This window comes from Neolamprologus brichardi, chromosome 9 (assembly GCF_056152115.1).
Source record: "Neolamprologus brichardi isolate AB-2024 chromosome 9, ASM5615211v1, whole genome shotgun sequence".
Classification (NCBI taxonomy): Eukaryota; Metazoa; Chordata; class Actinopteri; order Cichliformes; family Cichlidae; genus Neolamprologus; species Neolamprologus brichardi.
Window position 1 is genome coordinate 21,259,906 of NC_142112.1, and position 72,089 is coordinate 21,331,994.

Genomic DNA, 72,089 nt, shown 5'->3' on the forward strand with positions numbered 1-72,089 from the left:
TGGGTAGTGACCGAAAGGACGAGATCGCGGATACAAGCGGCGGAAATGAGCTTCCTCCGAAGGGTGGCTGGCATCTCCCTTAGAGATAGGGTGAGAAGTTCGGCCATCCGGGAGGGGCTCAGAGTAGAGCCGCTGCTTCTCCACATCGAAAGGAGCCAGCTGAGGTGGTTTGGGCATCTGGTAAGGATGCCCCCTGGGCGCCTCCTGGGTGAGGTGTTCCAGGCATGTCCCACCGGGAGGAGGCCCCGGGGCAGACCCAGGACACGCTGGAGAGATTATATCTCTCGGCTGGCCTGGGAACGCCTTGGTGTTCCCCCGGATGAGCTGGAGGAGGTGGCTGGGGAGAGGGAGGTCTGGGCCTCTTTGCTTAGGCTGCTGCCCCCACGACCCGGCCCCGGATAAAGCGGATGAAGATGGATGGATGGATGGATGGATTTACTAACTGCTGGATTTTGTGGACCATTTTGTAAATCACATGCAGATATAATCGCATCCTTTGAGGCTTCACAGGTCAATTCTAAAATAGCTCCATTTATGCCTGTGAGAGAAGGGAGAGTAGAGGTTTGTACTCAAAAGCAAGACAAAATCATGTTTTATTGAGGAAGGAGAAAGTCCACAAAAATGCACGCAATCACACAGGGAAGCACAATAAACACTCAGAGAAGGGAACAGGGACGACAGGACTGTCCATACCAAGAAGGCTGATTGGACAACATGAGAAAATAAGACAGTTAACAGAAGGTAATCAGGGGAAACAGCAACACAGGCGATTAGAGGTAGAGTGTAAGGGGAACTAGCCTTCAAAGTAAAACATGGAAACACAGTTGAGTGAAGACAGAATGATAAAAGGTTTAAACAGAGAGATGGAGAAAACGGCACTGAAACAATGAGGGAACTAAAACAACTGCAAAGAATAAAAATCAAGCATATTAAAATCATCACTAGAAAAGTCGCATGCAAGAAACAGAAACCAAAGACTCAACAACTAAGACTCATATTGGACTAATAAAGATATCAAAACAGAACTCACAAACTCAATCCAACGAGAAACAAAGAGCACTAGAATAAAACAAATAAAACAACAACAAAAAACTCTCTGAGGTTACACAAAACTCTAGGACCAAAACCAGAGTCCAGGACAATGATAAATCCTTAATGTTAGCAGAGGGTGTTCAGTCTTGGGGCCTCTGTGCTGCTCCTGAGTTTGGAGAGGTTTACATTCATAGTCTGAGACGCTGTACATTTTCACCTTGCTTATTTGTCACAATGAAAGAATAAAATGAAAACATGATTATCTAGCTCTAACATCCTATACAGGAACAAAGCTATTACTTTATTTCTATTTCTTCTGCATGGAGGAGTAGATAGTGGGGGTGATGGCTTTTTGCCTGCAACATGCACCCAAAGCATAATAATATATACAAAAGAGAAAGTTTTCACAGGACTCTCTGTGAAAATTAATCTCTGATACCACATCTGATACCACATACTGTAGAGAAACCTTTAACACCAATAGCTTTAAGTAGTATTTTTTATGACTAGCAGTCTCTCACAACACTGTGGAATCATTTTGGCCCACCCTTCTTGAAAGTGCTCTTCAGCACATTTAAATTTGATGAGTGGTTGCACACAGGCTTTATATTTTCTTCAACATGTGAAATTATATTTTATGTAGATCTAATATCATTGTTCTATCCAATGACACAATTTACAATTTAGTATACAGGAGTTCAAGCGTTGACTCAATGACTGCCAGGTGCCCAGGTCACGTGGCTGGAAACAAGCCCAAATCATCACCCCTCCACCATCGTGCAGTTGGTATGAGCGGTTTGTTGTCTTTGGTTTTCACCAAACATGGTGCTCGGGTTTGGCGATATGTAAAAATTTTCTAACCAACAATCATCAGTCCAGTAATCGACAGTGGGCGATATATTCGCATAAGCACAGACTTTTTGATGGGCGGAGCAATGTAATCATCCACGGACTGATTTGCACTTTTACAACACAGAAGAAGTCCAAACATGGACAAACTAATTTCACCCAAAAAATTAGGGCTGGCAGCGTTAATGTGGCGTTAAAGCAGTTATCACGATTAAGGCAGTTAAAATTTTTAACATCCTTAACCCATCTGGAGCGCAGAATGAACAAACTTTGGACAAACTGCCCAAAATGCGTAGACAGAGACATTTCAGGGATTTTGACTCAGTCTGCGCTCCAGATGGGTTTCGATTAGCTCCATCATTATTAGCAAACTTTCAGAAGTCTTGTGGTTTGTTCAGATTCAGCTTTGCAAATCTTTTCTGTACTGCCTTGTTCGTTTTTAGAGAGAAGAGGCTGGAAAATCTTTCAAATAGGCCATAGTGTTCAGTCTTTGTCTTTCATGAACTGTACCACTTTAGCAGCACTTGGGTTTTTTGCAATTTCTCTGAGCGTCTCACGGTCTGAGTCCTGGGAACATTGTGTTAACAAACACCTGAATGCTTCAGACCAGCAAACTGACAAAAGTAATGCTTTTATTAAGGTGCTCACACTTGCTGATGAACAGTTAATTAAGTGCATTTGATAATCAGCCCCTGTGTGTGTTAATTACTCTCTTAAATCTTCATGGGAGCAGTAACGGAGTACTTAGTTCGTCGTAGGACTGTACTGTGAACATGTGGTTGGTTGCAACCGTGTCTATATTTAAGATCTCTTTTATCTTTAAAAACATGTTGGAAAAACACAAGAAAAGGCATCATTTTTGACAGAGCTAATTACATGATTAGCTATGTACAGTTATATAATCCTGCAGTGACAGCACTGTCATTTACTGTCAAAACAGCATTAGAAGACCGCTTTTGTCTGCTAAAATTACTTGAACAAATATGTAGTGTGGGAAAGTAAAAACTGAACCATGATGGCTATGCACCACACTACTGTACTATGCATATTTCATGATGCAAAAAGATTAAGATTAAACATATTTGAGTCAGCTTCCTCACAGAAATCTTTCTGTGTAGAGAAAACAAAGAAATAGCATGCTGAAAGAAACAGATCGTAGTCTATAAAATATTTACTAGGAGGGCAGGGGTTAGTGGAAGATATAGCACAGCAGACCTTGTGTATGATTTTGTATTATTGTAGTGATAATGCTTATCGTAATCATGATGTAATAAATAAAATGGATGTACGCTGACAGGATTTGACAGCGCATTTCAGGCGTATGTGACAAACGGTTTCTGCTCCATAAGCAGAGGTGATTTTAAGATGAGGACTGAGGCTGTTCCACTCAAGCTGTCACAGGATGCTGGCAGCATCAGTTCCACTGACACGTCTGAAATTGGCTTCGGTCTACCTGTGTGTATACGTCAGGATCCAGGTTGACCTTTAGCTGCCTGAAGAACGAGAAGAAAGGGCAAAGTAGAAAAAAGGGAGAAAGCGAGAGGAGTTGTAGCGGGAAAAACAACATATGCTGTCGCGGTGGTTCACAACAAAGAAGTCAAAATCATATGTCGTGTTAATCAAGTACATATGGTGACGAGACCAAGTAATTATACACCACATGCAACAGCTGCGTTAATTCTTGTTATTCTCCAATGGAAAAGCATGTATAATACATTGCAATCTCCCATCTCTCATGCACTTTCAAAAGAATCCCCATGTCGAAAAATCTCCAGGCTTACATGAATATCTTAGTCATACTTAAGCCCCCGCCTGCTTATTATGCTTCAAACACTTTCCTTGCCTTTTTATTCAGAACACTTAGATTCAAGATTTACACCTACAGTGTTCAAAATGCCAAGGACGGAGCTCACTAGTTAAATTTTAAACAATAAATCTGTTGCCACGATTTGAGCACGCATGCCAGCCTCCTCGACAGGGCGTATGTGTTTGAGCTTCTTAAATCAAAAGGCTTTCTAGTAGCTAATGTGATTTTCCCTGCATTTGCGCACTGGCTGTAGTTCTTACGTGACTCTTTCAGATAGTGGGATCATTGTAAATTCCCGAGGGTGTTTTTGGACCACTGTTGTTCTTAAGAGACTCTGAATAACATACAGCCCCCAGAGCTGTACTTATGCCATGCCTGCATAAGAAGTGATGCAACGCCTGCCAACTAAGTAGACTCTTACAAAGTCGGCTTACCATTTGATCTTGTTGTGTTCGTGAATGTGAAAACTGACATGTGACCTGTTTTCATGCATTTGGTGTTGTTTTATGTGTAACCTGTAATGTCCTGGCTATCGACAGTGTGTAGATTGTACATGTTTGCTGCAGTTTTTCCATCCAGAAGATGATTATAAGGTCACTTTTTATGAACATGACTTCAGATTGTTTGAAATAATCGATGGTAAGGGTTTCTTTTGTGGATGCTTTGACAGATTTTAAGCTTTGGTCAGCTCACATTACAGAAGCTGGGTGGTAGGTGGGGCATTAAGACACGCGTTTAGTAGGTGTTACTTGGAAGGTCCAGCAGTGTTACAACCTCACAGGTAAACCAGGTAAATTACACTCAGGCTACATCCACACAAGCCTGGATAGATTTGAAAACGGCGTTTTTGTCTGAAAACGCTCCGCGTCCACACGAGCGTTTTCAGTCGTTTTCACAGAGTTGCGCGTCCACATTGCCCTCCGTTATCTTTGTTTAATTGGTCACATGACTGCATCATATGACTAACACGCATCATCGTTTTCCAAAGTCTCAGTTTTCGCTGTCCACACTGCGACGCATAAGCACCATCTTCAAATGTATGCGTTTTCAAGAGCGTTTTCAAAAACCCTGCGCTTTCCTTCGGGGAAAACGCCGTCTCAGTGTGGACGGGAGGCCAAAGAACGCATTAGTGTGGACGTAGCCTCAATCTAATGAAAGACCTTGAAGCTAAGGTAAGTGTGTTGCATCCACGTGCCCTCTAGCAGGATCTCATTGCAGAACTGTTTCCAGAACATTTGTAACACTGTGTAAAAAGTAAATTAGAAGAAAATGGTAACACAATCTGCATAATATCTTAAATCCTATACTGTATTCAGCTAATTAAAAGGCAGAGCAAAGACTTAATATCAAACGCTAAAACTGAGGCAATTTAATGTTGTTTTTTAAATGTATTTGGTCATTTTGAAGTTGATGCGAGAAACAGATAAAAAAAAATTGATATGCGCAAAAAAAACTTTAAAAAAGTTTTGTTTTTTTTTATAAAAAGGTTTTAAGGTTTAATTATAGTATGAAAGAAAACCCTCACTGGGTGGAACACCTCACTGCTAATCAGCAAAACTAACAATACGACAGTCCTGGCTGACTCTCTCTGTCACGGGAGTGGAACGGACTCAGGCGCAGACGGAGGTAGCACAGTTCAACGACACTTTATTAATCACACTGGTGCGCTATATACACATGAAGGGGTGGGGGAAAACACCAGGGTCCCGGGGATCAACAGGCTGGGGAGACACACTTCTTCACAGTCGCTCTGCTCCTCGTCCAAACAGTCTCCACACAAGCAGCTCACTCTCACTCACGGGGTCCAGGGGTCACAGAAGGGCTGATCCAGGTAACCTATTTACACAGACGAGGGTAAGTCGAAGGCCAAACACGGGAACAGTAGAATTGCAAGAAGCCAGGCAATACTAACGAGAGTTACTCAATATTCCAGCGACGAATAGCTCAGAGCCCCAGCCTTAAGAGCCAGAGAACTGCAATCGCTTGATATCAGCTGCAGGTGCGTGGCCAGGGGCAGGAGCCCAATCAGAGCTCCGCCCAGGCAGACAGGTAGGAGAGAGAGAGCGAGAGAAAAACAACAACACTTGTGGCCACACTGGGCTGGCCGGGGAGGCACACGGACCATGACACTCTCTGAAGTAAATTCCAACTAAAAGGCGTTTTATTGCTTACAACTCACAAAGTATAACTAAACGTACTCAGAGAAAAGAGGTGCACACAGCACTGACAAGAATAGCGGGAGAAGGAGACAATATACACACGGCAGGGAGAATAGGTGGCATAAATCAGGTATAACAAGACAGAGGAAGTCAAACTGAACACGACACATACGAGAAGAGACTTATCAAAATAAAACAGGAAATACGGCACTTGGACAGAAACTGAAATATGTGAAATTGCAAAAAATTAAACAAAAATGTATATTGAATCAACTTGATTTTGATTCATGGGGTCAAGAACAAAAAAAATATTGTCAGTAAACATAGCTTGTTGCTGAATCTGTGAATACAAGTTAAATTCCTACTATGCAAAAAAGACGAAGAAAAATAGGTCGAAGGAAAAAGGGTAGAGAGGAGAGGGAGCATCATTTTCAGCCAATATATTGTAGGAATGACTTGGAGTGCTGTGAATGAATGCACAACATGCTTACATACACACAGACATTAAGTAAAATTTCTAGGGTAAAGGTGAAACACATCTTGCTTTGTCTCTGCTTAGCAACTAGTGATGTGGAAGGTGTTAAAGATGAGCATGCCATGAATAAGTCTACAGGTAACATCTGGAGAAGTCAGACAACCATATAGGGCAGAATGTTCTTGAACACGGAAACTTGTTTAACTGTCATTAATTATAACCTATGCATGTGATATTCTTTCTGACGCAAGAAGGGGCGTGAACCCTGACATAATAAAACCATTTTGAAAGTATGCTTTGACTGAGATCTGTGTTAACAGTATAGAGCTGTGTATCTTCCCACACATGTGTTTAATAAAATCATTGTTTTGACGCACTTGGACCAGTGGTCGTTTGTCTCACACCTCAATCACAAATCGGGACACATGAATAATCTGGACATGCTGCCAGATGATGTCGTTTTCAGAACAACTGTGCATTTTTTCCAACTGTGTAGAAAAATATACACAGTGTTTGTAGGAAAAGAGCCTCAGTGCTAAACATTCAATACATGAGCCATTTTAAACGATGGATAAGGATCCCCCAACTTATTGTGGAGCTAAAATCCTGCAAAGCAAGAATGAATGCTGCAAAAAAGGAAGAGATGATGACGAAAATGTTGCTGTGCCAATTTTTTGGAGATGTTTTTATTCAAAAACAACAAAAATCTATTGTGACATTTTAAAGGTTCTGTTTGTTCTAGTTTCATTAAAACATTTTTTAGTGATTTGTAGTTAGATTCATTGCAAATTTTATTTTCATTTTGGACACATCAGCTTTATAAAAGTTGGCTTCATGACTTCAGATAAAAGAACGATTCTCAGTTTTCTCAAAGCATTCAAATGCTTGCGTTAGTCATTTTGGCAGTGCTGTTTCTTTTCTGGATCTTTTCTCTCATGTTTACCTTCCTTAAGAATGATTCTTGACAGCCACCTTTCCACTGAGACCATTTCTCCCAACCTTCAGCAAAAGGTAGATGAATCACCTGAAGGGCCAGATAAATATCTCAGGTCTTATATCAGGTCTTTTTTTTTTTAGCATACAGGACCATCAGAAAGTGCTCACCTGCTGTAAATAGTTTTGGGCTGACATTTCTTTTTGTGTTCTCCACTTGTCGAGTTTCCTCAAATTTTTAAGGACACACCATGCCAAGATATGCCAAGTTTCTGGTCAGTAGCTCTTTGGGAATCACCTTGTTAGTGCAAAAATACTATTTTATGCCTGTCAGACTGTGTTTTCTTTGGTACTTTTTATAGAATCACCCAGAGAAATGGAAACAAATGATGTGTTTTTGTGACAGGATGGCTAAAGATAGAATGTAAAAATGGTTCTTTGCTAAGTTGTCTGTTTTGTGTAGACACAAGACTGGTTCATCCCTCGAGCTTAGTACTGTGGTGGAATTAAGCCACAGCTGGACCACATATCTGTGTTTTAAGCCATCTTTATTCAACATTTGTCACACCACCACAACACACACCAGCCCCTGAGTCCCCGTGTTATAACACAGCGGGCATGATTGCGGATGCCGTGCACCTGCGTCCGCACGGCACCGCAGACCACGCCCCACCACAAGTACCTTTTCTATGCTTGCATGATTCATAAGTCAGTGTCAAGTGGTTTTAACATTGTAAGGTACAAGGACTGGACTGAAAATGAGTAAAAAAGCAGCCAAAGAAAAAATTAGAACTTTCTTCACAATAAAGCTTGAAGAACTGTTGCACAAGGCCACTTTAAAAAGTACAAGAAAGTCAGGCTCCTTACACAAATAAATAGAAATGAAGGGTGGCTCAAGATTTTTGCACAGCACTTTATATTTTACAGTCTGTGTTAATTTGCAGCCAAAATGAGATCATTGTTTTCTAATGTAAAGCAGTTCTAGGTGGGTGAGGCCTTGATTTATGGCCAGTGGGTTATTTTAACCCAGACGTTCCCAAAGTGTGGGGCCCGCCCCCTAGGGGGGGGCGCAGAGCCATTGCAGGGGGGGCGCGGCATGAAAAGGGAAAAAAAAACAAAAACAACGCTTGGACACTGCTAGCACGGGCGCCCACACAAAGGCAAAGCAGGAGATGAAGCATAGCTGAATATGTTTCCAAACCAACTTCATTCTAAGCCAAAGACTAGAAAATATGGTGAAGCATATCTTCCCTTTGGTTTCACCTGCACAAGTGCTGAGGTAGGTCTCCTTGCAGGATTGGTTTTCCCTTTGTTGGGAGCAGCGCTGGGCTGTTTAAATCATGGACAAACAGTATCCCACATTCTTGATTTGTAGTTCACAAACACTTGTTGTAATGACTAACTACTCCTGACATTTTGGAGATGTTAGCTCTTTATACAGTAAAGTTACAGTGGGATACAAATAACATCAGGCTGATCCTGCCACAATTTGTTCCCCGGTTCAAATCACGGACAAACAGCGTCCAACAGTTGTTTATGTTTTTGAACCCATTTTGCAGAGGGATTTTTTGAAAAATGTATTGATAGCAATGTTGAATATTATTACACAGAAAAAAACAACTACATGTAAAATAATCATACTGTGACGCCTCTGCCTTTGTAAATGGAGGGACAGTAACTGCATGTATATGTAAGTGTGTAAAACCTGCAGATAGTCAGATTAACAGTATTTCGTCTCTACCTGCCATTCTGCAATTCATCTCATGTAAACAATAACGTGCACACAGCGTGACGTGAAAAAAGGCACATACCTTTGACATTGCATGACGAACTCTGTATTCCTCGTCCAGTAAACGCAAAAAAGGAGTTTTAAAAAATCTCCATTCTCGGTGATTCGAAACGCCGTTTACGTGTGGACGAAACAGCTGCGTTTTCAAAAATACCCGTGTAGGTGTGGACATAGCGTAAAAGAGTTAGTAGTTTATTTTCTTACTACTTGTAATTTATTGCAGATTACTTGTAATTATTTGCTTAATTGTTTACTAAATGTTTGAGGTGTGAAATAAACCGCAATGGAGCAAAATATGGGTGTGTGTGGTTGGAGGATGTGTTCGCGCGCGTGTGAGGGGGGGCGCGAACATTTTTCTTGTAAAACAAGGGGGGCCCAGCAAAAAAAGTTTGGGAACCACTGTTTTAACCTATGAAGGGATGAGCTTGGTTTGCACAACTAACAAGCAACAAAGGGAAAAATTGCTAACCTGACATAACAGTACTTCTGATTGCATTTTTTTGAAATTACACTGTGACCTAACAATAGATATTAGCTCTGTAAACCTGATCTCAGGACACAACAATGTGACATATATTTGTTCAGATCAGCAGAAACTAAAGACTGAAGAACCTTGAAAGAGATCCAGTGGATGTGCTGTTGAAGTATCACAGGTCGCACAAGGTACCCTGCAGCGCTGCTGGGACAACTGAAATGGACTCAGGGCATCCACAGAAAGAAATGCACTGCTGGCAAAAGCGCAGTGACGTTGATGAATGTTGTCCTCTGAGTGTTAGGTAATATTCCCCGATGAGATGCAGTGTGTGCTCCGGCCCACAAGGTTGCGAGCGCGGCAAAAAAGTGATGACGAGAGGGTGCACAAAGCAGTACAGCAAGGCCACAGGAGGAGGAGTGACAGAAACAGTTTATGCCCTCACACCTGGACACAAAATAACTAAGTGGTTTTTGTGCTCAGATGATTTCTGAGTGTTACACCCCGTGGGAATGTAATGGTCAACAAATTTGAACATGTTTGAATGGCTAACTAAACTTCCTGAGGATAATTAGCAATACACACTACTTAACAATGCAGTTGATCCCAATATATCCCTGGACAACAAAGGGTAAAGTCCTTGTAGTCAACAGTCCGATTTCTTAGTTGTAATTAACAAAGAAATCTTTTAGCCTTGCTTTCTGAATCAGCTTCTTGTTCTGCTGTCTTGAGGTCTGTGCAAGCTGAAACTGACAAAGCTATTGTGAACCAATTAAAACAATCAGTGACAAAAGATTAGCCAGTGTTACTTCCCAAATCCGCATTTGGCAATTGCCCATGCAATATCAGATCAACAGCCTAATGTTCCCCTTGATGTCTGCTGCATGGAATAAAAAGATGCTGGAATGATAACAGCTTTATTTGCAAATAATAAAACTCTGGTAAATATGTCGTGAATATTTATTGTCTCGCTCTGGCCTAATGCTGAATTGGCAATCAAGGCCATTTTTACCCAAAAACAGGATTGCTGTTAAATCATTTTTCTCTAGCTTTGGGTCAATATCAGGGCAGGTTTATTGAGAATGACAAGCAAATCACTCAAAACGGGCTTTGAGGGTTAAAAAACGAGACACAATATATAAAAACAAAAAAAAATGGGAGATTATTCTTTATATTTTGTGAAAAGAGTTGGCTTATTATTTGTACAGTACTAATAAATATGTCAGGCTTTAATGTGCAAACTCTATGAAGATTGCAAAAAAATCAAATAACAAAATCTGCATCGCCTTCTTGGCATTCCTGTGTCTCCAAGAGAGAAAAGACCGAGAGTGACGAGGTGCTTCAGTGCCTTCTTGTGGCCACGTCTTCTTTCTCATCTATGTCTACTAGTGTGACTGTCAGCAGTCACAAGACAATTTTACAACTGAAAAAGATTAAGAGATACTTTATAACGTAGTGTTAAAGGTTATTTTTTACAAATTTGTATAAATCCAGTTTTCTCTAATGCCTATGATTTACCCAGGGATTAGAGATAAGCCTCTTATCTCAATGCAAAGTCTTAACGGCTATAAGGATGTCTACAGCACGAGAAGTTATGCAAACATGAAAAATGATGCCTACCTTTTCCAGTAATCACCACCAAACTGTTTTCTGTCTCTTATGGTTTAACTTTCTCCCTGCAAGGTGCTTGCACGGGAGAGTAAGAGAAAATCACCCCTCCGTTTCTAGACAAGGGAGGGCCATTCATCTTACTAACACCAGAGGTGAGTGATCATGAAGTGTGGAGGCTCCTCTTAAAAAGTTGGGACCTACTGATATCAATCATCGTCGCGCCTGCAAATGAAGATCTCTCGTCACATGGCGCACGATGCAGGAGAGACAAACGAAAGCTCTCACCTCAACAGCTACTAACCGTGCTCATTAGTCAGGTGCGCTGGTCATTATTTAACATGGAGCCTCTGGGATTGTTACTGTGGCCAAACAGCATTCATCAGTCCGATGAGGATGTGACATGTTTAATCATGGAGTGGGTACGAGAGTAAAAGAAAGGCATTTGATTGAGGTGACAGCATAATGAAGTGAGGTGCACCATACTTGACCTTTCACATTCATTACACATTGGTAGAGGATTGATTTAATCAGGCTTGCATGAAAGTAACTAACTATACAGCACTATACTGCTGACTAAGCTGCCTTCATGTTCCACAGCTGGTTCTGTATTAAAGGTTCCCGCCTCATACCATCTCTTCCTTTCCTTGCCTGTCTCACTTTCTTCCCCCTTCTTTCCTTTTTGACTGGCTCTTGATTTCTTTATTTGAAACCCCTAATTTTCCTGATTAAGTTCAGAAGATTACTCCTTATTTAGAGACTTCAACTTCCCTTTGCTTAAGTTTCAGAAAGTACAGAGTCGGTGCCTTCATTAATTTTACTACATTACAATTTGACCTGGTCAACCTTTGCTTCTGAACCTCCTGATTAATGAGTTTTCTACTCAGAGGTAGTCGAACTTACCCTTCACTTGATAATTTTAGTTAAGCATCTTAGTAGCTTACATAAGAAAACCCCCAAAATGTGATCTTATGTTTGCAGAACATTAGAAACACTGAAATGCCGCTGCCAGTACGTGTCTTTATTCATATAGTGCCAAATCACAACAACAGTCACTTCAAGGGGCTTTTTACTGTAAGGTAAAGACCTTGGAGAGGAAATGATCAAATGATCTTTTATGAGCAAGTGCTTGGTAGAAAAAGCTGCTTTTAAACTGGAAGAAACCTCCAGAACTACACTCAGGAAGGGGCAGCCATCTGCTGCAACTAGTTGGGGTGATGGAAGCGAAAGGAAAAAGGCAAGCATAGGAAGACATGAACACAGACTATGAGTGGTGAGTGTCTGCATCCCATTCTACCTTTGGAAACTTTAGCAGTAAACCTGCAGGCTGATAGTGCTGTAGCTATAATAGCTAATTCTTTGAGTACCATCAATATTTTCAAGTAATTTGTGACCTTATAGGGATGGCAGAGCAAAGTCAGTTTGCTGGTGACGCCCAAGGTGATCAAGAAAGTATGATGGATGTAATCACTGTAATGTCACGCACTGGTTTTATACGCTATAGTCTCAGTTTTACTGTTTTCACCACTGCCGTGTCGGTTTCCTGGAGTCAGAAGTTACCGTATTTGGGATAGAAAGTGGAGTCAGGGATGGCACGGTGGTACCACAAGAAGTTCTTCACAACAGTCTGGGGCCTTTCTGTGTGGAGTTAGCATGATCTTCCCATGTTTGCATGGGTTCTCGATCCAAAAACAAACATGGGGTTTGGTTAACTCGTTATTCAAAATTGACCCCAGCTGACTGACAACCTCTCCATAGTGTACCCTGCCACTCACCCTGTAACAGCTGTGATGGGTTCCCCTCCCCGTGAACATGAACTGAATAAGTGGAAGAGGATGGATGGATGGATAGATGGATGGATGGATAGATTAATGAATGGAGCGGAAAGTCATCAGCTAACCCCAGATAAGTATTCTCTGTATGCTCTGTACTTAATCATTAGTTATTATTAATCTCTGGCATTCTTCCACAGCTTGTCTTTTGTCCTGTCTTTCTCCCCACATCCCCCACCGGCCGCAGCAGATGGCCGCCCCTCCCTGAGCCTGGTTGTACCAGAGGTTTCTTCCCATCAAATGGAGTTTTTCCATCTGTTTAAAATTTTGCTAAAACCAACATATTCCTCAATCTTAAAATATAACTAAATGCAGCTCTAACTGACCCCATTCCTGTTTTTAGACTTTTTTTCATTTGTCACATCCTTAAAAGAATTAGCCAACACTAATGCATATACTTCTTCATGAAAATGGTTAAAAGACTTTACTGATGTCCAGTTGTCCAGTTAAGGTAAATTATTCTTGAACTCTTTCCTGTTATCCAACTCAAACCTGTTGACTCATCTTACGGAGTCACTTGAAATAAAGCTCAGTTTAAGTTATTCAGATTTTCTCATGTACCATCAGTAATGTTTCTGCACAAAATTAACATTGAATAAGAGCATGAACAGTGAATTTATTTTCATAATTTAGTGTGTCATTTGCCCCTGTTGGAAGACAATAGGACTACTTTTGTCCAGGCTGACCTGAAGAAGGAGCAGAGTCCTTCTTCTGGAAAAACTTGATTTGCTTTTTCTTCTTTTTCAGGCACACTTCTTGTGCCATAAGTTTTGTCATCTCAGTGAAAAGGTTTTCATGCTGCACCTCAAGCTTTTGACACCTTTTCTCTAGTTCCTCTCATTTTTCTTACTTTTCTTCATGCTTTTCTTGCAGTTCTTAATTTTCCTCTTGCAGTTCTTTATATTTTTCTTCTTGTACTTTCTTTTCCTCGTGCATGACATTGTTTCTTTGTTTGTTGAACTTTGTCATGGATGGCCAGTAACTCTTGATGTCTCCTCTGCAGTTCTTGAAGAGCACACTGGATATCTTTATGTATTTTCTCCTATTGTCGCTCCTCCTCTTGCATTTCAATGTTTGTGTACTGGAATTTGTTACACAATCCATGCAAATAGGTGTTTTTTGCTCACCATTGCTTGGATTTTATTCTGCATTTCTGTACATATTTTTCTCCAGTTCTTGTTTCTCGTCCTCAGTTTCAATTTTTTTTTGTCCTTTACATCATTGTAAAGTACTCATAATTCTGTATTTTTCTTCTGGAAGTCTTGGAGAACATGTTTCATTTCTCTCTGCATCACTTCCAGTTGTTTGTTGTTTTTTTGCAGTTGTGCATTTCTTTGGAGAACTTCATCAAACATCACTTGAAGCCCTTCAGTTTTCCTCTCCATAAGCTGGAGCTTGCACTGCATCTCTTGGTCTTTTTCATGAAGCTTGCTCTGCAATTCTATGTATTTAACTTCCTGCTCTTTTTTGTCTTTTTGCAGTTTTGTATTTCCATGGAGTACTTCATTAAACATCACTCTCAGGCCTTCATTGTTTTTCTCCATCTCGTGGAGCTTGCACTGTATCTCTTGATGTAGTTCCTCCATATTTTTGGTAGTTGCTTTGCCTTTCTTGATGCTTCTCTGCCACTTGAGTTTTCTTTTCTTCCATTTGTTTTAATTGTTTCTCCTTGATGCAGCGCTCAAACACTCTTCTGAGGGCTTCAAAATCATGGCACTGAGGAGTGCTGGGGTAAACTCTTTGTCTTAGTTGGTGTTTTTTTTCTCAGACATTTTAGCACCTTGAAACAATGTCTCTGTAAAAGATCCAAATATTTTCAAATTTCCAAAAGGTTTGATAGCTGCGAACAATCTGGTGTGTGGATTGAAAATGGTTGACAGAAATTTCTCTTGCCTACTTAGGAGTCACGCAAATTAGCTTGTCACATGACATTTTTGCGAGGGAATTGTTTTTTTGGGGTTTTTTTTCCAATTTTATTTTGCTTTAATCTCTAAAAAAGAATTATTTTGAATATTATTACAATAAAATAAATACAACAAAAACTATTTTAAAACTATTTAAAAAATTCTTTGGGATTTTTTCTGTATTATTGTAGGGTCTTTACAGTGTAAAGCAGCTTGAGGCAACTGTTGTTTAACTTGTTTTTAGTTTGCCAAAACTAAAAGAAGAACTTTTTGGACGTTTTGTGGACGTTTTGTACCACAAAACAAGCCATACATTTTTTAAAATCATATAATTCTATTGAAAAAGCTCTAAAAGGTGGTAATAGTACAAACTGTCTGAACTGGACTCAAATGGAGGTGAGTCTCTGCAGACCATGATCACCTTCAGTTTCCTGTGCCAGGCCATCTCCCTAACTCCAGAATCCAAATGAGGCTGTGTTATAAAACACAAAATCACCCTGTAGAGTGAATGAAGGGAGGAAACTATACAGAAAGGCCTTATTTTTTCTTGTACCAGGTTGTGTGAAGATGCTTTCCAATGCTGCAAAGCTGGAAGTGAGTGCTTTTGGAGCCAGCCTCATGTAGCCACTGGTGTTTTGTCACTTTTGCATTGGCTTCACTGGTAAAAACAATATTGCCACCCTACCCCCAAAAACAACTTAGCATCTATTTCCCCTGAACTGTTCACCACTTGGTTCAGCTGTAAACCTCTAATGCGCTTTATGTTTTCTGTCAGTGGTCATGATTCTTATGTAATATGGCCAGTAAGGGTCAGGCATAATCTGTGATCAAGGGTCATTGTCATAGCAGCAGCAGAATCTCATCCCTTTAATATGGTCTATAAAACCAGACCCTGGCAGCAAAATAAGACATGAAGACTGATGCAAAAACAGGGTACCAAAAGCAAATAAACAGTTTATAGAGCCGTTTGATGTGCTGGAAATGTCACGCTGCGCTATGCGCTCTCTGATGAAAGCTCACAGCGTGTACAGTTGTTAAGGTGAATTAAAATGTTATGACTCAGTGGCATTGTGATGATTTGTCAGGTTTCTGAGGAAAAAAGAAACAAGGTATCAATGTGGCAGTTTGCCCGACGTATCCATCTTCATTTTCTTTTGCGACAGCTGCAAGTATGTGGAAATGTTATCCCAGTCAGTGACTGCCATCATCCTTAATGAGTGTCACACACAGGTGGCCCCTCAGCAGAGCTGTGATTAAAAGGTAATCATCTCATACCAGACTAGCTTGTTTAAACCCATGGATATGTATGTATGATAGAAGATTGTTGGAAATATTACTGGATTTTTCCAGTGCCTGTTGCAGGATTCCTGGTTTTAACTAACTTGATCACCAAGCAGAGCTACAGCAGCAGTGACCCTCTGTAACCGTAAGCCATATCTGTTTAATTTTTCAGTGGAGCCAGAGCGGGCAATGAAGAACTCAATGTGGCGGCTCACAGTCACAAGTCAGACACAACAAGCAATGAATGGAGGTCCCAGGAGAATCCCCCAGATTCAAAAGTCTAAGCAAAATGCTACTATGACACAGATACAACGAACCACAAGGTTTTCAATAATTCATGGTGTTGTAGGGAGAGAACACTGAGGAGAAAAGCAGCACATGGTTGGATGTAATTGACCAAAAACACGTAGACTATAAGCCACAACACTAGTTGTCTATTGTTTCAGCTGCAGATATTCACCACAAAAACCTCTGTTGCCTAGCTCACAAATAATGTAGGAGTCTCTCTTTGTGTGTCTTGAAATGCTGCCTCGCTGCGTTTTTATCTCACTCTCTCTTGCTTTTCCTCTTAATAGTGGATCAGATCAATACAGTTTGCCTCTGGCCCAGACCTTTGCACTAAAACCAATTGTTCCTGGAACTCTGTACGAGCAAAGCCCGCATGACTTTTCCGCGAAGCGTGTCTGGCTTTTGCATCTGGCGAAATGTGCTGCATTTAACATTTGCTTCAGTTTAAAAGAACACATGTTTATTTTGCTTAACGTCTTGTCATGGATGTGGACGACTTCTCAACTAACAGATAAGCTAGTTATATGTAGCCGGACAAATAATACAGCCTGGCTATTTGGAAAACCCTTAATATCAAATACCTCTTATTCAGTAAAGGACTAGATGTTACTTTCCCTGACAATGCATTGCTTTAATGCATCGTCTCATAAAGAACTTGATGAGAAGCGTGTTAGCATACACAGCACAGTAAGACTGTAGCCAGAAGCTGGTTAGCTTGGTTACTCCACCAAAAACAGACTCACACACATAACTTCACTTGAAGCCAATTTGCCTATTTTCCTAGATTAAAGAAAAGAAATTAATAGTGTTGAATGAGTTTAAGTTTCTTCCTGTTTTTCCAATCTTTATGCTAAGCTAAGCTAGCCAGATTCTCCGTTTAGCTTGTTATTTACCTCCAGTCACGTAGCTCTCAGCAGTGATCTCTCTCGGCGTTCATATATACCCAGATTGTTTGCAAGGATTTGATCCTGAAAACGAGTGACCCTTTTTAACCCACATTCAGCAGTGAGATCACAAAGCAGCTTGAACTCACTGCCTGCCAAACATCTGCTCTGAGACCAGACAGACACCGGATGTTACTGTGAGGGTAATGCAAACTAGTGAACTGTGTGAAATTGCAGAAAGTGCCTCTACAGTATACTGGATAATGCTGACTCATGCCATCTCTTTTTTCCTCTTTGGCACAAACACTGAGTAACCTGAGAGAGAGATAGTGATGAGTAATTCAGAAATTCAGAAACGAGGTTCCCCAGAAGAACATTGCCTCAAACCTCCTCTCTCTCCTTCTGTTGCTCCATTGTCCAGTTCTGAGACTCATGTGGCCGCTGTAGGCACTTTCAGTGATGGATGCTACAGTATCTGTTGTCAGTTTGCCCCTCAGCAAACTGCGATGCACTATAAGGACAAAAGTATCTTAATTTTTTAATTCAAGGGCTTTTAGTCCCCACTTCCCACAAGTGGATAAAATCAAGCGCCTAGTCACGCAGCTTGCCTTTGCAAATATTTATGAAAGATGCATCATTCTAAAGAACTTGTGAATTCAACTCTGGTGCTGTAATAAGATGTTTGAAAAAATGTCTCATCTTCTTCATAATCCAAGTGGTATTATTGCAGAGTTAGTTAGTGAGCTCCCAGTTTGGATTTGGAAGACAGACACCCTCTCTCATTTTAAGATTAGGCTTAAAACTTTCCTTTTTGATGAAGTAAATAGATAGGGCTGAATCAGGTGAGCCTGGATTGACCCTGGCTTAGGCTGCTCCTTACTCACTATGTGTTTATACACCGCTCTGCAATTAATCATTGGCTATTATTAACCATTTTTTGCATGAATTATGACAACCTTAATCATTCTTTTCTTAAGTATTTTTCATCTTTAGGCATAAAAAAAGATTTTTGAACATCATTTTTTTAAACTTACTTTTCAAAGAGTTTTTTACATGTCCACTTAGGTGGACAACACTGGCTGACTAGTGGCATGGTATTTAGTGACACATCAGTGTCCAATGTAGTGGTTTATGTTCAAGTATACCATCAACACTGACAAAAATACAATACCTTTGAATAGCTGTCCACTGTTGTGACCACTATGCGTGAACGGGTTAATCTCTGGCTTACTTCCACAGTATGTCTTTGGTCTGGAGAGTTCTTCCTGTTAAAAGGGAGTTTTTCATATCCACTTTTGTGCTTGCTCAAAAGGGGTCATCTGATTGTTGGGATTTTCTCTCTATTATGTAGGATCTTTACCTTACAATATAAAGCACCTAGAGGCGACTGTTATTCTGATATAAATAATATTGAATCTGCTCTTAACAGTCCATGTTTTGACCGTCACCTATGAACAGCTGCAGAATTAAGGCACTTTGAAATCGGGTGATTTGCCTTCTCAGCTTGGGCACCTAACTCACTCACTGGAGTCAACATTACACTTCAGTTAACATCACTGATGCAAACTGTGCTGCGTTTAACTAGTAGCATAAAATGACATATGTGTCACCATTTAAATCTTTTCATGATATCCAGATCTTTGTCCCAACAAGGATAAAAACAACGGCAGATGTAATTAGGGTAAACGAGAGGTAAAGAAGTGATTACACTGATCCATCAGCAATATAAATGCAGGGCCATCTGTTATTTTGTGGCCATGATAAAATACCTTTTGCTGCTTCTAATGTGAAATCTTTGGCACAGACATTTTGGACTGTTGTTGCTGATGTTGGGCTGATGATTATAAGCATTATTAACTGTCTTGGCTTCACATGCTCATGCAGCAAGGTACTAATTTTGTGAAGCTAGGCTCTTGTGGAAGACTATGATTACCTCCCAGACCTTAAGAAGGCATAACACGAGTGCTAATAATCGAAGAGAGCAGAGTGTCATTATAAATGAAAAAAAAAAAAAAAACATACAAAAAAAATCTCCCTCCTAGTCCTTTTCATTAGTTGACAGTTTATTCTCCAGTGAGAGGACTAAATAAGGACTGTGTCATTGGCTGCCGAGGCTAAATAGTTTGTGGGCCCAGCTGGTCAGTCACAAGGGAGAGAATTAAAGGCTAAAAATGGAAGCAATTTTCTTGCAAGATTAGCCTGCGAGGAAACTGAGAAAGATGAGTTTAATGAAGCTTTATGTCACAAAATTTACCCATTCGGTTATTTGGTGGTGGATTTCATCTTAATTTTAATTTGGTATTAAAGTCTTACGTTGTGATTAACATACAGCATTGTAATTACTTTGCAACACAGCAGAAAAAGAAATCAGGAGGAAGAGTTGGAAGCATAATAAACTTCCTGCACTCTGCATAAACGATTCAGAGCGAAGAGATTTTTATTGTGCTGATAAAAAGATTTCTATAAGTCAGTTATGTAAAAGTTTCTCTGGAACTGTATTTGTAAAATGAAAACCGTGCCCTCAATAGAGGCTTTCATTGTTTACTAAAGAGAGCCATCTACTGGAGAATAGCCTATATTGAACTGTATTCAAACAGATGTAAATTGCATAGTTTTTGGCTTTAATTTGGTGTTTTTTGAGTCAGATTCCACATAGAAAAATAAGAACAAACACACACGGTTATACTTGCTGCAAAATGAAAGACAAAACATATTATCCTTTCATCTGTGGTCCTTGTCCCAAACATCTGTGGCCCTTGTTTAGTCATTACTCTGACACAAACCAGTGATTAACTGGCTTTATAGTCATGCCAGTTCCTTTCCCAACCCATAACATCCTTGGCTCCTGGTTTTTCCACTAAAATGGAAATGAAGGATTGGCACTTTGCAGTAGATGATGTGACAGCGGCAACAGTTGTATGAAGGTCAGTGTGATAGAAATGCGTTTTACGGCACTTGCAACCTGAAAACCATGCATGGAACACACCATCCAGTAAAACATAATGGGCTATATCATGTGATATTTCAGGTTCTCAGGCTGTTCAAGTCAGCAGCATCCAGCGTGTGTCTATGTGGCTCTACATGTATTTGATCCCTGTGTTCTGTCTTTATACATAAAGTCCAGTACTGGATGCAAGTAAGCATCTAAATGAATGTGTAATAATAAAAAATATGACAACAAAAAAATAGCTATTCAGACGGTGCACTACCTCCCCGAGCTTTTCTCTCAATTCAATTGTGAAGAACCAATTCATCACACATACCGTTGCCCCTCTTTTCCCCTCTGGCTCATTTCCCCAAATAATTTAGGATCTACTGCCAAAGATGTTGGTGATGTGTTTGGAAAAATAAGCATCTTTTCAAGGTGATGATGACCCTCCCCGAGAAAAGGAAGGGAAGCCTCTGAAAATCCAATTATCCAAAGGCCTGCCTTTTTTTTATTGCCATCAGCAATGCTGGCCCATCAGCAGCATAGCAACTGTTTCCAACAATTGCCCCCACACTAATTCTATCGCTGTAGCCAGACTTGCCCAGGGTGTGGACATTAAGCTCAATTATCATCTAAAAGTGATTGCATGATGTCTGACAATGCAGTTGAGAAAATTGGGTGTTAAGGTATAAATGGGATGATAAAAGGAGGCAAAACTTGATTTGAGAAACGAAAAATGGGAAAACTTTTATTTTATTCATGCATGTAAAGCAAATGTTTTCACTTCCATTTAGTAAAATCTCAGACTGTTAACTGAAGAGTGGGTGCATTCAAATGTTGACATCACTACAGTAATTAATGAACAAGAATAATTAATGACAATGTTAGTAATTTAGATACTTTAAGCAATAAGGGACCAGCAAAATGATGAAGGCAAAGAATAGACAAATACAGGACTACAGGCTATGAAACCATCACTGGTGGACGTACATTTGACAGAACTTACTCCTTATAGGACATATAACATAGATTATATACTATAACTTACTCCAATCACTATTCCTCCAACGCGAACATAGAGCAATTTATTTAAACATATCCAAGTATACATGGAAATACAGTATATAAGGCAAAAACAGAACTTTTGAAGGTCAATATTTGCATGACCATCTTTATTCTTTAACACAGCCTGAACTCCCTTTGGCAGTTTCTTTAAGTAGTCTTCAACAATAGTTCTGCAGGGTTCTGGAGGACAGTGGCTCTGGGGTTATTGTCATGTTAGAAATTGAAGCCATTGCCAATCAGATGGTGCTGCATGGTGAATCCAAACCTGAAAGCGTTATTCTGTGGTCATGATACCATAAATTTTAACAAGATCTCCAACATCACTGGCAGAAATGCAACCCCAAACCATGACAGAGCCTCCGCCGTGTTTTATAGATGACTGTCGACACTGTCATACCGCTCTCCTGACCTCCTCTGTACATACTGATGATAATTTGAATCAGAAATTTTGATTCATCACTCCATAAACTCTTGCTCCTGATTTTCAGTGAAGTTTTTGTGTACTTTGGCATCGATCACTATTTTCTCCCTGTTTGAATAGCTTATTGAAAGCCACCCTTCCACTGAGACCACTTCTGATAACCCATATGGAAAAGATATATATAAATCTTATAAAGTTTGTGTCTGTCTTGTGTGAAACTTGTATGAAAAGCATACAAGAGTAAAAACAGATATAAGATCCCTTGAAAAATTATATAATGAAACTTGTATGTTTTGGATACTTACTAAAACAATATATGAAAGTCAAAGGAGTTTACCGGAAGCCAACACACACGGACCAGTACCTCCTGTTTGACTCCCATCACCCTCTGGAACACAAACTTGGAGTAATTAGGACCCTACACCACCGGGCAGAACATGTTCCCTCTAAGCCTGAAAGGAAAAAGAAGGAACACACACATGTAAAGGAAGCACTCAAAACGTGCGGCTATCCTAAATGGGCGTTTTTAAAGTCAGCAAAGAGGCACAGAAAAGAAGATCAGACACCAGCGAGGGAGGATAAGAAGGACAGGCGCAACAACATTGTCATCCCCTATGTAGCCGGTGTATCAGAGAAACTCAGGAGGGTTTTCTCCAAGCATGACATCCCGGTGTACTTCAGACCCAGCAACACACTCAGACAAAAACTGGTTCACCCGAAAGACAAAACGCCAAAACACAGACTTAACAATGTGGTGTATGCCGTACAGTGCAGCGAGGAATGCCCAGACCTCTACATTGGAGAGACCAAACAGCCACTTCACAAGCGCATGGCACAACACAGAAGAGCGACCTCCACAGGACAAGATTCAGCTGTCCATCTGCATCTTAAGGATAAAGGACACTCTTTCGAGGATGCCAATGTTCACATTTTGGACAGAGAGGACAGATGGTTTGAAAGAGGAGTGAAAGAAGCCATCTATGTCCACTGTGAGCGACCATCTTTGAACAGAGGCGGTGGTTTACGACACCAACTCTCTGCCATCTATAATCCAGTTTTGAGATCCCTTCCCAGACGCCTTAAGGCCCACTCACACCCTGGGCCATCTGACCTCAGGAATTCGCATGATAAGGTGGGGCCAGGTTTCACAATGAAATCACCCGAAACTCTGGCTGATTGGGACCCACACCCAGTTCCACACCTTGGCTCAGGCGATTAGAGGATCATCAGGGGGTCCTTTTGTCCCTCTGTGGGGGGACACTCCCACTAGGGTTATATCTGGGACTCTCCACCATTTGACCTTAGAACTGAAGAAGCCTCTCGGATGAGAGGTGAAACGTCTTCAAGTAACTTAAAGAAGTCCAGACGCTTTTCTTTGCAAGCTCCTTTGACTACGATGACCTGGATGACTGAGAACCTTCACAGACATATTGCCGTACATTTTGGGAGGAACACCCTTCAACTGGTGCGGGAGTATGAAAGGGAATCAAGGAAACTAGCGGATTATAGGAACCATCTCCGTTTCAACCTAAGATGCAGACAAACCAGAGTTGTTCCCAAGAGCCTGCGCCTTGGATCCACTGTCAGGGGATACAGAGCAGACTTGATTCTACAGAGAGCACAAAATCACCTTTTAAGTGAAAGGATAAGACAGGTCCATTTCACTATAGATGCCCTCCAAATCAAGATCAGCCAGACTCTGCAGGAACTGGAAACACTTCTACCCTCTCCAATCTTAGAAGAGGTTTACAAGTTTGTGGACAAGACTCAGCGGGCCCAACACTCGAAAGGAAAAGAAAGACAACGCAGGAAATTTCACACCTTGCTTTCAAAAACACACACTCCTCATTCTGAATCTGAACCTACACAACCCATAGAAGAAAACACACCTGAAGACAGTCAGGAGAAATGGGTTAAGAACTTTTCAGACAGGAATCTCACTGAACCTGAAAAGAGAGTATTAGCCAAAGGTCTCAATTTTGCCATTTCTCCACAACAGTTGCCCATAGTGGACCTCATCACAGCCACAAAATCTGCCATTCGGATTAATAAATTATCACAGACAGAAGCAGAGCAAATCAGGATGAAAGTCTCAGCCACCCTCTCCAGTGCCAAAGTCCCTCCGTCCAACCTCACAATACAGGAAAAGAAGGCCGTCGCTTCCCTGAGCAAAGACCACAACATCACTGTTTTACCAGCGGATAAGGGAAGATGCACCGTGGTCCTAAACACTACAGATTACCATACAAAGATCACTACTCTCCTCAGTGACAACAATACCTACGAAGCCTTAAAGCGAGACCCCACAAGCAGCTACAAAAAGAAAGTTATAGCTTGCCTTCAAGACTTGGAAAAGGACAAAATCATTGACCGCCTTACTTATCACCGCCTTTACCCAGGGGATGCCATACCCTGCATTTACGGACTTCCAAAAATCCACAAGGAAGCTGTCCCACTCAGACCCATAGTCAGTAGCATAAACTCAGCCACTTATAACATTGCAAAACACCTTGCTACCATCCTTGCTCCTCTCGTGGGGAACACCCCACACCACATCAAGAACTCCACCGACTTCACTGACAAGGTCCAGAAACTTACCCTGGATCCAGATGAAACCATAGTGTCCTTTGATGTAGTCTCTCTCTTCACTTGCATACCCACCACGGAGGCAGTGGAGACTGTCAGAAAACGACTACAAGAAGACATCTCCTTGGAGGACAGGACCAACTTCACACCCGATCAGATTTGCACACTGTTAGACCTCTGCCTCACCACTACATATTTCAAATACAACGAAGGCTATTACAGACAAAAACATGGCTGTGCTATGGGCTCCCCCGTGTCACCTATTGTAGCCAACCTTTACATGGAGGAAGTGGAAAGGAAGGCTCTTGGCTCTTTCAAAGGAAGAGTACCCAGCCACTGGTACAGATATGTAGACGACACCTGGGTCAAAATCAAGACACAAGAAGTGGAATCCTTCACTGCGCACATCAACGCTGTGGATAAAAACATCAAGTTCACCAGGGAAGACACGAAGGATGACTATTTGCCTTTCCTGGACTGCGCTGTGCACATTGAAGAGAATGGCAACCTCAACATCGAAGTTTACCGGAAGCCAACACACACGGACCAGTACCTCCTGTTTGACTCCCATCACCCTCTGGAACACAAACTTGGAGTAATTAGGACCCTACACCACCGGGCAGAACATGTTCCCTCTAAGCCTGAAGGGAAAAAGAAGGAACACACACATGTAAAGGAAGCACTCAAAACGTGCGGCTATCCTAAATGGGCGTTTTTAAAGTCAGCAAAGAGGCACAGAAAAGAAGATCAGACACCAGCGAGGGAGGATAAGAAGGACAGGCGCAACAACATTGTCATCCCCTATGTGGCCGGTGTATCAGAGAAACTCAGGAGGGTTTTCTCCAAGCATGACATCCCGGTGTACTTCAGACCCAGCAACACACTCAGACAAAAACTGGTTCACCCGAAAGACAAAACGCCAAAACACAGACTTAACAATGTGGTGTATGCCGTACAGTGCAGCGAGGAATGCCCAGACCTCTACATTGGAGAGACCAAACAGCCACTTCACAAGCGCATGGCACAACACAGAAGAGCGACCTCCACAGGACAAGATTCAGCTGTCCATCTGCATCTTAAGGATAAAGGACACTCTTTCGAGGATGCCAATGTTCACATTTTGGACAGAGAGGACAGATGGTTTGAAAGAGGAGTGAAAGAAGCCATCTATGTCCACTGTGAGCGACCATCTTTGAACAGAGGCGGTGGTTTACGACACCAACTCTCTGCCATCTATAATCCAGTTTTGAGATCCCTTCCCAGACGCCTTAAGGCCCACTCACACCCTGGGCCATCTGACCTCAGGAATTCGCATGATAAGGTGGGGCCAGGTTTCACAATGAAATCACCCGAAACTCTGGCTGATTGGGACCCACACCCAGTTCCACACCTTGGCTCAGGCGATTAGAGGATCATCAGGGGGTCCTTTTGTCCCTCTGTGGGGGGACACTCCCACTAGGGTTATATCTGGGACTCTCCACCATTTGACCTTAGAACTGAAGAAGCCTCTCGGATGAGAGGTGAAACGTCTTCAAGTAACTTAAAGAAGTCCAGACGCTTTTCTTTGCAAGCTCCTTTGACTACGATGACCTGGATGACTGAGAACCTTCACAGAAATATATGAAAGTAATGAGAAAGTGGCCACTTTCATGAGTAAATCATGTAAGCCTTATATGACTTAACTCATGAAAGTGGCCACTTTCATGAGTTAAGTCATATAAGTTTTTACTATTTCTTTTCCATATGGAAAGGTTTCTGTGAACAATAAATGGATCAATTGAGGAGCCAGATGCATCTTTCGGGTCCTGTGTCAGGTCTTTGCTGGATTTTTGTCTGGTTTCCTTAGGTTTTTGAAGGATATGCTGTATGTAGATTCAAATGCAACTTGTTGGTGCAAAAATACTATTTTACATACATCAAACTGTGTTACTGTTGGTATTTTTCATAGATTCAAGTACAGAAATGAAAACAAATGATGTGTTTTTTTGACAGGCTCCCTGGAGATACAATTTAAAATATATTTTGTTCTTTTGTTGTATTTTATGTGTAGACACAACACTCATTCACGCCTCGAGTTAGTTGTCTTTTTATGCTCGAATGATTCACAGGTCAGTGTTAAGTGCTTAACAACAAAAGAGAAGAAGCATTCCTCTGAAAATGGTACATTTCAAGGACTTTACTATTTCGTCAAAGGCAAAGTGACAAGATCAGGGGAAGGATTAAGCTTAACGAGTCCAAAGAAAAGAAATAACTCAGAAATTAAGTAGATAGTAAAGAAGTTTTTTTTTAAGAAATCAGATCCATTCAAACTAAAGTCATTCATTAAACACTTGAAGGCAAAATAATAATAAAACGAGCAGCTACAACATTTACTGAATGAATGAACAACCTGTTATGGTGGTCTTATGGAGCGAGCAAATATTAAATATGAAACCAGTTTTCTGTGGGAAATCCAGAACAATCAGTAATCTCTCCTGAAATACTTGTTTACATAGCAAACACTCACATAGACAACTAAACTGATGAGAATAAACTGCTTCTGTTCATTCATCCACACAAGCCTCATCTTCACCTGGATGTCAGAGTCCTGATAGTGGATCAGGTAGTGCTCACCGTCATAGTCGTAGCACACGGGCGTCCTTTCCAGCTCCGCTGAAACGGGCGAGGTGACACACTTGAAGGGCTTCCTAAATTCATCTAGCAGAGTCAGACTCATAATGCAGCAATTCTACAAGAAGTTGAAAAGTAAATAAGTGCCAGTGTGTATATTTCCTGCCTGCCACATCACTGCTGGGAATTTTATGCTCGTATAGTACCTCCACTGTGCCCTGCAGGGCCTCACAACGCCAGGGCAGGGTGATGTCGCCAGACAGAGATGTGTGCTGGGACAGGTTTGTGCTGCTAATGACTGTTAGCTGGATCAGCCCATCAGAGATCTGAGCTAGACAGACAAAAACACCACGTGTAGACATTTAGACCCAATTTAAGACAGCTAAGCAGTTTAAGTCTACAAGCGCTGTAACCATCAAACACAAATAAACACAAATTTTTTAGTGAATTTAGCTAAATTTTAACAAATTCAGAGGCTGTATCATATCAGTAGATTATTATATATAGCAGTTCTTACACCTAAAGAATGAAAGTTAGACTATGTGGATTAACGCTTTAAAATACTGAATGAAGACTTGAGTAAAGAAAGTGTTTTTGTGTCACTTTTTTCTACAATGATCAACATTTTCTCTGCATTTTTGTTTTGTTGAATAGAATTACTCTTAATGTATAACAATAATGGAAATCCTTAGAGTGATGCAAAGTAGCCTCTAAACTGATTGTATTGTCTGGTGTATGACTAGCTGTTAATAAAAAGTAAGTAAGTAAGCTGAAATATTTCAAACAGCACTTCAGATTCCACATATCCAAGTTTCCTGCCATATAGCTGAGGTTTAATTGGTTTGAAAAAGCAAGCCTGTACGTGTTTGTCACACATGTGAAACAAACTATGGAGGCACATACAAATAGTGCTGTACATGCCTAAATACAAATCGACTGGTCTTAGGAAATAAATACAGTCATAAATTTGCAAACAAAATGGGAGGAAAAAAATCAGAGCAAATGAATTCTTGATATTTAGCACTCTGTTTTGTATCCCTCTTAAAGTTACTATACATGTAAAACATAGCTATACTAGGGGTTTTTTTTTATATTACCCACACAGTACAGAAGATTATTCATATTTCCTTGGCATAACTCACAGTGTTACTTAATGAATGTAGGTACAAAATGTGGGTATGAATGGATTACTTCTGCGGCAGAAGAGCTGGAGAAAGCTTCCGGACATGAGCTCGCATACAGTGTTGTGGAGAACAATGTGTAGCTGGTAACCATGGAGACCGTATTCAGGGTCTATATCACAGAAAGGGGGTTGGACCACCGGCTCCACATAAGAACTGAAAGGGGAGAAAGGGAAAGAGTTGATAAAACCAGAAAGTGAAAACTCTGTCTAGTGTGTGTGTGTGTGTGTGGGCGGGGGGGGGGGGGGGGGGGGGGGGGGGGGGGGGGAATCAAGACAAAAGCATTTTCCTAAAATAAGGCAAAGATTTATTAATTTTGTGGAACATAATAAAGAAAAGTGCTGTACTCCCACAGGAAACCAGGAGAGGGTGCTATATCCTCACTATGCTGAAGTACGGTATCATTAACACTGTGGTTCTGAAATTTTTTTTGTTTTCACGTGGATGGAAAGTAAATTACTGTTGGGTAATAACTCATAAGCCTCTGGAGCACCTGCGAGTCTGAGTGTAGACAAAAGCTGTGAGCACTTCCACCAGACAGCAGAGTTTGTACAATTCTAATCCTGAAAACTAATTAAATTAATTAAATTGTTAGTTCTCCAGGCTTCTTAAAGGACATTCAAAGCTCTTCTTTGGAAGCCAGCTGACCTCTTACTGACATACTGACAATGACTTGAACTACAAATTTCTAATCTGAATTCATCACCCCATAAAACCTGTTTCCACTGATTTTCACTCCAGTTTTTGTGTAATTCTCATACTTCAGCATTTTCTCCCTCTTACCCTTTGTTAAGAATTGCTTCTTGACAGCCAGCCTCCCGCTGAGACCATTCTTGTGTCATGTCTTTGCTGAATGTTTTCCTATTTCTTAAGCACATGACTTTCAGGTACTGTTCATCTGCTGTCATGATTTTAGGTCTAACGCTTCTTCTTCTTTAGTCCTTGTTGAGAATTTTCATCTAATAGCTCAATTAGCCCAATTTAAAATTGGTTCTTTGCTAAGCTGTCTGTTATGTGGAGAAATCGCACTGAATCATCCCCTGAGTTGTGGGCCCTTTCCGTGCTCGAATGATTCGGTCTGTGTTAAATGGCTTAACAAACAAATAAAGAAAAACAGTTTTCTGAAAATTGGACTGCAACTAATTCCAAAGAAAAACTATTTCAGAAACTCAAATCCCACTGTACAGTGCATCAGTGCAGGAGCAATACTGTCAGTCTATACATCCCTTAAATTTGAGATGCATGCTTGTATGGATGTTCATAAGAGGGGCTGGTTATAGTCCAACCTACCAAACAGAAGATCCCTGAGTGCTTCTTTCCACCAGCTTGTGGAAGTGGAGGGTGAACATGATAAAGGCAACTGAGCACTGGTCCTAGAAAAAAAAAAGATGCTTAAAGATGTCACTTCTCCCTGTGAAAAATACTGTGTATCTTGTTCTGCTACTCTAAGCCACTGAATAATAATCAAAACATGGCATGAATGCCTGAAGTAATTACCCTCCAGACACCGATGATGATGCCAGGCTGTAGCAACTTAAGCTGCACCAATTTGTCCTGGCCAATGACTTGCATGTTCTTAGTTAGAGTCTGCATGTCTAACTTCTCCATGAGGGACCTACAAACAAGTCTGACAGAGGAAGCAAAGACAGCAGTTGGTTTTACTGAGACAAGAGGCGAAACAAAGGGTGTAGATGGATGTCAGCTGCCTTTACCTCTTTGGGCTGACGCAGGCTAGCCTCCTGACACCGTACAGCTGAAGGGTGGAAATCTGCTGGTAGTCGGGCAAACGGTCTCCTCCGCTCCAGCACAGTGTCACTGAAGTCTCAGTGAACTGGGACCGGCTCTGCTCCAAAGTGCTCTCACGCCCTGACTTATCCATGACTGTCAGTTCCCAGGTGACGTTCAAGTTTCTAGAGTTAGAATACAGAATGTAGAATTGCAGGAACAGGATTTTTTGCAGTTTTGCAATAAAAGCAAGAGAGAGAGAAGAAGAGAGCAGGTGAGAGTGAAGCTAAGCATGGCAGGAGTTAACAGGTTCTTTAATACCAAATACCACATAAATAGTCCAAATGAATCATTGAACAAAAATATAATCCATCCATTTGTCTTCTAATTTATTACAGTGAAAATAATCGGGCAGTGTTTGGCAGCGTTGCTCTTTAAATCAGAAAAATTACAAGTTTATTAGCTGTTACATCTCATTTGTCAGCGGAGGGAAGTAGCAGGACTCCATTTAAAGCTGTTCTTGCTAATGAAATGATATGCAACGAATGAAATTAAAACTGCAGCTGTTGTGACGAATCTCTTGATCCAGTTCTGTCTAAACTGTGATTCAGGGCTGCCCCTACTGTGATGCAGCCGGCGCCTCGCTGAGACACCATCCAATATCAATTAGGTGGGGGAACAAAGCTAAAAACTGGAGCAGCCCAGGGGGCTCCAGCAGCTGACCCCAGGGATTTCACTCTGCACTGCCTGTATGCTTGACGTCTTGTGAAATGATTATTACCAAGGTAAATCGCATGCTCCTCATGGTCTCTAACAGACAAAAAAAAAGCCCTATAGGGAGTTGTCTGAGTCAGTGGGAGGAAGGCTGAGATGTGCGTGAATGCATATGTGTTCTGTGGATGAGGGGTTGGGGGGCTAAGTAATTTATTTCAACAATTCAGACAGCCCCTGCAAGGAACACAATTATTTCTACTTCCCCTCTGTACCACAGCGACTGCCACAGAACTCAATATTGAGTGCAGCACAGCCTCTAATCAGAGGTTATAAAAACACAGCAGAATCTGCAGTGGAGGTGGCGAGGGAGCTCTCCCCTGCGTGCTGGCATCCCCCTGAGCAGACATCACGTTCAGAAAGAGACCTCCTTCCTCACCTTTAATAAGAAACTGTCATTAAGTGTGACATCAAAAACAAACCATACTTTTTGTTTTTGATTACCAGCAGCTTGAACTATCCTCTTGTTGTGTTCTCCCCCCACCTCTCCAACCTTGAACTTTCTCTACAGCGAGGGTAGATCTCCAAAGTTTTGCTATTTGCTAACAGCAAACAATGAACAAAGGCTTCATACAGCTGCTTCCAAATAAATACCAAATCCCCGTTAGAGCACAGACACAGCACGGATCAACACACCTCCTTTCAACTAAAAGGATATAAAATTCACTATAAAAGTAGTTAACATGAGCATTTAGAGAAAGAATAATGACCTATTTTTCTTTCTAAATGTGTTTGAGTAGGTGATACATAAAGTAAATGGAAAACCTAATTCCTTTGAACTAAACTTGGGTTTTCTCTCTTTATCTGTCTCACACTTTACCTGAGGACCCACTCTGTTTGGCTGGGTAGCCCTGTGTGAATACTGATGAGTCCAAGCCGCCTCGTCCACTTGATCATGTCACATTCGGCTACAGTCTTGAAGTACAGCCTCTTATAGTAACCTTCGGGTCGATCCTGCACCTCCATCGTGGCCATCCTCAACAGAGATTTGTCCCTGCACTTTTTATTCTTGCTGAAATCCGCAATGTAAAGCTTTCTCCACAGAGCACTGCAATGACAGCATCAGAAGAGTGACCAACTCGGTCAGAAAGGTTACAAACCAGTCCAGTATCTCTAGTGTGATCATTTCTTACAGGGTGGCCATTCATAACCAAGAAAAAAAAGTTTATCAAAACATCAGCAGTGAAATTTCATGTTTTAATACGTTTAATAGTGAATTCTTCCATTATAGGAATAATCTTTTCTACTAAGGAGGAAACTATTTAACCCTGTGATGCCTGAAGCATGAAATCATTCCAGAAAGTTCTGATATTTTGGAAAACCTAACTGTTTATTGAACCTTTTGAAAAAAAAATTAAAGAAAGAAATTAATGTCAATTTGCATATAGTATAAGCTTCAGTTTGTATCATTTTTGCCACACTTTGTGCAAAAAAGAATCACACTGATGACCTGGAGCTCTCAAATACTCATGTATTAAATATGACACACTTGGCATTACAGACAACAGTGATCACCGAGTTCTTGGTATTCTTTGGTAGTTACTGGAGGACATTTGGGTTCTGATTGTGGTTCTGACCGACAACAAAAAAATCAATGTGTCAAGACTGTTGAATTGACCATAGGCTGCAATCTGGCTGGCTTTTTTACATTTCAGAATATGTCCTAAATGATATATAAATACATATTTTGATTTGTAGGGCATGTTTTTCACTAACGTGAAATATTTTAATGAACTAGACCTTTAATAAAACAAGTTTGTGCATCTACAGAGTGTCATGATCCTTGCCAAATCATGCAATCACGAAATCACAATTTTGAAATGTAAACTTTGTGCATTTGGATTGCCTCCAAAAGGTGGAGAGCTAGATGCTTCAGTACATAAGCTCAGTGAGCATCTCTAGATATGTGGCTTGAATTTCAGGCCAGATATCCAGAGATATGTGGCAGGATTAAAATTGGAGAATAGAAAATTGGAGTAGAAGACCAGTGGAGCATAGCAGGTAATTTTTTCTAAATATCTAAAAAGAAACATGAACATGAATATCAATGCACCACATATGGGTGCCGCAGCTGAAGTTTTTATGTTTAAGTAGTTGAGGAACTTGGGACCACGCTGTAAAGTTTCCTCTTTCAAGGTCTAATGCTTTTTCTCAGAAAAACAGAAGAAGAATTGGGGCAAAAACCACAGAGCTCCCGTGCCTTGGACTCCTACTGCCTTAAAGGTTCTGCTGTAAGATTTGGAGGCATACTGTCCCTTTGCTATTGGATTAATTAACATAATCATGTATTTAATAAACTGTGGAAAATGCACTGACAAGATGGTACTTACTTGCTGTTGGCAAGCTGATAGAAGAGCTTATTGATGTGGTTTATGCAGCAAAGTGTGAAAGCATCCAGGTATGACAAAATCTTAATCAGGATCTCAGATGGCAGTCTATGGAAAAGGTAATTAGACATGACTACAAGGAAGTGACAGTGTGCCTTCATGCCTCCTACTGTTCAGATTTCAGTCTATGAGATAAATGTGGAAATCGTGTCATACACTTCTGGCAATAAAGTGAAACTACTTATCTCTATGTTCTGTTCTAGTAGATATGGTGAAAAAAACACACAAATATGTAAATATGTAAAGAACTCAGCTGAGATTTTTAGATCTAAAGGTCTAATGAAAGCCATCCAACCATCCATCCATCTATCCATCCATGCCTGCTAATTACAAATACTGCTAGGTTTGTTGGCTCACAGCTGTCCTGGTTAATGATGCCATTGCTGTCCAATTAAATCACTTGAGTGAGCAATAAATTCATCTTCCTATCACCTGCCTGCTCAGTCACTGTCATTTCACTACATATCAACAACCAGATTAAATTACTTCAAGAATAAATAAATTAAGAAACCAGATTGGGCGTTGTTTTAACAAGGCGAATGATTTCATACGACAGCTTTAAAGTTCAGATTATCCAAACAGCCATCCTCTCACTGACTAAATTCTTGCAGCTGTAATAATAGTTAGCAATAATAGATGTAACATGTGATATTAGAGCTCAAAAGTTCAGCTTAAGTCTACAGCCATGGCAGTACAGAGCGGTGCTTTGAGCTGCATACTACTGTTACCTACATGCTTACTTCATGCTCTCGTGATGACAGTGCTAACATGCTCATATTTTGTCATATGTTAGTATTTCTGTATTGACTGATTCATGCTAAATACAAATACACTGAGGCTAAAGGGAATGAAAATTGATTTTTCAGTTATTTAGTTAGAAATTAGAAAAAGCAACAAAGGAGACATGAGCATTTCTGCACCTCCCTTTTCTTCTTTGCATGGTAGAGTTTTAACTTGAAAGTGTGATGATAATTTTCAGTGATGTGGTGCTTTCAAGGCCAGTCTCCAATATCTGATACAAATAATTTAACAAAAATGATTTAAATAATTTAATTTATTTATTTATTCTTAAAATGTTACAATCAGATTTAACATGTGCATATAGTTAAAAATAAATAAATAAAGGGATCTGAAAAATATAATGTCTTTAGACCAACTGAATTTGGTCACAACCATGATTGGTATTTTTATTTTATTTTATTTTTTTGTATATTTGAATCAGTGAAAAGATTATGAAAATAAATCCGGGCTGCACTCCAAACCTCTAAGACTCTAACCATTGTTTAAAAAGGAAAGTCTGAGTGAGACAATTATTTCTGCTCGTTGAGGCGTTCAGACTAAAACAAATATTAAAAACAACGCTGTTACTAAATATGAACGATTAGCTGTTTTAACAGAATCATTTTGGTAGTAGAGGCAGCAACAGTCTACTGACTGACCTGTTTTTCTTTGTTGTAACTGCCTACATTTAATGGGAAAGAATCCAACTGCTTAATTCATGTAGTAAAGTGTTTTCCACCTGAAGTGATTTATGCTGTGCTGTTATTGTATTTGTTGCTACAAATCCTTTTACTTTGAAGTCTATAAACAGCAGATCCACTGTTTGAGCGCTGAATGCCACAAAGATTAAGAAGAAGAAGAAATGGCATGTACCGTGTATAGTCTGTGCATGCACTGACAGATTACCTTTCCATAAAGCTCTGAGTGGACGCTGGGGATGATTTGTCAGCTCTTTTGGACGTCCTTAATGCTCGTCCGGGAACGACTGCTTTCGAAGCCGCCATTTGTTCCGCTGGTCTTGACAACTTTGTGACAGTTACAAGAAAATTTATATTTGCAAGGTTTTAAGGTCGTGAAACTTTAAAAGAGCGTTTATTTGACAGCTTTTTTACTTAAAGACCGTGAATATAACATCCGGGATCCAAAATGAACAGCTGACACTGTGTTAAATCCATGAGTAAGCTACATTAAATGACTTAATTCTCCTTGTGTGCTAACGAAATTCCGTGAAAGCGTCCGGTCACCTTGGTGACATCGGGTCCTTCAACGTCTTCCGGTGGGAAGAAGCACAAATGCCTTCAAAATAAAAGCAGAATATAGATAGATAGATAGATAGATAGATAGATAGATAGATAGATAGATAGATAGATAGATAGATAGATAGATAGATAGATATCTGTAGCCATGACAGCCGTTCCTTCTTTCCTAAAGCAGCTGGATAGCTGCTACAACATTTGTTTTAGGTCAATTAAGTTTAAGTTAATTAAACTTGATCTGGTCATTTAAGTAGCAGAGGGGTTTTATAATCAGTTTTAACTGGTTAGCATTGATTACATTAACAGCAGATCCACTAGAGAGGCAACAATGAGACAACAAAACAAAACAGGACTAGTTTAACAGATGGAGGCCAATGACATTTTCACCTTCTTCATCCTTTTCTGACCTTTTTTTTTTTTTTTTTTTTTTTTTTACCAGTTTTACATTTAGATAGAGTAGGTGTCCCTACTGGTACCTGGACCCTAAAGAAGTTGCACACATAGTCCTACTCCACCAAGATGGCACATCAACATGTTGGTTTGTTGTGTCTCCCAGCACAGTCTCAAGAGCATGGAGGAGATTATACTAGATAGACAGTTAGTCTAGGAGAGCTGTAGATCCTTGGAAGGTCCTTAGCCCATCAGCAGGGCCACAAGCTGTAAAAAGAATCCTATGCTGCCTCTAACATCATTCAGCATGGCTAGTTTGGTGCTGGTCTGGGGAGGCTTATCCATGGAAGGACACACAAAACTCTACCAGCTAGGCAACAACACCCTGGCTGCCATTAAGTACAGGGATGAAATCCTTGGGCCCATTTTGAGACCCTACACTGGTGCGGTGGATCCTGGGTTCCTCCTGGTGCACAGCAATGCCCCCCTTGATGTATGAAGGCAACTCCTGGAGCGTGAAGGAATTGATAGCATTGACTGGTCACAACGCTCCCCTGACCTAAATCCACTAGAATATCTCTGCTTAGGTCCAGCTACAAGCAGGTGGAGGTCATGCAAACTACTGAGTATAATTGTGATTTGCTGCAATGACATTTCACCAAAATGGATTAGCCTGCTGCATCATTTTCTTTTTCACTTTGATTTTTGGAGTGTCTTTGAATTCAGCTGTATTCAGGTTAATAAAGGAAATCAAGGCATTTAGCAGCATCAATCATCAGAATTTGATGAAAACATGGACAAGTAAAGCTTTCTGACATCTGGCTTCTTGCATTTTTGAAGCCAGAATCTGCACAGTGGCGATTAGAGATAGAGTAACTGTACAAAATTCCTGACCATGCACAAACTGTGCGTAACCACCAACATGATTCCAGCAGCCCAGCTACTCCAGTTAGGCTAGTTACATCCCTTCTGTTGATTTTACTAAATAACTTGCAAAAAAACAAACAAAGAAAACTGCTGCTACTATCAGCTTATTAATTTAAGGTAAATGCAACCATGATGACATATTCAAATAGGCACACATCTTAACATACTATAGTACAACATCAAATAATATTATGTAACTCTCACTGTTAATGTGTTAGCTAGATTAACAGTTAGCACCCACAATGTGTTAGAGAGTTGTTAGCGAGTTTACAGTTTTACACAAGTTTGGCTCTCATTTTCAACATGTTTGAATCGATAATTAGTCACCCTTTAGTTTTTGTTAGCCTCCCAGACCAAGAAATGCTATCAGCTGTACACACTCCACAGAGGCCCAGAGTTATTGTAGATTAAACAGTTTTACAACCATTACACATGTACAAAGAACTCTGCAGCCTGTAAACACTGAAATATAATAGAAAACTTTAAAATGTTATACGTAAAACATGTAAATGTAATCTGTTCTTCTCATTTAAAGCATGACCCAAAATCTACATTATTATCAATGACTACATTTACAGTGGGCAAAAATGTGTGAGGAGGAGACCATCAGGGCCAAGCTGGGTCTGGATTTCTGGATCCAGTGGTTTTTTTTAGAAATCTCCTCCTCTTCTTTCATCACAGTTGTCCTGTCCCAGATGTGCTGTTGATCCACTGAGGTAGATGTCTTTTTAGAAACATCAGGAGGACTGAAGCTTAACTCAGTAATAAAGGAGGACATTTAATCTTCACCAGCAATCTTCAACCCACTGTGCAAAATATATGGATTTATTGTTAACAGTGTTTTGATCAGCTGCCCTGGGCGTCTTCTATTAATGCTTCATTTTATATTTCTCAAAGGATGTAGAGCATACAGTCATTTAGTCTTTCATATAACTCTAATTCAGTGTGCTTTTTAACCTGAATATTTGAAATAAAAACTCTCACTTCCAAATCTAGACCTATAAAGAGCTGGTGAAAGTAAGAAATGTAGACATAAATTTTAGTTTCAGCTCATAAGTATTAAGCTTTGCCATTTTCTTTTGACATATTTCGCTGAGTAAAAGCAGCTGTAGTACTTCATAAATGCAATAAGACCTCACTGGAAAGTATCTAAAATACAACTAATGATATTTTAATATCTGAATACTGACTGACGGTGAAGTTGTATTTACATGCAAAGAAAGGATGGACTCTCCCTCTCAGACTGAGTTTATGAAACTTAAATTAGTTTTAATGTTTGCTACAAATGGGGGAAAACATCTCACCCAGACAGCTGTGGTTAAACCCTGTTCACTTTAATTGTGTGTTAAACATCTGTGTTTTCAGTATTTAGGACACATTTCTGTGAATCACCATCAACAAACTGAGATATCAGGTAGAAACTAGAATTACAGGCAGTTTGTGAATGTGAACATTTCCAATCTTCTTAGTAATTCATCTTTGGTTAATGCTGTCTTAATGTTATCGAAGTGCTCTTTTTTTTAAAGGCAGCAGTGTTATTGCTTACTTAATTTATTGTACTGTTACTGTCCATCCAGATGTGGAAAGAAACAGAAACATGCTGCTGTTTGCAGATAGTTAATAATCAGCTCTAAACAGAGCTGAAGAAGAGTCCAGCCTGTTACTCTTACAGTAAATAATGAATGACTTTTCTCTGTTTCTCATATAAACCGTTTCAGTGCCTCATCTTTGGCAGCCTGCTGCATGAATTAACATCCTTCTGTTCGGTAAAGTCGGAGCAGCAGAACTAATGTCTGAACTACAGCGCTGACTTTTAATTAACATTCAAGCTCAACAGAGTGATTTCTTTAGTCGGGGTGAATTCATTCATGTGCACAGATTAGCCACCGAACACCGGCTTAGCTGACTCCTCGTCTTAGCTAGTTATAGCTAATGATGCTAATTTACTAGTTAGCTTAAAATCACACATTTTACTCATAGAAAAAGTACAACAGTGCCTCTGATCACTTATGTTGGTTAGTTCAGTTTACTGCAGAATACAGCATGCTGTTAGCTTTAAACAGAGAGTCGTGGTTATGGGAAGTAAAGGTCGGATCTTCTCTCAGTCTTCATCTGCAATTCACAACAGAGATATGAGAGTTTCTCCTGACAGGAGCTGTCAATCAAAGACATCACCGTGATATCACAACCTAATTTTACAGCTTTGGGTGAGTAATTTGAAGCATAATCATGAGAAAAGTGACCACCCTTGAACCCAAATCAGCATGATGAGAACTACTCATCTTTGGGAAAACCTTTTTTTGTTTAGTTTGACAGCTCTGTGTTTGACAGCAAGTGTCTGGGGTCATCTGTTAAACACAGTGGAGGCTCTGTCATGGTTTAGGGCTACATTTCAACCATTGATGTTGGTGGTTTTTGCAATTATGAATGCAGAAAAGTACTTTCAAATATTCATCCATCATCCAATGCCATCTGGAAAGTGCCTGATTGTCAGCAGCTTCAACTTTCATCCTAAACACACTGGTAATGCAGTAAAAGCATACCTGGGTAGAAAAACACACAGGGGAACCTTATGAGTCATGGATTGGCCTCCCCAGATTCGGGACCTCAACATTATTGAAGCGGTGTGGAATCAACTTGACACAGAACACAACAAAAGGCAGCCAACGTCCAAATAAGAGCTTTGAGTGTCCTTCAAGAAGCCTGGAGAACTATTCCCGAAGACTACTTAAAGAAATGACAAGAAAGCTGCCTGGGTTCAGGCTGTGTTATAGAATAAAGGTGTTCATAACAAATATTGAATAGCAAACTCTGTTTTTGATTTATATGTTATATTCCAATGTATATTTGCATGTTTCAATAAATAGCTGGAAGGAACCCTGCCACACCGCAGGTATGAGACACAGTTCAGTGTTTGTGTGGTCAAGAATAGTGTTACGGTCTAACAAGCAACGTGCCACTGTGATCTGAGTCTTCTGTAACAGTTAATGGCTTTTAGCCAGAGTCCATGTTCAGGTTGTTTGAAAGCAGTTTAGGATTTCTGCAATGTTTGGAAAACAAGAATTACAATAAATGTGCATTTTTGTCTTATAACACAGCTTACCCAACTAATCTGCCCCAAAATATATTTTCCAACTTTCCAGTAACTGTTTCTCTCATTTATTAGGTAATTTAAATTAAGGTATATTGCATATTACAGAAATTAAGTTGACTTCTCCTTTATGATAGTGATGCTGCATCTACATTTTCTGAAGCAATGAGTTTGCACACTTAAGTAAAGCCTACTTGTAAGATTTTACCTTGTAGTTCCCACAGGGCCGTAAAGTAAACTGTTGATGCATGTAGATGTACAGAGTACATATTTACACATACTGCACAGATTTACTTTCATTTCCTGGGGGGTTGAACACATTTGACCTTTACCCCTAAACCACGATTCAAACTGCACTCCTAAAATTTCTTAGTTTACCTGAGAGAAAGCTACCTTTATCCTGCTATTGAGATTCCAGTCTCTACAGTGTGATTAATACAACTGTGGACACACACACCACACACACAAATTAATAGCTGTCACTGTAAGCTTTAGCAGGCACAGTACCGCCTGCTGTAACCTTTCCCTGGATTACCAATATAACTCCTCATCAGGGTGTTAGCTCAGCACTAGCAGGGGAGGAACAGGCAAGATTGATGCTATTTGTCTCCTCACACATGCTAAGATAGAGGTCACATCTTACTGAACTAAGACAAGAGAGACAAAACACAGTCTCTTTCTCCACATTCATTCATTCTCCAGCAGTGAGAGAGAGGACTCACAAGTGAAGCAGTTTGAGAGCCTGACCTCATTTCAAAGATGAAGATACAGAGTCATTTATAGCTGCACATAGACAGATGGACTGGCAGACAGATGGACTGGCAGATATAGTGGGTATTTTAGATCTGATGAAGCATATAGTGGCATGAGCACATGGAGTGGATCTTGTTTAATTTAATTCGTTATATGCCTAATATTTATAATATTTGTGACAGAGGTATTGATATGTAGTTATGCACAAAAAGGGACACTAAAGGTATACATGCATGTGTGTTATGTACAGAGAAAACATGCAGAAAGATGATAAGTCATTTGCTTTGCAAAAACAGATGGCTCGCTTTAAGACCCATCCCATAATTGACCTCCCCCTTTTCCTAGAAGCCAGTAGGCTCTGCTAGCTGTCAGGGAAAATCACCATAACCCTGTTGTCACTCTAGCCGATCAGCTTGCCTGATGAAAGTGAAGTCCCTTTCAGGGCAACAGCAGCCCCTGGTATAGCAATGGCATGTAGGCCACATCCTTTTTGCTTGCTTGTCCCCCGTACTTGACATTTGATGATTTCTGTAGCTGTGTGTCCTTCTAAAGGCCCGAGGACAGCTGTGGCTCTTGGATACCTGATGTCACTCTTCCGCATGGTTTGTCAGTCGGCTGTGACAGTGCAGTGTTTGTCAAATGGGAATGAAGGGAGCAAAGGATTAACCATGATTAAGCCTAAAATAATGTATTTTTAGTAGAGGACTTAGCATGTACAAAGGCATGTGAAACACACTGCACAAGTCACATATTCTTCAGTTGTGTCTGAGCTTTCAACACTTATTAACAGTGATATATTCTCTACCTGCTCATCTTATCCAATCGCTTACTTGCGTGAAACCCTGAAACAAATTCCAGCTCTGATAAATCAAAAGTAACACAGTCTGTTCCTTTACTTGAGTGGATTAAATGACTGGCCTACAGTATCTGCTGTGTACATGTATAATGCAGCCACTTAGCACTTGATAGGAAGTGTGAACACGACAGCTCATTAAAGGTCTAACGTGAGGTTCGATACTTGTAAAGCCCATCCTCAAACCATTCAGAAGTGTGGAGCACTGATAGGAACCCTCTACAGCTCTTCAAAGGATGATGGCATGTCAGAAGTTTAAAAGAAGAAGGCTAAGGGTGGAACAGAGAAGTGCGGGTCATACTCGGTGAAGTGAGCTTTGTTGAAGCTTTACCTGCTTTGAACTTGCTTGTGAGATCTTTGTTTTATTTGTGATGTGATGGAAGACTGTTGACACACCTGTGTCAGTGGAGCATGCAGGTGAGATGCCACACAAGTTTATTGTCTTCGAATTTTATTTACCCCCCTTGTGTATCTCTAATAGCCTGACAGCCCTTATGCACAATTTAGATCCGCCACTGGATGGCGCACGAGTATCTGTATTTGATTCATAAGAAAAATTGCTTTAAGTCCCAAATTAGTAACATATACATGCATGCTGAATGTACCATGTAACTGCAAGGTTACCCGCTGCATTCCCCCTTCATTTCGGATTAATCAGACAGAGATATGACAAAACCAGAGCATATAAATGACAGTCCCTAAGAGCGAGCGATCTTTGCCAACCTCAGGGGCCCCCAAGCTCCCAGCATAGCACGTATGACTGTGCAAACAAACCTATTAGTCCACGCAATGTGTCTTAATTGTGGGGCACTTCTGAGAAGTCTCGTTGCAGTGGCCACACACAAAGAATGGGCGTGAGTACTCCCTCGAAAGGCAGCCCAGAGACTCTTGCTTTTTTCTGCAGCAGTAGCAGCAGCAGCGATCTGAGCGCTCAATTTACAGTCTTGGAGGGTGGGACAGAAAGCACACCAGCGGGATGGATAACGCAGGTAGGTCGTGGTTTATCGTTCCTTCATAGAAATGCCAGAAAAGTGCTTGTTTTATCACAATTATCTTCCAGAACGAGGATAGAGGAAGGGAACATCTTTTTGTAGACATTTTAATTTGGTACAAAGTGCTGCAGCGCGCATTCCCATCAGCAAACACGCAGCTGAAGCACAAATAATTGCTTTGATAGGATAATTATAAAGGATGATCAATTTCTACACCATGCTTATTAGGATTGTGGTATTTAACGATCAGTCGCTTTTCCCTTTACGCACAAGTCTTTTTACGCACGCTGGTTGCAAGTTTATTAAGTAAACTATATACGATCTCATTGATGTTATTGTGTCACAAGAGAACTATTTTTCTCTTATATCAGGAATTGCAACCGCAGGTGTCTGAATACTCTCCCAAAATCAACTAAGACGTGCAGGAGGGAGGGGAGTCTCAGTCGGAGAGAGTCTGAGTGCGTCTGTGTGTCAGAAGGTGTTTGAGAGAGTGAGGGAGCATCACATATTGAGGAAGAGAGAGGGGAAGATAGAAGGGACCGACTCTGGACCAGGTGATCGAGAGCTAACAAACCTCCAAGGGGCTACCGGGCTGTATCAGTGTGCACGGGATCAGCGATCCAACCATGGTGCCAGCGCGCTGCCCGGGACGCTGTGCCATACTGGCACTGACCCTCCTCTTGGGATGCGGCGTGGCTTTCTGCCTTGGCCAGAACGACACGGAACCCATAGTTCTCGAGGGGAAGTGTCTAGTGGTGTGCGACTCGAACCCTTCTTCGGACGGCGCAGTCACCTCCTCACTTGGCATTTCAGTCCGCTCCGCTGGGGCAAAGGTGGCTTTTTCAGCCGTGCGTGGAACCAACCATGAGCCGTCAGAGATGAGCAACACGTCCATGACCATCTATTTTGACCAGGTCAGATGTCCACTGAATTTAGCGTCAACACACCCATATCCAATACAAGTCCGATTTTATTCTAAAATATCATTTTCTCTTCGTACAATCTGTTGGGTGGGTAAAACTTTTGATCTTGCTCGATATTGATTTTCTATTACTTCTAACGCTCTGTGCGATCCGAGCCAGGAGGTTTTCAAAAGACTTCGGCGTTATTTTATGTTTCAGAAGGATTCGTGTGCGTAATTGGCGTGATCTGGAGATGCGCCGCCAGACGATCACCCATGCACGATCATTTACCGCATGCGTCTTAGGCCTCGGCCGCATTTAGATATGCAATGTGTTGCTTTTGATTAGATATTCCAATAAGTTTTCACGGCTGAGGTCTTTGGACAGCGGCCTGTTATACGCCTCAAATTGGGATCCTTCCCAAAGTGCGACTGAAGTGCTGCCTGAAACATTTGGCAAAGCAGCACCAGGCTTACTGGCTTATACGCCTCTTTTTTAGTCACTGCGCACAGCAGACACAAACAATACGTTTCCACAAAACCAGCTGTTGTGTTGAATTAAGCATGCACATAAAAAAATAATCATACTAATAAAGCACTGTCGTATTGTGCTCCCTTTCTTATCACAGGTTTTAGTGAACATCGGCAACCATTTCGATCTCAAAACGAGTGTTTTCCAGGCTCCAAGAAGGGGAATCTATAGTTTCAGCTTTCACGTGGTGAAGGTCTACAACAGACAAACTATACAGGTGAGAAATTACAAAAAACGTGGGGCGCATTTTTGCATTTCCTGGGTACAAGACTGAGCTCCAAGTTTCTCGCTGCTCTTCATTGCAGGTGAACCTGATGCAGAATGATTATCCCGTTATATCAGCATTCGCCGGTGACCAGGACGTTACGAGAGAGGCTGCCAGCAACGGAGTACTGCTGATGGTTGAACGGGAGGACCGTGTCTATCTGAAGCTGGAACGGGGCACCCTAATGGGCGGATGGAAATACTCCACCTTCTCAGGCTTTCTAGTCTTTCCTCTATAATCTAATCTGCGATGACTCACGTCGCATGGGACTCTGCTTAGGTTGAGGAACCAAAAAAGAAAAAAAAAGAAAAAAACAAACAAAAAAAAACATGCCATTTATTTTTAACTAAAATAACTGTCAGCCAAGGAAGCCGACGAATATCTGTATACCTACACTCGTCCACTATCTAGTCAAATCTGAACGTTTCCTTGGAGTTTCATATATTCAAATCCATCAAGCCAACTCTAACGCAATCTGGATGATTCAACGTATTAAACCGGCCAGTGGCCCGTACTTGTCGGGTACGTGGATTTTTTTCCCCCCTTGCTTGGAAAACAAACTTTGCCGACAGACAAACGGGTGTACCTGAAGGGAAATGGACAAAGGAGAAGATGGGGGGAGTGGAGGAACTGACGCCTTGGACAGGCCGAGTGTGTTATGCTCTATTTTATGTTTGTATAGCCTTAAACAATTTATGGTTTCCGTCCAAGTGAAGTATATGGAATTATATGGACAAACAACAGAAGAAGTGCTTTCACGCCCAAGGCATTTTTTTTGCACGAATGGAAGTTTTATCTTTATGTTTTGTGCTGTCAATGGTGTTGCGTTTGGATGCTGAACATATTGAAAATACGCCAAATGTAGGCCGCCGACGAGTTTATTTAAAAGAGAAAAAAAGGCGACATATTTCAGCCACCGAAGACGACTTAGAGCCCTTTTATTTAAAAAAAAAATAGTAATAATGATATAATTTATAAAGTACATATTCACATTATTGTGTGTTCTACATTTCGGAATCTGCGTAGCTTTGACTGATTTAATGTTCAGTGACGTTGCTCACCAAATGTACATTGTGGAAATTATAGAAGAATCCCTATGTCCCGCTTAATAAAAGGTATTGTATTGTATAGGCTAAGTGCATTTATCAGTTTTTGTTTGCATATAGCTTTTCAACAAAAAGGGATCTATCTGTGTATACAGACTGTAGGAAAAATACATATTTGCAAATGAAGCTCAAAGGCCTCAAGAGGGAGCAGAGGTTGAACTGTGAGCAGCTCACTCTGGTCGCTGTCCGAGGTGCTGAACTTTGCTGTCCGAAGTGCTGAACCTTTTTAAAAAAAAGGGGAAAAAAAGTCAGGCAGCAGCTTCTTAAGTCAAATACTTCAGTGAAAACACTTGTTGTTGCCAGCTGGAAACTGCGATTCAATAACTGGGAAATATGAAATATCTGAAATGCGCATTTATGAATGCACTGCTGAGGAGAGCCAGGGCTGCTCCTGAGCGTGAAGTTTCAGCACAGCACGACCTCACACAGCGGAAACGTCCTTCTTTGTGGCAGAGCCGAAGCTCACGTAAAGGAGACATATATTTGGAAGCGTTAGCGAGGTGGTTTGCAAATGTGGGTTAAAAAGAGAGCGAGAGAGGTCCTAGTATAGACTGTGTGCAAAGTTTGTTTCTTTTCCCTTCTTTCTTTCTTTCTTTTTTTTTTTTTTTTAATCACACGACTGGATGCCATCTTGTTTGAAAAAGGACGTTTTTGGGATATTTCAGCCCACACACTAAAATATCTCTCTGCCCCCCACCTACACGCAGTCAAAGTTATACCACATGCCCCCATCCCCACCACCCCCACAACCCCTCCCTTCCCAGTCTAGGAAGGCCACACCTGAGTCAAGATGAACTGCATGACTCATACAAATTAAAGAAGAAGAAAAAGAGCAGTGCCAAGAGCAAATATTTGCTCATTTTTTAAATTAATATTTTTTTGTTTTGTTTAAAGCTATCCCCTTATCAGATACTACACTTAAGAAAAAACATATCACGCTTTTCCCCTGGGCCAGTGATAATGTATTCAACAAACGCAGAAATATTTTACCATACATATAGTCTGAAAAAGACTGAAAAAACATCCTGTGGGAAAACATATGGCAAATGCACAAAAACACGAGAGGAAACTTGCTGTTTCTGTGGTTTACAGTAAATGAGGTGGACCAAGGTGAAAGCCTGATGTTTCCTTGTTAAGTCTGTGCCATTTAGAGATAACACTTTGGGGACAATACAGATGTGAATTGAGCAAAAGCAAAAGCGCTACAGAGAAACTCATCCATGTTTTAACAATGTGGGAATCTGCAAGTTTTCTTGAGTCTTTAATATTCAAAGTCAAGCAATGTTTTTCTCTAAAGTCTTTAACATAAAAGTCTGTAAACCTAATGGCTAATTTGGCAAATGTGGCCCTCTTTTTAAGTTCTGAGGGCCTTTTTTGTATTATAGACTTTGGAGTGTTAACTCTGTGGATGCAGCCCAGCACAGAGTAAATGCAAACTTTTGATTATGGAAGCTGCGACTTGGTGTGCTTGGATACAGTGTGTCTGTAGAGAAGGAGGAGTGTTGGAGGAGATTTGGAAAGAAAAACACAAAGGACAATCACCGCATAGTTACTTAACCTAACTAAATGTCACACCTGTTGACATCGTAAGAAGTCTTTTATTTCTTGTCCTAGGTAAAGGTCGGTAAAGTTGGTTATGCCAGAAACGACTCTAGCAAAAATTCCGATATTTGTAGGACAAATCTGTATTGCTTTTTTCCAGTCAAGCTTAAAGTGCTCTCAATTTAAGTTGCAAAGCTTAATAAATCTGTCATTCGCCGCTCTTTTTTCTAGACTTTAGAATAAACAAAGTTCTTACGAGCCTCGGTGAAGACTGTCTGATTGGTTGAGCATCATAAATCTGATCCTCACCCTTACGGTGAAAGTCATTGTGCTGAGGAAATGTCAATTTAGCACAAAGCCAGCATGACATTGGCAGAAAAAACAGTTACGAGTACTGTACAAAACCTGCCAGAAGAGTTGTGAGCCAATTTGTAGCAGTTTATGATCATCCTGGGCTCGTAGAAATATATTAACACAACACCATTGTTCTCTGTCAGACACACAGAGAAGAAAACATAAAACTAACTGTTTGTGCAGCTGAGGGTTAAGAATGAACACCAACAGCTGCTGGGCCCGGGCTTAGAAAACATTTGCATGTATAATTGACAATATCGTACACGTGAGCAGCTGGGAACCTTTTTTTGTTCACTTGGTTGCTTCTACCGCACGGATATCTGCTTTGGTCTTATTTTTTTTAATATACCTTCATTGTGTTTATAACAGAACACAACAGCTGAGAACAAAGATAAAGACCTGCTGATGAGCAGCTGATGCCAGTTATAGGACTGCACAAACGGCAGAAAGTGCCAGCAAATCATTGTGATTTTGGAGAGTGTATTAAACTGGCCTATAAAGTACTAATTGTGCCCATACTGGAATGAGAAATCTGCATCCAAATGATCCCCTTAGATAATTAAGATAGCCATTGAGCACGTAGCAAACAAGACATGAAAAATAAAACCTTTTCAAGAATATTGCACCCAATCAAATAAGTTAGACTAAATCACTTCTTTCATGTAAATAACACAACTTCCATAGATGGGATTATTAAAGCGTGGATATATTTGTTGAACTCCTTGGCGAGTAAAGCTGTTTGCAACTTATTAGGCACAACAGAGTGTAAATGATACCATAATGCTGCCGTTATTGCTAAATGTTAGTCATCCTAACAGGATTTTTTTTGTGTGTGTTTGTTTGTAGCTGTAAATACAGAGTCACCCACACTGTCAAAGAGTATAAGCTCACAATTTGTCCACTTTAATTGTAAAACAGACTTGAGAATGTTTTTATTGAGGCACAGATGGCATTTTACTGTGCTTAGCAGCTATACACCAATAAATAGATAAAAACTATAGATAAATGCAAAAGCCAAGAACTCATGGGAACTTTTTTTTTAAACGTTTTCTTCTATAGTCTCCTAAAAAAATCCTCCTCATGAGGGCTGGTCCTCTCATTTGTATGACTCTGAGATGCATGCGTCTGCAGTAAGATCATAGGCGGGCTGCACCGCGGGCCCATCGACGTGAGGGAGGTGCAGCCGTACATGCACTTGAATTTAAATTATGTAATAGACTCATGTCGGTTATTCCTTAATGAGGTTGTTTTAGAGAACTCCCACTTACAAAACACACATTTACACTTATAACCATTCTGAACATGCATCCACACCGACACACGCACACACATGCACGCGTGTCACTGCTCATTCAGCCTTGAACAAAGTGGCTTCCTATTTGGAAACATCTAAACAAATCTTCAATCCACTGTAGGGAAAACAACATTAAAATCGTTTTAGAAATAAGAATTAAAGTTGTTTGGGGGCTGATTTGAAAGCTGTCCTCTGAAGATCAAGACGGCTTTCATTTCAGCTCCTCTTGTAGTCTCTAAACATTTAATTACACTGCCTTTGCATATCTTCAGTGGGTGATTTGTTCAGTTTTAACAAGGATGCTAGTTGGCAGGTAAAATGTCATCTTCTCTCGATTTTCTATTTATTTATTTATTTATTTTTACCGAAGTAACAAGAAAATAATTACGCGTCATTTGTGCAAACAAAATGAAGGCCAACCTCTTCCTTTTCTCGTTGCACGAAAGCTCCACCGATTAAAACTCTTGAAGTGTTTCACTGAAAATATTGTAAATATTAGACCTTGCTCTTGCTTGATGGGAAAAAAAAATCCTGCCCTAACCTTGCGTGTAGCACAAGCTGATGTCGGCTCTGTGATGAGGCACCATTTGTGTTCAGATTCTGCTTTTATTTATTGATATCATGGTACTGATATGTTTCCTTGTGCATCAACAACAGCATATAAGACAGCAGTCTTCATATTTATTACTAAATTAACTAAACTGTTACACATACATGTATGCTTTTACCTCCAAAAGTATTTTCACTTGTGTGTTCACAATCTGATAAAAGCACATATTGGAGACTAAGTTTAACCTCAACTGAAGCTTCTTCTTTTCCACTGCTGAGCAAAGCTTTCTTTTTCAGATCCAACATTTAAGTTTCCTTTTCTGAGAACCGAAGTCAAGAAAACATTTTGATACTGTTGGCCCACAGTGAGACCTTTAAGAAATGTCTTCCTGACCCATCTTGAATTCCAACCTATGGTTAAGCAGCACTGGAGTTCACCACTTTGATTCACTTCTGTTATGAGAAAGCCAAAGAGAGCAGCACAACAAAACAGATATCAGCCAAGAAGTCAGTATTTTTTTTACCAATGAAGCCAAGTGTTTGTGCTTTGGGTGTTTCCTGAATTTCTATATCTCATTCTTCTACTCTCCTCCAATGGCCGCCTGTGCGTGGACGTGCTTTGTACCTTTCTCTAGACTCCCAATGCCAAAGGAGAGAGACCCTAACACGATTTTCAACCTTTCCTTTTGATTGCAGATGAGTTAAATACATTGGTATGCATGAGAGGGGAAAAAAACCTCAGAAAAGGTGTCTTTTGCCTTAGACTCATTTTCTCCCAGTCCTAGTCCCTGTTATGGGTGAAATTGCCTTAAGTGTGATTGTGAGTGCGAATAAGCCTTTCACAGCATTATTTTTATTCAAGCTGTTCCCAGGCAAACCTACAGACAGTTCCTTTTGGGTCTGAAATGACGCTTAGGGGCCCACTCAATCTAATATCTAATGTGACTGTGAGTTAAAAGGAAATGCATACTGAATGTCAGGATTTATCACCAGTTTTAATGGTCCATACCTCTTTAGATCATATTAAAATGCTCTTTTCATAGGTTCCCCCTTCAATTGAGCCCTTCTAATTTCATGGGCCACAGTAACGGACACATTTTGTCATTCCAAGCATGGAGACATAAACCACCATGAAACATAAGACCACCTGTGTGCTCTGCAACAGAGGAGCACTTTCACCTATTGCATTACTCCCCCCCCCCCCCCCCCCCCCCCCCCTCAAATATTTAACTTTAAACCGCAAAACGACATCAAATCTATGTATGTATATAAGTCACACATCCTGTTGAGTCAGACGTTTCACTTAGACTTTGGTATTACAATCGTGCAGTGACCTAGCTAATTTGCACTTGAATAGAGCGACACTGATGCAAACGGAGAATACACTGAGAGGATAACATGTGGCAGTGGCTTGTTAATAATGCATTTGTTTGCCAAACAAATAAATAGACGCATAACACAGGCAAACATCAGTCACAGAACCGCTTCTGTGAACAGGCCCATCCCTGAAGAAAATGGGGGTTGAGGGGGTGGGGGGGGTGGCAGAGAAAGTCTGTTTATTCCTTCTGCCACTGCCTGCAATATCCATACTGCTGAAACACGCAATTCCCCAAAGAAAATACAGCCTCGTCCAAGCCCACCCCTTCAGCACTCCCCCCTGCCAACCCCCACCATCACACAGAGACAGTAGGCAACGCCGAGCTCGGCATCCCCGGCTCGTATGAGCTACTCCTTGATGTGATGGTTCCAATACATCATCTGTCTATGCACTGCATTCAGGCACAGCAAGCCCAAGAAAGCATCCTGGACCCAGCACCTAACCAGCTAAACTACATTCATTAGAATAGGAAAAACTGTGCCTCAGCACAACCAGCTGCAGTGGAGGACAAAACACACACACACATACACACTGTGAGTTGTTGATCCTGTGGATGATCAGGGGTACACACACACACACACACACACACACACAAATGCATACAGATGTGCGATGTGCGTGTGCAAAGTGACAAACGTAACAGCACAGCAGAGGAGGTAAGACTGTTTTTACAGGTGTAGGTGTGGATTCTGGTTATGGTAATTTTATAGATCATGTGGAAATATAGCAGTGGGCTTAATAGGGTTACATTTTTACCCTCTGTAAATTCAAATCACAAACCACAGTAAAGACACATGAGCACTGTATGTTATACTGCTGAGTGAAACTCAAATGTTCCTGCGACTTTTTGGCATGTCAGTTTGATTAAGCAGATATGACTAGAAAGACCACCAATGAGATGTCACTTTATTTTTATGCATACAGCTTTATAAAAATAGTAAATGCGCTTTATAAAATGCAGTAAGGAAGGAGAAAATATGGGACAAATAAAAGCACAATCATAAACACATCTGAAGAGCCAGACTCTCAGAAACGTGTCACACGATCCCGTAAAGCCTGTCAGGTGAGTCACGTCAACGTCCAAATGATAATAGCACCCTTCCCTGTAAATTATTGCATTTACCCAGCTCTGTGGAGTGCCGACAACTACCCAAGACTTGTTGTTCTACACTGACAGAGATCTGAGCATAGTGCTGTAGTGCTTTATAGACAGACCAGGCAGATATCATCTAAGTCATCCCTTTAAATAAAACGCAAACGATGTGATAACAGTATCCCTTTAACCAGACCTGGCTGCTTCTCTTTTTCTCTTTGATATTATTAAGGCGACTCATTTCTACATTTTTAATTAGGTTAAGTGAGAACTTTTCAACGCATGATTAAAGAATCAAAAGTAACCTTTTACTGTCACGACAGAGGAAGGAGGAGCCCAGTTTAGATCAGTCTATCAGGAGCTTTCTCACCTTAAAGTGACAGATGCTCATTATACCGTAATGAGTTTAACTAGAGCTCCAGCTAACGCCACTTAGCTCAACTCTACATGCACATTACGTTCTCATCTTTCCTTTCCATACTCGGCATTAAAACAAATATTTTAAAACAGAGGGTTTCAAATTCACTCCTACAGACTTTCAAATATTTTCTGAAAATGTTGCCTTGTTTGTTTATTAAAGGAAAGCAACGTCGTTTAATATCTTACAGTAAACTAAAATTTTGACGACCATTTAGGATGAATCAAAGGCTTACGAGCAAAGACTGCATAAATATTTAAATATCTTCATTCATTTTTAAAAATCTAAATTTTCAGGGAGGCTTAGAGGAATTTAGCATTGCGCTGCCATCATAAGAATAAATACGAGACCTCCGAGAGCAGCAAATACTTACAGCAAACCAAACAGACTTCTTTTGTGAAAAGATGGGCCAGCTAGGTGAACTGTGCTGACCAAACTATCTTTAAATACTGTAAAGGTGACTATACTAAGCAGGCTGCCAAGAAAATAACGTTAACAGTAAACTGGAGGTTCATGGTAACACGTCTGCACTGTTACCAGGAATGGAGCTAAAAGTAGTTGCCCTCATATATGTGAACAGCCTCAGACATCATTATTTCTTTCTTTAATAAGGTGTTGTCCTGGAGTCCAGGATGCTGCTACCTTTTAATAACGACAGCAGCTCACAATTTTAACTATACACTGCCTCTACCTGCTGTTGGAGAATTGGCTTGGACACAATCACAGTCACGCCTACATGCAGTATTTCAGACAGTCATTCAGACAGTTTATGAAATGTAACAGATTTACAAAAAAACAAAGAACTTCACAGATGTGCTAGAAATCGAACCAAGTTGTGGAATTAGTGTTTTTTTTTCCTTCCTTTTGCAGAAACCCATTTATTAGCAGATGTTAGGTCCTGACCCATAGTTCAGGCTTCACAGTACACTACACTACACTATACTCAGAGGAATTGTAAGAGACAGGAGAAATAGGATGGATTTAAAGAGCTCCTCTATTTCTCATTAAACAGCTTTATAGGAAAAATAATATGTATTTCAAGGGGGTAAGTGTCATGTTTTTTTCAATTAACTTGAAACTCATGTCATTATTTTATGTCTATACACCTTTTAAAAATTCCAGTATTGACAAATTGCATGTTGCTGCAGGTGAGATCAATGTCTCCATGGAAAAGGAAATAAAAGCCTGATCATGTCAAGCTCATCTTATCATAAACATATGGTTGGAGAGGCTTGGTGGAGGGATTGGAGGGAGCCTGTGTTCACTGGAGTTTCTCCACAGCCTCGGGCATCACGGGGGACCTTGAGGAATGCTACAGGCATGTTGAAGGGTGAAAAGAGAGCGAGAGAGAGAGAAATCGGTAGACTAAAAAAATTTGGAGGTTGGAATAAGATCAGTCCGGTGTAGAGGAAATGGAAAATTCATCTCACGGTCAATAATCACCTTCATTTTCCCCGCCTGATATGATAAATTCAAGACAGGAGTGTGCAGGGAAGGGAAGGCTATTTTCATAATAGAACACCTGTTTAAAAGTGTGTTGTTCGTGGGAAACATTCAAACCGAATGTCTCCAAATCCATGTGCCATACCCACTTACTGTAAACGAAGCACTGAATTTAAAGGAATAGCTTGGCATTTGGGCGCATGTGCTAGCTTTTTTGCTAAGTGAGCTGAGCAGATTACTAATGCTACCAGGCCAGTATTACAAACATAATGCTAAACATAGAAGAAGAAAAGAAAGGATGTAGCTACTGACATGTTTGGCTGTCACAAAGGTAGGTTTTTTGGAGAGAGAGGACACCCCAAGTTATAAGCTTACACTAGCAAGCTGCTAATTAGCAAGCTACATCTATAAACTGTAGAACAGTTGAGCAACTGCAGCAACTAATAATTAAAGATGACGTGGTTGTAAATTAGATAAGTTAGAGGGTCAGCTATGTAACCGGAGCCTGGAATGTATGCTAGTGACCAAGTTATACCATTGCTCCCCGTTCAAGGCACGAACACATACTCGCTAATCAGTACTAAGCAAATGAGTAAAGTGACGTATTGAAAAACTTTAAACCTAAACTGTTATGAAGAAGTTATGAGGAAAATTCACCTGCTGTGTGAAGAAGAAAACTATCCATGGAGACCAAAGCTGTTTTTTGTAGCAGGCTGTATAAATGTGTTTTATTACTGTTAAGTTGGGGGTTTTAACATGAAAATCTATGTGGACTGACTCACGTTTTGGAACCAGTTTCAAGTGGCCACTCCAAGAAGCGCTGTTTTTTGGCACTGCTGCGTTGGCTTCGTTCTCTTAGCCCCATAGGTTGCCGCTTTGCCAGCAGCCAACTAGCATAGCTTAACATAAAGACTGTAACGGTGAAGGTAGAGCTAGCCTGGCTGTTTCCAAAGCACACAAAATCTGTCCATCAGCAACTCAGAAGCTTAGTATTCAACAATACTGAATTATGTGGCACATTTACACTAAAAAGGGGTGTAAAAACTATTATCCCCTCTACTGCAGCCTATTCACTGAACTATTTTTCTCAGGGAGTCAGGCAACCTGGCAGAGACTTCAGGTAGTTATTTCTGCCAGCTAATAATAGTCTGGTACATAGCACACCTCAAAATGGTGACTAGATTAAGCAAATGAAAGTGGCCCTTAATCTTTTTTATATATATATTTTACAGTAGTGTATTTTATGGGCCAAAGTTCACCTATTTACTGTTTGCTCTGTGTCAGAGTTAGTTCTGCTCCTGGGGTTGGCTGACATCAAATGATAGAGATTTCCCTATATGGTCTTTGCATTTTAAAAGTTATACTTAGGGGTGGCACACTCTTTTTGTTTGAAAGTGTGTTTACTTTTTCTACAGAAGAAAGCACAGTTTTCTAGCCACTCTGTAGAGAGAAGTTAACAATAAGCTAACAAGGCTGCATTAGTTGACTAAACAGTCAAATATTCATTCAGGTGTAAATGTTTCTGGAGCTTTTGACAGGCAAACGGGGGGAAGTCCTTACAAGCATGGGGACATGTTTGCAGAAGGCAAGTGAGGGGCAGCCAATCAGAAGAAAGTGGACTTTCTGGGAAAGGAGCTAAAATAGCTCAAAAAGGGGAAGAACTAAGGTGCCACAGAAAGAGATGTTTTAAGACTTTTAAAAAAGAGTTGTTTGAATTGAAAGTCACGTAAAGCTGCACCAGTAAAGTCACAGAGATGCACTCAGAGTGCTCTGTAAGAGAAGAAAAGTGCTACATAAATACCAGTCCATTTTAGGATTACCATTTACTATAATGTTTGTTATTTGCTATAAATACTTGAGAAGGGCATCAAACCTAATACCCGAGTCTCTAAAAGAAAGTAACATTTCCATTGATTGCTTAACTAACAGGGCTTATAGTTCAGGTGTAGAATTTCCTTGTTTTCTGATGCTCGCCTGGTTCCAGTTCTGCATTTCTTCATGCAGCTGATTAAATATCACATTCAGGTTGTCTTATCCCACAACTTGTAATGCATTCATCCTTCTGTCTGATAATGAGCTTGTGTGTTAACTGCGTGTGGTGTATGGCTCGCAGAAAGAGCCTCTTGTTGGAGGCCCAAGCGTGCGTTGGCTGAGATAACATGTTTAAAGGATGTGTTTGAGCCAATCCACTTTGGGGAAAACCTTGTGTGGGATTAACACTGGCATGCTGATGAGCTTTGCTCAGGTGTTGCCAGAGGCACCGTGATAATGGTCAGAGCATGCAAAATCATTCCGAGCGCTGATAATTCAGGAGGAGTTAATGAAACACACACCAAACTGCACAAATTCTCATGATGCTCAGGCTCATCATGTGTGATGCAGAGACATCATACTCAAAGGTGAGAGGTCAGAGACACTTTCTTTGTGCAGGAAATTAAAGGCAGCCATCACAGCTGACCCTGAGATTGCTTCTCCAGAGAGCTAAATCCCCCCTACAAAGCACAAAAACAAGGATGTACTCAACAAAGCGTACAGTTCCATGAAAGATTTTGTCGTTTTGAACTCTTTGATATTCGTGTATGTTGAATATTAACTTAATTCAGAATTATTTAAAGCCATTTAGAATTACATGACAGCCTAGCAGCAGAGTGCTTAGAAGATCCATTTTGTTCTGATGCGACTGCCTGGTTTGTGTTGAGATTTGCCCAATCACAGTCCCTCCCCATCCACTCTGCCCCAGTTCTCGAACAGTCCCCATCTGGTTTGACAATCTGTTTTGATGGAAATCAGTTGTTTTTTCTCTTCTCTCATCTCCACTCTCTGCTCTTGCGATTTTTACTTGAAGCTTCCCTGCGATCGTGGCTCAGACGCTTCAGATAAAACTTGGGCATGATCACAGCCTCTCCAGAACCGCCACCAGTGCCTCACACTGCTCGCTGGCCCCGGGGGACTTGGGTCTTGTACAACAGGATCTCTTATATTTCAGTAAAATAGGACTTGGAGAATATGAAGATGGAAATTGAAGTTTTGGGTTTTTGTGCCATTTTAAAATGAAAAAAAGCTTTTTTTTTAACCATCAGATTTTTAAAAATCTTTTTCTTTTTAGGCTGTTTCATCTTATTCCTCTTTGTTAGTCAGGCTAATGGCCTTGAAGATCTTTACAGGAGCTGAATCATGTGCTCAGTTTTATTCCATTTTATCCAGATATATCATATTGTCCTCTTTGATTGCAGTTTCCTCCAAAATGGAACAGTTAGTTACAATTTTTGCATTTGGTAAACTGAACCTTGAATTAAAATCAGCAGATAAAATTAATGAACCGTCCACGCCAGTGTTCGTTTTACCTGTTTCCTTTTGTCTGAATTCACTGCTGAATGTGGGGTGAGTTAATGCACTAAAAACTGTGTTAAATTTTATCTGGCTGGAAAGTTTTATCAGCTCTGCATACCTTTGGATGTCAGCGTTGAAAGAGTAAACACAGTTAAGAGAGTCAGCAAGAAAACAAGAGAGGGGAGTCGACTCCCCCTCATCGCCCCTCCCTTGACTGTCTCTGTGGAATAACTGTGACTACCATCACAAACTCTGTCTCTGTCAACAACTGCCAATGCATCTTCAGACGGTAAACCGTGATCAACGTAGAGAGACTCTTCCCAGGCAGAGAGGCGAGGAAGCAGAAGAAACAGCGCCTTTTTTTTTTCTCCCTCTCTGCAGAAGCATTGTGAATATTCTTTTGTGTCCTGCCTCCCTACTCCTCCCTTTTATATTGCAAAGTTTTTGGAGGTACTGTGCTTTTTCTACTCCCCAAGTGCATTCCCATCCCAAAACACTTTCTGTATCGGTGCCCCCTCCCCCCACTCCTCCTCTTTCACCCTACCCTTCTTGATTTTCCTATCTCCCACAGGTTCACCAGATGATACCACTGCTGCAACGCTCCTTTTGTCTTTCTGCTTCCCGTCTTGGCACATGAATTTTTTGGTTCTGACTTTACTTCAAAGAGGTTTTAAGGCAGCCCATTCTGCTTTTCCTGTCTTTAATGTGTATGTGCAGGAAAAAGACACTCAGAGAGCTTAAGTACACTGAAAAAGCCTTGCAATGTACAGCTGTCAAACATGACTCAGACCTACAAGACATATATGCATGAATGCAAAGACAATCAAACACCTCTCTATGGGTATATTTCTGGCATATTCTGGCGCTGGCAGGCTTCCCTTTGTCTCGTGCTAGGGAGGAGAGTCACGGGGGTTGATGATACACCATATAGCACCTTAAAACATATTCTACATCAAAAGGTTTGCCTGTTCTTTTCTGCGTGGAACCGTTTGGATTCTTAGAGCACAGTAAAACAGTTCAGTTAGCATGGGCAGAAAAGGAATAAAAAGAGTGTTTGATCCACGTTCGACAGTGTGGGCTGCATTTAATCCTTCCTACAGACTAAACAAGAATCCGGTTAGATTCACATCTTATTTAAAATAGCATGGCTTTTAACGTGGCGCCCCAGCCACTCCCACCTCTCCTCTGTATCTTCCTTCATCAGCTGTCTCAGGTGTTCCTGCATTCATGTGATTCAATAATTCAAAAAAAAAGGGGGGGCCAGAGGAAGAAAGCGAGTCCTTGTGGCCACTCCCTGCACCCTCAGGCTGCTCTTCTTTTATCACAGATTGTTCTTCCTTTGCTCCAGCGTGTGTGATGCTGTTCTTTACTTCTCTGCTGTATGGGCTGCTTGTGTTCAGCTAACAACAGTCCCCCACTGAATCAAATCAGCAGATTATAAGAACATTCAAACGGACCAAACTGGCTTCCAGGAGAGCTTAAATCAATCTAAAGTTAAAACTGCAGAGAGAGAAGCCTCGGGATATTTGCAGAAAGAATGCAGATCTAGACACCGAGGGAGGGTGGGAAGGTGGGTGGGGGACGAGAATTAACCAAGGCTGTTTTGGGTAATAACAGTGTGAAATGCCACTGTATCAATTACTGAATGATTGAGGGCAATCCGACTGTGTGTGCTGCCATTCAGCAGGATAGAGGGGGATATAATGGATAAACAGTGATTATGCCGAGCCCTCCAGATTGAGAATGTTCATATTTACAGTCTGACACTAGGACAACAACAGCTGTATTACTGCCTGTCATTTATGCAATATGTATTTCTCTGCAGCGCGTCTCCAATTACCTTAGTCTTATAAGGAGCAGAATACAGTAAACTGTCCCTGCTGAAGCTGATAGATTGTGAGCTTTTCCAGGAAAACTGTTGTCATCTATAGTATTCGGTTTGGTTTGACTTATTTTCTCTGAATGACAAACTAATTGACCTGTATGCCACATTGCTACAGCAAGTCATGGCTTAATACAGTATTTGTCACTGAAATCCGGCTTTAAACCTGCCTCATTTCTGCTTGAAATTCCAAAAGGGGCAGCTTTCATCTGCCAGAAGCCAAACCTACACCCTCCCACCTCTGTCTCCCTCTGTTTTTGTCTTTGTCTCTCTCGGTCTGCCTAACCCACCACCCCCTGCTTAGTTAAGCTCGCTAAGTGATAGGCCGTGGCATGGGCTTCTTCGTTCAAAAGACAGGCACATCATTAGGGAGCTGGTGAGTGCGGTTCCTGCCCCCAGGGGAGCGATGACAGTCCGTCACTGCCGTGGGGCTTACCTTACTTTGGACAACAGAAATCAAAGATGGTGCCGTGAAATTTGAATAGAATAGGATGAAATACTCCCCCTACTTAATTCTACTGTTGGAGGAGAGGTGGAAAAAGCCCTGACCATTTTGAAGTGGTAATGATTAATCATTGAGTGATGGCTGGGCCACTTCTTAGAGTGTGCGTTTGATGTGAGTGTGAATTTTGGGAAATTTGTGTAAATGGGGAAATAGTGTCGTCAGCAGTAATTCTGGCGTAAATGAAGAAGTAAATCTATTGATAATGCACATGCAGGACCTTTAACACCACGCATAAACCCTCTTAAAATGCTTTTATGATGTCACAGCGGGACACATCTTTTCTGGAGATGAACAAATCTTTTGAATTTGCCTTTTGTTTGAGTCTGCCATTGAGGATCTTTCAGCATCTTTGGTCTGATAGTGTCATAGTTTTGATCAAGCTTCTGTGCAATACAGTAGTGATCTGCTGGTATTCATGCCAAACAAAGACACTTATTCTGACTGAACAGCAGTAACACAGAGGGCAAGTACAGATCACAGACCTTGAATCACTTTACTATTGTATTGCTCCTTTCACTCCAATGAGTCAAAGCACTTACTAGAGAGACTAATACATATGCAAATACACGAGATAAGGATCTGGGTATTAAAAATCATTGGGAAGGTTTTTCTACTGACTCTGGTCTGTGTCATACGTGGCCTAATGGTGGAATTACAGTTACAGCTCACAGGGTACTTTGCAGTTTTATAATATAATATGACATGATGGTCATAATACGAGCTATAATGTATTACTTAAGTTCAATAAACTTAGTTATGTGATGCTGGAAGACGAGGCAGGTTATGTTCTACTGAAACAACAAAATCTAAAATCAGTTGATCCTGCTAACTTCCAGCAGTATTTGCAGGACTACACTTTAGTTGTCACTCGATATAAATTTTGGTGACCGTTAAGAAAAACGGAGAATGTAACATCGCGTTTGCAGGCTGACGGCGAGATGGGATTCTTAATAAATATATTTTTTAAACTTATAGCATGTTTGAGGTCATCGTTTTGTAGCAGGGCGAAGGTGCAGCCGTCATCGTCAGACAACATTTCTCTGCGATCTTCTGAATTCTCCATGCTTCTTTAATTCGCCTTTACACTGACACATTTTCTTGTCTTTTTTTTGTTATCTACAACATGTTTTTGGTAGCCTGTGCATGCGTGTTATACTGTCAGTATTGTGAATGAATTCTGGTAAAATTTTGTGGAAGTGTAAAGTGGGGTCATGATAACAATCTATTAAAATCTCGCGTACATCCACTAAGGTCATTTTTTACAAAAAGCCTTATAATCTAGAAACTTTGATTCTAACTGCAGTGTGCATTGTCAACATATAGAAAGTACAATAGAAAGATTTAAAATATGATGTCACATTTGACCTCTCACCTCTCCTTCAAGGTCAATAGATTGATCTGAGGGTCAGATTGATAATAATGCTATATTGATCTTTCTTACTGCTATTGTTTGCATTGACAACATACAGACATTTATGGAATGACGTATGGGGATTCAAAATATCACTCTGTTTTATTGTGACTTTGTTCTGTGCACTGCTGTAACAGGCTATAACTGTTTAAATAAATAACATTTTGAATACATGTCAAATTTTTTCTGAATAAATGTGTAATCAAAAGTCTTTCACTCAATATGTATTACTGAGCGATTAAACATTTAAATGAATGCTACACATGCAGTATAATCCACATAGATGAAAATCATTATACTCAAAAGTATGTCAAATATATTAAAATGGGTTTCAATGGGGCAAATAACAAAGACTGCTCCTGTTTTTACTGCACTACAAATGCCTTAAAGTATGTTTAAAAAGAAAAAACGAAATGAATATATTCAAAATGTCAAGTAAAGTAAATCACAATATTAAACTCTATGACCGTTTCTGGTTTTGTTTTTTGTGTTGTTGTCTCTTCTTTCAAATTCCAAACTAGTCCTGATTCTTGGTGCTTTTCCGTTGTATCCTTTAAATTCTTTAACTTTAGTGATGTGTAGTGATATTTTGACCGTTATATTTTGATATTGCACAGGATTTGCTGTCATCATGGAGTTTTGCAGATTTATTTTTTGCCCACTATTGGGTTCTTTTTTATTTTACACTGATGTATTGACAAATTCATTTCCTGCCCCATGGTTCTCAATAGCGTTTTTTTGATTTCTCTTCTTTGTGTTGCAGTTTGCTCTTTAGCTGTGATTGCAGTCTCAAATGGTAAGACAGACTGAAACATAGGCTTGATGTCCACAGCTACTTTACTAGGTGTGATCAAAAAGTTTCACCAGCCAAAAGGCACAAAGCAAGCCAGTTTTAAAGCACTTCAAGCATTCCAGGTTTTTTACCACATATGGATCACTCTCTGGAAGTCTCTTTCTGATATCTGCAGTCTTACCATGGACCTCAAACTTGCGCTGAGAGCTGTGCTTCTTCGACAAACTGACCCAACATTCATGTCAAAGATTATTACTAGTGGTGAAAGCTGTGTCACTGACTTTGACCCAGAGACCCAAGAGCAGTCTGCAGTGTCCAAGCCTGAAGAAGGAATCATCATCAGGTCAGGAATACCAAGAGTGTGTCTGCTGTTTTGTTTTTGTTTTTTTAAACAATCACAATGAATTCATTCCCTGTGGTCAGGCTGTCTGTGCGAAGCGCCACTATAAGGTCCTGCAGTGCCTGAGCGAGAGCATTTGGCTCAAACTCCCAGCTTGCCATCTTGCTCCAGGTTACAATACAATTTAAAAGAGAGAAGTTTCTTGGCTCCGATGCTTCATAAAGGAGCCCTGAAGCCACTGCAGTCAAATTTAAATGTGATTTTAAATTATGGAAACAATTCATTAAGAAGATACTCAGTCAACCTGTCGCTTAATCTGATCACTCTTTCTATTTTTAGGTCCAAAACATCCATCTAGACAAACAATGCAGGTTAAAGGCAAAAACGTTCCAGTTTAACTTTACAACATTACATTACTTTACAACCTTATATGACCCAAACTGCAGTTTCATGTGTCACATGTGCCTGTAATCATCTACTCTATTCTTTCCCTTATCTAATTCAAATAATCAAACAATGCTACTTAAAATATTTTCAGTGGAATTTCAGCTTTAAGAAAATATTCAGTTTCCAGATTCACAGATGAAAAATGCTGAAGCTTTATTTATTATCTACTTTAAAACCTCTCATATATTACTCATTATCATCATCAACACTCTTCTTCAACATACTTCTTAATTAGTAGTTTGTTCCTAATATGGCCATTATTTTTCTTGGTAGCATATGTTTGTTTATCCATGCATAGTCTCTGAAAATCCCAAATCACACCTAACAACTGCACACTGAAGCCTCTGCACGGATAGTAGCTTACCAGTGAGGAGCTACACTACGAGGGTGACTGACTACACCACTGAATCTTGATTTAAAACATTATTCAGTAGAACAGTGGGGATTAAAGGACCACCAGCAGTGTGATCTATTTTGGCTTCTGAACGCAAACGTGTTCTCTGGGTGGTTCTCTGCTTGCTTATACACATGGTAGTCTTTGTCAATGTTAATTGGCCGGCATACCGACCAGCGAAGTGGAACACAGCTTCCCGAACACATTGCGCCTTGTTTGCTACTGAATACATCCAAATGGTACTGTTCCTCAGACACTGGAAAAGCCACTGGCAGCCCTGACAGACCTGACAGGGCAGTTTAACCTGTGATTTTGCACCTACTTGCGGCGTACTGGTCAGGGGGTAGTCGTCAGCATGCTGATTGCAGGTTGTAGAGAGAAATCATCAACCAGAACATCCTCTCCTGCACTAATAGCCAGATCTCAATTCCTTGACACTCAATTCATCTCAATTTATTGTGCTGTTTCCATGGAGAAACTATTAGCACATTAGCTGTGTGCTGGTTCTAACCATCACGAATCACAGAAAGAAATCAGTCCCGTTCTCAACTATTTCACGGCACCCTGCGTATTTGTCGGAAGCTGCTGGGTGGTATTGGCAAGAAATGCCCCCGTTTAATGTGTAGTGATTCTTTCGGTGGCATTTTGCCTCCTCCTGTTGTCTCGCCTCTCTTATTAACATGCACTTAAATTCCCTTTGTTCTCTCAAGTGCTCATTAAAGAATTCAGTGCCTTCTGATGTCTATAGTTTTACATAATTAGAACCCAAGAGGGTTCCACATGTGCACTAAAGTTCTCCATTTGTTTTACTCTGCATTAGAGGAGCAATTTGTTTAATTTCTCTGGAGTTTAACCTTGCTGACTGTGATGGAAAAGCACCTGCAAATCTTGCATTCAGTCAGATCACTGGTGAGAAAATGCTGCTTGTGAGTGCTGTCTTCCTTCTGTGATATTATCCATACCCTTAGCACTCATTCACGTATTCATCAGCATATGATATATATTTTATTATAGATGTTTAATGCCATATACTTAAAGGCGTTAAAGAACAAGTTGCTGATCTTTGTATATACATAGCTATTTTATAATAGTGATACTTGCACATTTATTTTGTTAAATCAAAAATACATTTATTTTATAACATGCTGTCATTGTATCTGTGTGGTACAATATGGTGAATTCAAATTTGATCGTAACAAACAGGCAAACTTTGTTCTGACCAAATGGACAGATAACTATGTATTCATTTTTTCAAGTATGAAATCTTTTGGTGTTGATTGCATAATTAAAACTGGAAGCTGTTAACATTTTTGTTTCTCATGGTCACACTTGGTAATTTTTGAAAAACCAAAGGTTAGGACCGTTGTGAAGTGTTGTTGGAATGGTTGTCTGGAAAAAAATAAAATGTGCAGCACACTGAAAACACTAAAAATTTGTATTGAGCTAACATCATTATTTAGTATTCTCATACATGTTCAGTGTGAGGATCCTCTAGATACAAAGAGCTCATCTATGGCTGGATTTGACATGGAAGAGCTTTCTTTGTTCATCTTTTGCTGTTATTCTGTAATTTAAAAAAGTAAATAGAAACATTACCCAGGTAGCTACAATTGAAGACAATAGAACAACCACAGTACAGTGCAGTGGTCATTAGAGAGTAACTGTATATTTTTCTAATAGCAGTAGAATCTGTGAGATAAATTCGTGTTGGGAGGTTGGGGTCACGGTGGTGCTGGGATCACGAAACTTTATTCACTCTACAGAGAAAGTTTGAGACTTCAAAAGTTAAATTGACATGGTTTAGAAAAAATCAGTGTCTTGTTATAAGCACAATACTTAACCTAACTGGTGCTGTTCAAGAAACATTTACCAGACAGAGGCGAGGGATTCCCATCCATTGTTTTAATTTCAGATCACTGAGACTTGGCAGGCAGACGGGGTAATTCAGTACTTGGAAGATCAGTGGTTTCGATCCCTGGCTCCTCCAGTGTGCATGTCAAGGTGCCCTCAGGCGAGATACATGTTGCCTGTGTGTGACAGGTGTGTTGGACACTTAGACACATAATAAAAAGTCCTATATGAGTGTGTGTATGATTAGATGAATGAAACTTGCAGTAAAAAGTGCTTTGAGTGTTTAGTTAGAACAGAAAAGCACAATGCAAGTACCAGTCAGTTTATCTAAGCTAAACTGTGGCAGTCACAGACTCCAAGTAGATAGTTCACATGAAGACAGATGAGCTATAGAAGCCTTTGTTTATTCATTAGTAAAAAAAAAACAAAATATACAATTGCTTCTTAAACTTAAAATCATTTCTGTGGCTCGATTTTTCATCACGAAAAAAGGTCCACTGCTCATGTAAGCAAAGTCACTTCTATTTACATAGCACATTTAGATTAACTGGAGTTGACCCACAGCACTTTCCAGGCAGACACATTTACCTTTCAGGTCTCCAAAAACTCAATTACAAAACATAAAACTCACTTGAGCAAATAATGTGAAGATAAAAAAAATGAAAGGCAGAGCAAAAATAACAAGGATGTGATGTGATGATGTGAAATGCGATATATACAGATTAATACCTAAAATAAAGCTAACAATAGAAACACCAGTTTTAAAAAGAAAGCGCAGTGAGCAAACATTCACACTGGACTTGACAGACTTGAATAAAGCAAGTGAAAATACGCACATCTTTAGTTAAAACTGTCAATTGGGCTGGCAGTCTATTCCAAAGCCTGGAGGCAGTAACAGCAAAGGCACAGTCACCTTTAAATTTTAGACGAGAGTGACAAGGGCACGGAGTGAAAGTGTTGGCAGGATGACCTTAGTGATCTAAAGGTAAAATATAAGAAGAAATACATTTAAAAGTTAATTCTACGTTTCACAGATAGCCAGCGCAACTGAGCTAAAAACTACTTATTGAACCAAATGTTGTTTTCTTTGAATTTTTTAGAAGTTAGAAGTCAGGCAGCTGAGCTTTGTCCTGGTCGCAGTGGAAAAGAGTGGAAAGGGACAATCTCACATACAGAGAGCTACAGTAGTACAGCTGAGAGGTATTAAAGGCATGTATAACTGTCTTGGCTTTAATTTAGTGAGGGTTCTCAGTTGGTAAAAGCTGCCCTTCACAACACTACAGATTAAAATGTTAAAAGTGAAGCAACTATTCATAAAAACACCAAGATTTTTAAGTACAGTTAGAACACATGTGAATACAGGAACGAGTGCCTTTGTTAGGATAGTCATACAGCTCTGGAGGCCAATAAAAAAACTTCAGTTTTGCTCTCGTTTAGATCTGATCTATGATCTGAAATCATCCAAGCTGCCAGAGTATCTACACAGAATAGTCACTGCCAGGTGTGGCAGAGGTTAACAGTAATAGTGAATATTTTGTTTCTGAAAGATAGAGCCAAGGGGCAGCATGTACAGTGAAAACAGTAAAGGACCTAGAAAGGATTCTTGAGGGACGCCACATTTAGCAGAAGCTGGGGATGAAGAACAGATTCCTGTTTGTGAGGAAAACCAATGTAAAACTTAATCCTGGGAACAAATTTCATGCACGTGATGTTTTTGAACGAAGGTCCTGGCTGATGGTGTCAAACACTGCGCTTAGCTTGGGGGTGATATAGTGGCACCGGAACCAGAATCAGCAAATAAAAGGATATCATTATAAACCTTTAAAAGTGAGACTGACATTTGTTGAATATGTTAAAAATATTTAAATAAGAGGAGATGTGACGAGAGGAGAAAACTTTTTCTTAAATCTTGGCAAGGAAATGTAACTTGGAATGGGCCTGTAGTTACTGAGGACATCAGGTTTTTATTTCTTTTGGAGAGGCTGTACAACAGTATAGTTTAAAAGGAAGGAATGACTCGATTGTCTAAGCACTCGTGAATTATACTCAGAATAATGGGGGATACTGTGGCCAAGACTTGTCCTAAATGACTGTGGGTGGGCTTCATGTGCGAAATCAAATAAGACAGCTGGGTGGATGAAGCTGGGTGAAAGCGATGGAGCTCGCTGACCGAACTGTGTGTGTCTGAAAGTTCTTAAACTGGCAGTGAGATGTTGGATCTAATGGCGTTCCTTTTGTCATTGAAGAAATCCAAAAACTCCAACCTGCATCGTCTTCGTGTCTGCTGATCTCCCAGCTTCTCCTCATGGCACGTCTGCGGTGAGTTTGAACACAGTGCGTACCTCGTGAAGGAGCCATTCATTGCTTCAGCCAATATTGAAGACTCTCCCCTCGGTAAACTCTAAGCCAGGAGGAGAAAAGTGTGGTTTGCCTCCTTCTTTCCTCTCCTCTCTTCTCCATCCTGCAGGATGAATTAAAGGAAAACATTTGGCTTTGTTTGCCATCCTACATCCGGAGCCAACATGACGAGCAGGGACACGGAATTTATTCAAAGCCATGCCCCCCTCAGCATTTTTTTTAGCATATTTTTGATTTGTCATAATTTTTCTATTGAAGATTCAAAAACCAATAGGCCTTTCACAACCCTTCCTTGTCTTACAGCTGTGCAGCGGTAAGGGTGAGCAGTACACTACATATATCTGTGTGTTTATGTCCTGTCACGCACGTGTGCAGACAGTTTGACTGTAGTTCGTGCATGGCGGGGAGGTCTGGACCACTGAGATTGTGAGGTAGGGAGGGCATTGATGCCACGTTCCAAAGTGAGTGGCCCGCCGAGGAAAACAATAAAGCACGAATGACAGGAACAGATGGCCTTCTTTATTGTCCCCTGAAATGCAAACACTGAATATCTTTGCTTGGTGGGTGGCATCATTATATATTTATTTTCTCCCTCCTGTCCCTCTCGCCGCTAATAGCACTAGTGGCTGGCACCCACCCACATTTAAGACTAAAAGGCCTGATAGAGGGTTGGAGCCAGATGCTTATTATTGGTTGCTTGAGATTTAATGGGCAGTGACATAGAACAAAGATGACAAGGGGTGGCACAAATGTCCAAGCAGTTGGATACGTGTGCACAACAGACAGGGCATTCGTATGCAAAACACGCAACAGTACAGCATCACAGAACGAACCCTACGTCTCTGTCTAAAATATCTCACTACTTACTACCTAGTGCAATGTACCGTTTACTCTATGAGAAATAATGGGGAATGCATCATGTCAAAATTCTTAATGTACTCGTCACCATAGAGTAAGTTAATTATGGTGGTTGAGATGTAGGGATTATGAATGAGGGAGGGACAGCAAAAATATCGGTGTCTTCAAAATAACGCTGGACTTTTGAAAAATATGAGTTTAAATCACCACCTAATGTTTGTTAGAAGCCTCTACAGTGCTTAAAGAACTTATATGTTATGGACCTAAGTTTCTACAGGATCCAATCCGGTCGTTAAGTCTGACGTCACTAGCCGTGTCTGGGCCTAAACCCCGCTGCAGGTCCATATATCAAACGATCACTATGGCATTACTGAGAGTTGAAAAACTGTCTAAAGTCTTCCATCTTTAATAAAATGATCAGCGTTCTGCTCTACCAGGTGTAACAATTGAGTTTAACATCCAGGCATCCATGAAAACGGAATTTATGACATTTAACGGAGTTGGAAGTTAGCAGAAAGTTAGCTCGCTAGCTTCTATCTAAATACAATATAGCATGTCCTGACTGCGGGGTTTTGGAAACAAATTAATACGTACAGCTCTGTTATCACTTCCAACATAAATGAAGACAGAAAACTAAACAGCAGTGACGTTTGTAGGGTTACTGAAGTTTGGCTAGCTGGTTTATAATGATGTGCTACGTGACCGCTAGCAACACAGCTATGTTAGCATAATATAAACAAGCTAACTTTTTTTCCACTCGATAAAAGTTAACGTGAGTGTTCTCGGTGGTCAGGAACAAATGTAATCGCATGGCAGGATGCTGTAAAAGGACCAAACTTCAGCCAGGAGAACAACTGAGATAATCCATCCACAATACAAGGTTAGTCATTCATATACTGCTGCATGGGCTGGGCTGTAGTTACATCCTAAGGTTTTAAAAACTGAGCTTAAATAAATGATTAGCGGTAATAAAAGCCGAGGGAGGTCAACAGTGATCACTGACTGTTTTAGGAGCCTTTTGAGATTAAATAGAAGAAAATAAAAAACATTAAAAATGTTAACAACACAAAAGCCATATTAAACGCAGACTACTTTAGGCCCGGAAGTAGGATTCGTCACGTCATCACTTAACGACCGGATAGTAATCTGCAACACATAAATCTGCTGAATGACATATCTAACAAAGTTAAGACTACACTAGTTGTGGTTTTAGTCTGTTGTCTTTTTTAGCACCTGGTTTTAAAAAAAATCAGTCATTGCAGTTAGCAAAAAACATTATCTTTCATGGTGAAAATGAGGGACACTTTCTTGTCCTTGCTAAACATATTGCTAATAAAAAAAAGAACGCATTAGCAAACTAGCTTACTAAGCCCAGAGGATGGGCAGGATAATACTCCCTTGCAGACACACACACACACAACCATGTGGACACCATAAAGGAACAGTTGTTCTTATAGTATTTTCAAGTCCCTGTTGAGTCTGCTTGGAGGACACTGGAGCCCTTGTAGTGTAGTGTCAGGTTGGATGGCGTGAGCCAGCCTTTTTCCTTTTTATTATTCTTCCAGGATAGTTAAAAGTCTTAGTGAAAATTCATTTTTTACACTGTTAAACGGCGTGCCTGTCCCTCAGGTTTTCTGTTGGACATTTAGAATAACTATTCCTTACTGACACCCTATAGACATCATAAAACACAATGACAAATGTTTGGAAATAGCTTGATAAAGGTTAAAAACAGGTTATAATAGTCAAATATTTTCAAAAAGTCAGAGACTTAACACAAAGACAAACAGTGTCGTAATCCTGCGTTTAAGTAAAATCAGTTCAGTCTTAATGATACTGTAATATGGAAACAATTAAAGGCAGCTTTGATTTGGATTATGGGGATTACAAGTTTAAGCTCTTCATTACAGAGTCCTTAGCAAAGATAACTTCATTTCACTGCAGTAATCCAAAAGGGGAATCCAGAGTGTGAGGATCTTTTCAGTCGTGTTATGTTAAAAATACAACATACACCCACGTTTCCAGTGATTTGTAAATAATTTAAAGCCAATGTTTAATTCATTTCAATCTCAATTCAATATAGTTGCATATAGTTTTCACATTTGTTGAAAACTATATGCTCGTCTTTGATTTGATGTTGGGAAAAGTTTACCACAGTGTTGTATCATCTCTTCTTCTTTTAAACTCTGTAACTGACGAAAATAGTTGCTGTAGTATTGGAAGTAGAATGTTTTATACAGTGGAGGAAAGTCTGAGCCCCTGCTGAAATTGTTTGCTCACTTCTAAAGAAATGAAAGCTCCCTAATTTTTAGTTTATTAGAGAGAGACGGAAGAGGAAAAAAATACAATAAATAAATAAAAATAATTTTAAAAAACACAAATTACATATTGATTTGTATGAAATAACTATTTGATCATCTATACCCATGCAGTACAAAGATTACAATCAATGAATCAATCAATTACAGATGCCCTGCATCTCAACTTGTTATGTCGCACCCATCCACAAAATCAATTTCTTCCATTCCAACCTCTCCACAAAACCTCCACCAAACCTGGCGGCCAACTACAAGAAATGTCTTACAGCGGTGCATGCCAACAAGGATTCCTCCACCAAGTACAGTTTCAAACTTTTATGTAATGTGGGGTTTATTTTATGGATTTTTGGTTCATAATCTCTCTCTCTCTCTCTTCATAAAAGTGAAACTACCATAAAATTAGAGACTGTTCGGGGGTTTTTTGGAGGTGAGCAAATTTACAAACTCAGCAGCGGATCAAATAATTATTACTGGCTTTTGAACTGTGCAGTGATAATAAGGTGATCTTTATTCTCCTCAGCCAGATATGGGTTGTGTGATTTGCCAAATGTATTTCAAATTCTCAATTTTTAATTTAAAATAACTTTTCAGTTCATTTTTAAAGGAGCTATTTCCCACAGAAGATGACACCAAATCTAGATTTTATTTGTTTACCAAAACCAATTTTTTTTTTAATTTCCACTACAGAAATTTCCACTACTACTTTTTTTTTTGCCTTTTTTTCACTGCTTTGCCATCTGAAGGACTGGAGATCACAGTGAATCTATACTTTTTTTGGTCTTCTTCTCTGTACACAGAGATTTCTCCATATTCTCTGTTTTTTTAAAGATATTATGTACGATCAGTTGCATAATCCCCACAATATTGCAAAGTTACACTGATATTTCCAATCTGTAAATTCTTGCATTCAGTATTTCACAATGTGAACTTTTCTCCAATGAGAGAAAAAGATCGGTGCTTCCTCCAGTCCTTACATCAGCGTGCCCTTGGTCATGATGCTGGAGACAACCCCAGTGCATCCATTGCATTGTGAGTGTGCGTGTGATAGCCAGAAAACTCTTAAAAGTACACAATAAAGCACTGCACTGTATCAATGTGTGTGCTCAGTTAGAGGATTAGGGGGCTTTTTATCCATTACCAGTCATGACTTCTTTTTCTTTTGGACAACATTAACATAAACATTTTAGCAATTATTCTAATTAGTTGTGAGATGCCCCCCCCCCAAAAAAAAAAAAATTAAAAAATTAAAAAAAGTTTCCAAATTTGATCATGTTGATCACATTTTATTGATTTTATTCACATTTTAAACTGCTTCCCAGCTTTGGAGCTGCAAAACACACCGTCTTCACAACCATTTGTGATAACAGTTGTTAATTATGAGCTGAGAAAAGTAACACAATAAACAATAAAGTGATTAAATCCAAGAGGAACCTTTACAAATACCCACGATTTACACACAAAAATGTTTACAACAACTACTCATGCTTATTTATTTATGGTTGAACACCATCCATTATATTACTTTTGTATTTTATTTTTATTAATGATCAAGCAAAATATGAAAATTCAATAGAAAATCTATACAACTTCCCTTTAGACACACTCCTGTCCTTATTTAAACCTTTACCATGGATCGCTGCTTTGTTGCTTTGCTGATAGATGCAGAAAACATGGGATTACTGTACACTGGATCAGGCCTCACCTACCACAGTTTTTCACTAGGTGAAAAATGCCGTCCACTTTTGCATTATGGAACAGATAAATGTTCAGCTACAACTGAAATGTACACATTTTTACATTCATTACTCTCTACCTCAGTTATGAACTTAGATGTACAAGCACTGAAGGTCGACGTGATGTGCTCTGTACCTCATATACCACTGTTTCTCTCATGCATGATTCAACGTTAAAGGCAGACCTCAAGGTGACTATGTTCTTGTAATGTGTTAATAAAGTTTAAAAGAAAAAACGACAAATACTCTACTGAAGCTTTATGTTCACACTGCATTTTGTTTGATTACTTCTTCTTTAGCCTTTACTCATCCCTCTGCCTCCTAACGTTGCTCATCTGTTTAACACAACTGCCTTGCTCCCTTCTGCGCATTTTTCTTTCCTCCTCTGTCTTTTATCTTTTGCCAGCCCTCCCTCTCTTATCTAGCTTGCTGTCCCGTTACCTCTGTTTCCTATCTCTCATTTTTGTCCCTCCCACTCTTTTCACACCTTCCTCTCGAACAGTAACATAGAGGTGGCCGCCCTGGTTTCTGCTGGGTCATTGCTTCTCTCCCTGATAATTCCCCTGTATTAACTGGCTGGAGTTATTACCCGTTATATGAGATGTCTATGTTGAGAGCGCTTTATGAGATCCTGGTCCCCGTGGATAAGATGATGGAGTTGGTGAGTGCTGTCATCCCCCAGCCGTATAATGGCATCAGTTGGGAAATACACAATGCCATGGATTATTGATAGAGCCATATCTGCACTTCTGCTGACAAATTCTTGGCCTGGGTTGAAGGGGCACATAATCCTGAAGAATATCTCTGCTAATATGGCCGCCTCCATACAGTCACACCTCTGCTCTCTTTGGGGTACTTTGGTTTCTCTCCTCCCATGTGACGAATGATCAAGCATTCCCAGTGAGTCAAATGAGAGGCTGAAGATTTATTCCAACAATAGGCTCTCCTACACCGTCTTACATAG

General features: G+C 40.3%; 2 protein-coding genes across 4 annotated transcripts; one reads left to right on the top strand and one right to left on the bottom strand.

Moving 5' to 3' along the window:
* Positions 1-20,996: 20,996 nt before the first annotated feature.
* On the bottom strand, positions 20,997-35,017 carry fbxo15 (F-box protein 15). Of its 3 annotated transcripts, XM_006794629.2 has the most exons (10): positions 34,675-35,017; positions 32,932-33,036; positions 31,422-31,649; positions 29,818-30,015; positions 29,603-29,732; positions 29,396-29,478; positions 28,116-28,261; positions 27,131-27,255; positions 26,928-27,042; positions 20,997-21,572 (listed from the first exon to the last, which is right to left on the bottom strand). In XM_006794629.2, the coding sequence occupies exons 1-10, from the start codon at positions 34,770-34,772 to the stop codon at positions 21,544-21,546; spliced, it is 1,257 nt and encodes a 418-aa protein (XP_006794692.1). In that variant the 5' UTR covers positions 34,773-35,017; the 3' UTR covers positions 20,997-21,543. The 3 variants fall into 3 exon arrangements, with proteins under 3 accessions (XP_006794692.1, XP_006794690.1, XP_006794691.1); XM_006794627.2 differs by lacking the exon at positions 20,997-21,572 and having other exon boundaries at positions 26,385-27,042; XM_006794628.2 differs by lacking the exons at positions 20,997-21,572; positions 32,932-33,036 and having other exon boundaries at positions 26,385-27,042.
* Positions 35,018-41,684: 6,667 nt separating this feature from the next.
* cbln2b (cerebellin 2b precursor) lies at positions 41,685-44,934 on the top strand. The gene is made up of 4 exons (XM_006794626.3): positions 41,685-42,027; positions 42,402-42,944; positions 43,561-43,680; positions 43,769-44,934. The coding sequence occupies exons 2-4, from the start codon at positions 42,657-42,659 to the stop codon at positions 43,964-43,966; spliced, it is 606 nt and encodes a 201-aa protein (XP_006794689.1). The 5' UTR covers positions 41,685-42,027; positions 42,402-42,656; the 3' UTR covers positions 43,967-44,934.
* Positions 44,935-72,089: the final 27,155 nt, after the last annotated feature.

Coding starts and splice junctions, on each gene's coding strand:
- cbln2b (XM_006794626.3), top strand. CDS start 42,657: ATGGTGCCAGCGCGCTGCCCGGGACGCTGTGCCATACTGGCACTGACC. Junction 42,945..43,560: donor TGACCATCTATTTTGACCAG/GTCAGATGTCCA, acceptor TTCTTATCACAG/GTTTTAGTGAACATCGGCAA. Junction 43,681..43,768: donor ACAACAGACAAACTATACAG/GTGAGAAATTAC, acceptor TCTTCATTGCAG/GTGAACCTGATGCAGAATGA.
- fbxo15 (XM_006794627.2), bottom strand. CDS start 34,772: ATGGCGGCTTCGAAAGCAGTCGTTCCCGGACGAGCATTAAGGACGTCC. Junction 31,650..32,931: donor TATCAGCTTGCCAACAGCAA/GTAAGTACCATC, acceptor CTGTCATTGCAG/TGCTCTGTGGAGAAAGCTTT. Junction 29,479..29,602: donor TCATCATCGGTGTCTGGAGG/GTAATTACTTCA, acceptor TTTTTTTTCTAG/GACCAGTGCTCAGTTGCCTT.